This window comes from Eriocheir sinensis, unplaced genomic scaffold (genome assembly GCF_024679095.1).
Source record: "Eriocheir sinensis breed Jianghai 21 unplaced genomic scaffold, ASM2467909v1 Scaffold261, whole genome shotgun sequence".
NCBI lineage: Eukaryota > Metazoa > Arthropoda > Malacostraca > Decapoda > Varunidae > Eriocheir > Eriocheir sinensis.
The window spans coordinates 287,501-356,467 of NW_026111567.1; the positions used below are offsets into that span (position 1 = coordinate 287,501).

The window sequence follows — 68,967 nt, forward strand, 5'->3', positions numbered from 1 at the left end:
CTTTCCTTCCTCACACAATCATTCCCACCCAACTACCCAACAACACCTTTGTCGTTGGCGGGGCTAGCCTCGCTCACAGTTCCTTTAACTTTTAGCCAAGTTTACCCTAAATTTACTCTTATAAGTGCTTCATTATCCACATGTGACACCAAATCATATTTTTGCCCATTAGGTCGGGGTCTCAAACATCCACTGCCAAAATAACATCCTTGTTCGACGCTTTGTTAAAGTTTTATTTGCGAAAAACAGGGGAGCACGGCTCCTGAAACCGTTAGTAGGTAGGTAGAGGTATAATATTAATACTACTATTAATAAACGGTTTATTAAATAATAGCAGCTGTAAAGCTGAAAATATACACGTTACAAATACACTTTTGAAATATAATAAAAAAAAAGGAAAAAGGGAAAATGTACAATATGAAAGGGATATGGGGGTCTGGGGTGGTGGGGGGGAGGTGAGGTGGTGGAATGCAGTGCACTGGTGCGGTAGGAGGCGGTGTTTTTTTTTTCGGATGACGGGTCAGGTGTAAGCCCAAGGTCAACCCCAGGTCAAAAAGGGTCAGGGGTGCAGGTAGAGGCGGTGTCGGCCGTTACTCGGCTTATGGGCTTAGCGATGACCTGCTATTCTATCCAGCCGGTGTGACAAGATAGGAAGAGGTGGACCGTGCGGCAGTAGGCGTGGGAACATCTATATCGTCTGCACTGCCTTGTATGTTGAGCGGCGTGCTGATTGCCCCAACCATGAGTCCACCTGAGTGACGGGCCTCAACACTGCACTGCACCTGAACCGAATTCTCCCAGCACCATGATGGTCGGGCTGGTGTACCTGGGGGCACCTGGGGCGTCGGTTGGATGGTAAGGCCGCGTCGACGTCACACCGGCCATTTCTACTCTTCAGTGTCTTCACGGCACCACAAACGCACTGCACTCACTGTCTGTCACCATGATGTCACAAAAGTATCTTACGGTGTTGGGTTTTGATGAAAAGGGAGAGGGGGATGGAGGGGAAGGGGGGAGGCCAACAGGCTGGCCCCGGGCTGCTCCTTTCGGAGCGCCGTGACCCACGTCTGACCTCGGTCAGGTCTGGGCCACAAGTGTGTGTGTGTGTGTGTGTGTGTGTGTGTGTGTGTGTGTGCGCAGGGTTTGGGAGTGGCATCAAGTGAGTGTTTGTGTATGTAGGAATGTTTGAGTGTGTATTTATGTTGGTGTGTATGTATGACGATGTTTATAGTTGGAAAGTTTCGTTTAGTCGGCGCAACATCTGTGGTCATATGCCGGAGAGAGACAGAAGGAGAAGGAATTATAAGAGAGGGGAACAGATGCCAGGAGACGGGACACAACCCCCGATTAATACTGCTGGGTGGACAGGCCTGAAGGTGTGTGTGTGTGTGTGTGTGTGTGTGTGTGTGTGTGTGTGTGTGTGTGTGTGTGTGTGTGTGTGTGTTTGCTACTTAGTTAGTTAAGTAGTCTGTTAGTAAGTGTGTGTGTGTGTGTGTGTGTGTGTGTGTGTGTTTATATGTATGTGTCTGCTTGCCTGCATCCCTGTCTGTCTGTATAAGTTTTGTAAGCATTGTTAGTCTTCTAAAGCCCCAAATACACTGCCGAATTTTGGTTCACGAATGTGCGCGAATATGTAAGTCATCTTGTGTCGTGGACAAGTTCGGTATTTTGCTTGCCTGTTCTTGGCCGTTCGGGGACATGTCTGCGTCCACCGCGCGCTTTTTGGCAGTTGGTCACGACCGCCACGAAAGTTTCATGTTGCATGAAAAATTCGCGGCCGTTCGCCGAATGTGCACGAATGCAAAATGGACGCCGAATTGTCGCCGAAATGTCGCCGACATGTCCAAGACAATTCGGCGTCCGATTCGCGGTGCTCGGCGAATTGTCGCCGAATTTTGACCGTTGAAATTTTAATTTTATTGGCAAATTTGTCGCCGACATGTAGCCGACTATTCGGGGATATGTCTCCGACATGTCGCCGAATGGCCAAGACTATTCGGGGACATGTCCCCGAATATTCGGCGAATTAATCACGACACGGCAAACGGGTCGCGGAGGGAAGTGTACACAGGGTCTGTCTATCTATCTATCTATCTATCAATCCATCTATCTATCTATCTATTTATGTATTCTCTCTCTCTCTCTCTCTCTCTCTTAATATATATATATATATATATATATATATATATATATATATATATATATATATATATATATATATATATATATATATATATATATATATATATATATATATATATATATGCGGAATAAAATAATACTATAATAATAAATAATAAACAAGAAAATATGAAAAACAAGAAGAATCGTGAATTTATAAAATAGGTTTAGAACTAACATTTTCATTTATTTCATAACTAATTTACTATTTATTACTTTATTTATTTCTTAATATCATTATTCTGCCATTATTTAACGTTTTTTTTTTTACTTATTTAAATTTATTTCTTCTTTCAGTTACTGGTTTGTTTATTAATATTACGTAAACATTCATTCATTCTAAAATATTTTTAGGAGAGCAAAACAAAAACAAGTCACATTTATACATTTTATTACACATACTATCATACATATTACCACACATATTACCACACATGGTATTTACTCGCCCACAGTTCTGTCCTGCCAGGCCGCTGCTCCCCGGGTGTTGTAGTAGTCCATGAGGTAGGCGCGGATTCCCGTGCTTTTATATGCCACATGGGCATCAGATGATCAGCTGTCAGAAATCTTGGCACTGCCGGAGAATTGTCCACGATATGTCGTCGACACTTCGGGGACATGCGAAGACAATTCGGAGACTTGTCGCCAGTTATTCCGCGACAAAAACAAAACGGTAAAATTTCAGATTTTTAGCTCGGCGACATGGACGCCGAATAGTCGGCGACATGTCTACGAATTGTCCCCGAATTGTCTTGAGCATTCGCCGACATGTCGCCGAGTGGTCACGAACTGTAAGAATTTTGGTCATGTCGGCGAACCTGTCGCCAAATTTTTCCACGAACTGATTCGGCGTCAAATTCGTGGTCAAAATTCGGCAGTGTATTTGGGGCTTAAGTCTAACAATCAAGTGAGGGGAACACCGCAGAAGAGAGAGGGAGAGAGAGAGGGAAAACCACCAGGCAGCCTGCACCCACTCCTTAACCTTCCCGCGTCCTGTTAATAGGTAAACAACATATGCACCAACTCTTTTAACAATAGTTATGGAATGGAAAAAGGAAAAAGAGAACTGGAAAATGGTAAACAAGATATGCACCAATTATTTTTACAATAGTTATGGAGTGGAGAAAGGAGAAAAAAAAAAAAACACTTAAATGGTAAGTCAGTCAGCTACGCACGGCAATATAACGCAGCCACAAACCCTTAAGGAATACGCCAATAGTGTCCTGAATTGTGTGAAGGAGAAAGAACACTGAAAGGCGGTAAATGTATACGCACCAACTCTTTTTAAATACAACTCTGGAGTGAAGGAAATTATAATACTCAGTCACGTAAAGCATGAAAATGCATGTATCAACCCTTAAGGAAGATTCTAATGCCATTCCTAAGTGTACAAAGGTGTAAGAACACTGAAATGCGGTAATTATATATCCATTACCTCTTTTAAATACTGTTCTAGAGTGAAATATGCAAAAAAAACATTGAAGGTATACTACTCAGTTACGTACGGCAAGAGAATACATGTATCAACCCTCAAGGAGGATTCTAATACCATTCTGAATTGTATAAAGAACACTCAGCTGTCGCCGTCCTCAGCACCAAACATCCTCGGTCTATCCTTAATTCAAAATCTTAACTGGAAACTTCATATCTCTCTCACTAAATTAGCTTCCTCGAGGTTGGGCGTTATGTATGGTCTCCACCAGTTCTTCTCCCCCGCACAGTTGCTATCCATATACAGGGGCCTTGTCCGCCCTCGTATGGAGTATGCATCTCACGTGTAGGGGGGCTCCACTCACACAGCTCTTCTGGACAGAGTGGAGTCTAAGGCTCTTCGTCTCATCAGCTGGCAATTACGAGAGAGAGAGAGAGAGAGAGAGAGAGAGAGAGAGAGAGAGAGAGAGAGAGAGAGAGAGAGAGACTGTGACATCGCTGGAGCACCGCCGTGATGTCTCAGCACTGGTGGTGTGTCACAAAGCCCAGGTGCAGGGGGTTCCCCACCTCAGCAGCTTGAGGCTCCCTCCACGCGCTGCCCAGAGGTTCACTCGGAATGCACTCTCCGGTGACTAGCTCGTGGAGGTGCCTCGATCACACTCCAGGCAGCACCAGCGCACATATACAGCCAGGACCACACGCCTGTGGAACATGTTCACGGCAGCCACTCCCCAAGTGGAGAACATGAACATGCAGCAGGTGAAGCTGGCTGCTCACAGGTGGCGTGAGGGACACGCAAGTGCGCTAGTGCTATAAACTATAAATATGAAGTGACAAACTGACATTATTCCATACTGTTTTTACATGTTTTTCTTTATTTTTTCGTATTTTGTATTTGTATGTTTGTATGTGTCAACATTCGACAATTCAATTTGTCCCATACACAGGCTTTTAGAATAATTATACCTAAAAAGTGTAATTTTGAGCCTCCTTTTTTTGTAAAAATTTGTTTAAATAAAAAGAGAGAGAGAGAGAGAGAGAGAGAGAGAGAGAGAGAGAGAGAGAGAGAGAGAGAGAGAGAGAGAGAGAGAGAGAGAGAGTAATCTAACCTAATCTCGCCTTAACTAACCCTAACCGAACCTAACCTAACCTAACGTAGCCTTACTTAATATGGTGTAAAGTAATGCATGAAGACCTAACCTAACTTAACTATCGTTACCTGACCTAACTTAACCTAATCTATCCTAGCGAGAGGGCGAGGGCGAGAGAAGGCGAGAGAGAGGAAGGGGAAGGATGTGAGAGAGGGGCGAGTCTATAGGAATACAGGAAGACCTAACCCAGCTTACCCTAGCCTTATACCTAACCTAATATAATCTAACCTAATATATCCTAGCGAGAGGAAGCAGACAAGGGAAGGAGAGGTAAGAGGCATGATGGGGACGAGGCTATCTTAGCGAGAGGAAAAGGGCGAAGGAGAGGGAGAGGGTGAGAGGGACGATTTACCTAGCCTAACCTCACCTAGTCTTACCTATTCTAAATTAAACTAGTCTTACCTAACCTAGCTTTTTCTAGCCTTACATAACCTAATCTATCCTAGGGAGCAGGTAGGAGCGAGAGAAAGGGAATGCCAGTGCGAGGCAAGGAGTGCTAGAGGGACGACTCAACCTAACCTTACCTTACCTAACCTAACCTAACGTAACCCAATCTTAACTAGCGAGCAGACAATTAAGCCAAGGTCAGCATCCCACCCAGACAATTAAGCCAGGGTCAGCGTCTCACCCAGACAAATAAGACAAGATCAGCACCCCACCCGAACAATTAAGCCAGGGTCAGCATCCCAACCAGACAATTAAGACAAGGTCAGCATCCCACCCAGACAATTAAGCCAGGGTCAGCATCCCACCCAGACAATTAAGCCAAGGTCAGCATCGCACCCAGACAATTAGGCCAAGGTCAACATCCCACCCAAACAATTAAGCCAAGGTCTGCATCCCACCCAGACAATTAAGCCAAGGTCAGCATCCCACCCAAACAATTAAGCCAAGGTCAGCATCCCACCCAGACAATTAAGCCAAGGTCAGCATCCCACCCAGACAATTAAGCCAGGGTCAGCATCCCACCTAGACAATTAAGCCAAGGTCAGCATCGCACCTACACAATTAAGCCAGGGTCAGCATCCCACCTAGACAATTAAGCCAAGGTCAGCATACCACCCAGACAAATAAGCCAAGGTCAGCATCCCACCTAGACAATGCAGCCAAGGTCAGCATCCCACCTAGGCAGTTAAGCCAGGGTCAGCATCCCACCCAGGCAGTTAAGCCAAGGTCGGCATCCCACCCAGGCAGTTAAGCCAGGGTCAGCATCCCACCCAGGCAGCTAAGCCAGGGTCAGCATCCCACCTAGGCAGTTAAGCCAGGGTCAGCAACCCACCCAGGCAGTTAAGCCAGGGTCAGCATCCCACCCAGGCAGTTAAGCCAGGGTCAGCATCCCACCCAGGTAGTTAAGCCAGGGTCAGCATCCCTCCCAGGCAGTTAAGCCAGGGTCAGCATCCCACCCAGGCAGTTAAGCCAGGGTCTGCACCCCACCCAGGCAGTTAAGCGAGGGTCAGCATCCCACCCAGGCAGTTAAGCCAGGGTCAGCATCCCTCCCAGGCAGTTAAGCCAGGGTCAGCATCCCACCCAGGCAGCTAAGCAAGGGTCAGCATCCCACCTAGGCAGTTAAGCCAGGGTCAGCAACCCACCCAGGCAGTTAAGCCAGGGTCAGCATCCCACCCAGGCAGCTAGGCCAGGGTCAGCATCCCACCCAGGCAGTTAAGCCAAGGTCGGCATCCCACCCAGGCAGTTAAGCCAGGGTCAGCATCCCACCCAGGCAGCTAAGCCAGGGTCAGCATCCCACCTAGGCAGTTAAACCAGGGTCAGCAACCCACCCAGGCAGTTAAGCCAAGGTCAGCATCCCACCCAGGCAGTTAAGCCAAGGTCAGCATCCCACCCAGGCAGTTAAGCCAAGCTCAGCATCCTACCCAGGCAGTTAAGCCTGGGTCAGCATCCCACCCAGGCAGTTAAGCCTGGGTCAGCATCCCACCCAGGCAGTTAAGCCAGGGTCAGCATCCCACCCAGGCAGTTAAGCCAAGGTCAGCATCCCACCCAGGCAGTTAAGCCACGGTCAGCATCCCACCCAGACAGTTAAGCCAAGGTCAGCATCCCACCCAGGCAGTTAAGCCAAGGTCAGCATCCCACCCAGGCAGTTAAGCCAAGGTCAGCATCCCACCCAGGCAGTTAAGCCAGGGTCAGCATCCCACCCAGGCAGTTAAGCCAGGGTCAGCATCCCACCCAGGCAGTTAAGCCAGGGTCAGCATCCCACCCAGGCAGTTAAGCCAGGGTTAGCATCCCACCCAGGTAGTTAAGCCAAGGTCAGCATCCCACCCAGGCAGTTAAGCCAAGGTCAGCATCCCACCCAGGCAGTTAAGCCAGGGTCAGCATCCCACCCAGGCAGTTAAGCCAAGGTCAGCATCCCACCCAGGCAGTTAAGCCAGGGTCAGCATCCCACCCAGGCAGTTAAGCCAAGGTCAGCATCCCACCCGGGTAGTTAAGCCAAGGTCAGCATCCCACCCGGGTAGTTAAGCCAAGGTTAGCATCCCACCCAGGCAGGTAAGCCAGGGTCATCATCCCACCCAGACAATGAAGCCAGGGTCAGCATCCCACCCAGGCAGTTAAGCCAGGGTCAGCTCCCACCCAGGCAGTTAAGCCAAGGTCAGCATCCCACCCAGACAATTAAGCCAAGGTCAGCATCCCACCCAGGCAGTTAAGCCAAGGTCAGCATCCCACCCAGGTAGTTAAGCCAAGGTCAGCATCCCACCCAGGCAGTTAACCCAGGGTCAGCATCCCACCCAGGCAGTTAAGCCAAGGTCAGCATCCCACCCAGACAATTAAGCCAAGGTCAGCATCCCACCCAGGCAGTTAAGCCAGGGTCAGCATCCCACCCAGGCAGTTAAGCCAAGGTCAGCATCCCACCCAGACAATTAAGCCAAGGTCAGCATCCCACCCAGACAATTAAGCCAAGGTCAGCATCCCACCCAGACAATTAAGCCAAGGTCAGCATCCCACCCAGGCAGTTAAGCCAAGGTCAGCATCCCACCCAGACAATTAAGCCAAGGTCAGCATCCCACCCAGGCAGTTAAGCCAGGGTCAGCATCCCACCCAGGCAGTTAAGCCAAGGTCAGCATCCCACCCAGACAATTAAGCCAAGGTCAGCATCCCACCCAGACAATTAAACCAAGGTCAGCATCCCACCCAGACAATTAAGCCAAGGTCAGCATCCCACCCAGGCAGTTAAGCCAAGGTCAGCATCCCACCCAGACAATTAAGCCAAGGTCAGCATCCCACCCAGGCAGTTAAGCCAGGGTGAAGCTACATGGAATCCGGGCCACTAAGCCAGGGTCTTCATCCCTTCCCATTACTTTTATTTTTGATTCCCTTCCGTTGTTGTGGTCTTCCCCCTTCTCCCAAACACACACACACACACACACACACACACACACACACACACATTCACACATTTACACAGTCATATTGTTTGTGCAGTTGCCAACGTTTTTTCTGCATTTTACAAGATTTTTTTCAAGCGCCGGACGACTGTTGTGAGTGGATTCCTTGCTCCTTTTTCAACGTTAAACTTAAATCCTTATTTAAATTAAAGTTAAACTGAACTGAAACTTAACCAAGTTGTAAAACCTTGCACATTTTTTTTGGTCTTATCTTTTTTTTTTTTTTTTTTTGCTGATTTTTTTATCTATTATTTTTTTACTTGTTTTACTTTTCTTTTTTCAAGGCCATAGCGCTGCCGGGCAGGGCGGGTGAGGTGCTTAGTGCATCGTTTTGGCACTCTTCGCTTCTGGCGCCGACTGCTCCTCCCCTTCCCTCGCTCGCTTTACCCCCGGTAGAAAAGGCCTAACAAACTGCTCAATCGGCCAGCCGGCCTCTCTATACATCCTTTCCTCCCGTTGCTTGATCCTCTCAGCATCCCTCCTCACCGTCTCTTGGGCCGCAAGAAACTGCGCCCTGACCTCCGCCATGTTCTCCCCCGGCCTCTCTCCCAGCCAGCTGGCTCGCAGTTCAAGATACTGCTCCCACTTCTCCTCTTCACGTCTCCGTTTGGCCTCTTTTCTGTCCTCCGCTCTCTCCCTCGCCCGCCTCTTTTTCTCCTCCTCCTCTTGCTCTCGCAGCAGGCGGTTCCGGTGTTCAACAAACCTCTTCCACTCCTCCTGCTGACGGATCCGTTCCTGTTCCCGCCTCTCCCTCTCCTGCTCGTACAGCATCTGTCTGTACTCCCTCTCCTGCTCCATCCTCTCCTCCTCCTCCTCCAGCCAGCGACGCTCCTCCTCCTCCTCCCTCTCCTTGCGGCGGCGATGTCTCCAGTACTTCCGATCGGCTCGCCGCTTTTCCTGCTCTCAAATTCTGTCTCCGCGCTCCCCTTGGGGCGCTTCTTGCTCCTTCTTTGCTTCTTTTCTCTCTCGGCGGGGCCTCGCTCTGACCCCCTTCCTTCCCGAAACACTTGGTGCATCCGGGCTTCCCGCAGCCCCCTTTCTTCGACGACTTCTTCTCTTTCCGAGGGGCCTCCTGCCCGCCCTCGGCCCGCTGAGCTTTCCTCCTGAAGCACTTGGTGCACCCAGGCTTCCCGCAACCCCCCTTCTTCCGCGGCAGGCCCCTCTCCTCCCGCTCCTTCAGCACCCTGAAGGCAGACTGTAGCGCCTGGAACTGCTTGGTGGCAGCCTTAATATTGTCCGGGTTTTTGTCGGGGTGAAGCCGCAGGGCCGCCTTGTGGTAGGCCTTCTTCACCTCGGCGAAGGGCGCGTCCTCGGCCACGCCAAGGAAGCGGTAGATGCTGCGTTGCCGGCAGGCCATCGGGGCTTTCGTGCTATCATAAGGGCGCCGATTCAACACGTCACCTCGGTTTGGCATTGGCGGATTTAGGTAGCCTGGAGTTGACATTGCACCCCCCCGAGTCTAGAGCTGGTGGCACCCAAGACCTGGGTGGCACCTGCTGTTGAACTCTGACGACTTCACGCGCCTCACTCCCCCTGTTTCCTGACATTGTCGCTTGATATTAAGAAAACTGCGGCCGCCATCGTCTCCCGCGGAAACTTCAGCATCATATTGCCGCGAATCTGCAACAGTAATGTGAACATAAGGATGCATATAATTATCTTCTCGCGCATGTTATTGAGATCCATGAAAGGACATGTTTCCTTCCCTCTAAAGCGGCGTCCACACAATGCGTGACTTGTTATAATTCCCCTGCCATGCCTCTGCTTCCCTTTCCTTCCCTGAACCCCCATCCCTCCACTTCCGCTCCCTGTCATCCCTTTGCTTCCCTTCCCCTGCCACCCACACCTTACCCCTTCCTACCAGGGTTGGAGTAATTGTAATTGTAATTTAATTGAAATGTAATTAATTACAGTTTTTTTGTAATTTTAATTGTAATTGTAATTGAAAATGCAATTATAGTAAGTAATTGTAATTATAATTAATTAAAGGCTAATGTAATTTGTAATTTAATTGTAATTATAAAATGGAAGTGGTACTGGTCGTTCTCCATTAGGAGTGATGGGTTGCTTATAAGGATTAAATTTGCCGGTGACAATCAGGAAGTCGGAGGCGGCCGCTCCGCTACAAGAAGCAGTAGCGTGCGTGACGTGCGTGCCATTCCTCTGTGTCCCTTCCCCTCGCCACCCCGTCTCTGCCTTCCTTCCCCTTGCCATTCCTTGGCCTCCCTTCTTTCTTTCCCCTACCACGCCCTCCCTGGATTCCTTCATCCCCCCTTCCATTCCTCTGTTTTCCTTCCCCTGCCGCACCCTTCCCTGTCATCCTTCCGCCCCCCTGCCATTCTTCTGCTTCCATTCTTTAACCCTACCTCACCAACCCTATCTCCCTTTCTCCCCCTGCCATTCCTCTGCTTCCATTCTTTAACCCTACCTCACCAACCCTGTCTCATTTCCTCCCCCTGCCATTCCTCTGCTTTGCTTTCCCTGCCGCGCCCTCCCTGCCTTCCTTCCTCCCCTTGACGTTATTAGAACCTAATTTATCTGATTAAATTTGAAAAGGTCTAATGTCTGGGCAAAAAAAAAGAGGGAGAGGGCGAGGGGAGGTGAGAGGGACAAGTCCAGAGGAACGCACGAAGACCTAACTCAACTCTGCTTTACCTGACCTGACCTAACTTAACCTAATCTATCTTAGCGACAGGGCAAGGGCGAGAGAGAGGGAGAGGGTGAGAGGGACGACTTACCTAACCTAACTTTACCAAGCCTTACCTAACCTAACTTAACCTAATTTATCTTAGCGAGAGGGCAAGAGGGAGAGAGAGGGAGAGGGCGAGGGATAGGGGGGGAGAGGAGAGGGGAGACGAGGAGAGGGGAGACGAGGGGGAGGGGGAAGGCAATGGGTGTGACAGGGAGGCTAGAGAAATGTACAAAGACCTAACCTAACCTAATCTGTCTTGACGAGAGGGCAAGGGCGAAAGAGAGGGAGAGGGTAAGGGTGTAAGAGGGACGCCTTCGCTTAACCTAACCTAACCTAGCTTATCCTCACTATCCATGAACTTATCTAACCTCCTCTTGAATGTATCTATCGTACTGACACTCCCAACATGACTGCCAAGCCTGTTCCACTCATCCACCACTCTGTAAGTATTACCACTCACAACATGACTGCCGAGCCTGTTCCACTCACCCACCACTCTAAGTATTGCCACTCACAACATGACTGCCAAACCTGTTCCACTCATCCACCACTCTGTTAGTAAACCAATTCTTGCCCATGTCCTTGTTGAATATAAACTTATCCAACTTAAACCTCTCTTTGATCCCGTGAGTGGTGAAGACACTCACAACCCCGTAACTAACCTCCCTGTCTTATTCTCAGTGCTATTACTATCACTAACACGCCTTCCCTGTGATCCTCTCCTTGGCCTACTGACACTAACACGCCCGTATCTAACCTTCTTTCGGTCCTCTGAGTGGTACTGACACAAAGATAGATAGAGACAGATAGATATTCCCGTAGAACACTCCCGTACCTGGCCTCCCTGTGAAGCCCTCCCTGGTAGACATACGCAGGACTAGTTTGCAACACTATATTACTACGCTATTCTGCTAATGAAACAATGGCTGAATCTTATTTTTACTTCTAAAGCTTAAATTATCTAACTGGTAATTGGTCACTTCCAGAAACTGCCTGTATCTCTTTTTTTCTGAACCGGAAATTATCGAACTATACTCCCTGCTACGTGTCAAACCTGTATATTCTTTCTTTCTTAAACACAGACAAGTTATATATATGGAGACGGAACTAACAACAAGATGTATTTACGAGGCACTTCACCATCAAAGGTCATGGGGAAAATGTCGCTATCTGTGGGCCATGAGTGTCCTGCTCGAATCTCCACGGGATGTGTTGGCGTGGGACAGCAAGGCAATGAAGACCGTGGCCCGCGGGGAAACACTCGCAGCCTCGTGAGTGGCGGAGCGTCAGTGAGCGCCATGACATCACATCCGCCAACAACCGAGAGAAAATGTCTACGAGGCGTCAAGTCAAGGATGTGTTGGCGTACGTCACTAAAAACGACAAACATCATTTCCCACTTTATATATTTTTCTTCTTTCTTCCCTTCATCCCTCCTCTTCCCTTCATCTCTTTCCCTTCCCTTCATCATTCCCTCCTGTTCCCTTCATATCTCCCTCCTCTTCCTTTTATCCCTTCCTCCTCTTCCCTTCATCCCTCCCTCCGCCTTATAAGGACCAAGAGGTCTGTTGCTGTTTGCTTTTCCTTTGCACTCCTCTCCCCTTCATCACACCCTCATCTTCCCTTCATCCCTCCTCTTCCCTTGAGCCCTCCCTCCTCTTCCCTTCATCACTCCCTCCTCTTCCCTTGAACCCTTCCTCCTCTTCCCTTCATCACTCCCTCCTCTTCCCTTGAGCCTCCTCCTCTTCCCTTCATCACTCCCTCCTCTTCCCTAGAGCCCTCCCTCCTCTTCCCTTCATCATTCATGTTGTTGGCACTGTTCGCGTGACCTTCGCCTGCCACTCTCTTAGCACGTGCGTTTGTTTACAATTCAGCAATTGTCTGAAACTCATTGAAAGACTCACATCAGACTACGTTCATAAGATGTGTTTAGAACCAGGACGAGAATGTCTGATATCAGTAAGTTTACACTTTACGTCCCTTATACAATTTAAGTCTTTTTACATCTATTTACGACTTTTTACGTCAATGTTTTGTTTGTTACATGCACGTGATGCCCTCCCTCCCCATCCCACCCTTCCCTGCCCTTGGTCGCGTCACCCAGTCAAGTTTTAACAGGTACAGCATCTCTGGCTTGCCACCACGAGAGAGAGAGAGAGAGAGAGAGAGAGAGAGAGAGAGAGAGAGAGAGAGAGAGCACACACACACACACACACACACACACACACACACACACACACACACACACACACACACACACAAGAGAGAGACCAATCGGATTTTCATTGTTTTCATATTCACGGTACAGAAGAAGAGTCGCACTACCACCAGGGTCATAAAGTTACCTCTGGAAATGCCCACAACTCCTACGAAAGCCTTGTCAACTGTGTGTGCTTGGGCGAGGAAATGTTTAAGAATATGAACAGACGGAGAACACACACTTACAGCTTTCCTCTCCTTTCCCCATCATCTCTTTCTGATCTCCTTTCCTTTCTCTTTTCTATCCCCCTCCATCTTTCCTCGTACGGTACCACATACTTCCCGTCTCGCCCCAACCCTCAAATTAACACCGTCGCCACAAAAACATGAATTATACGAAGGAACAACATCGCAAAAACTCGTCTGCTGTCCTCAGGTTCGTTATTATAAAGAAAACTTCATTACCGTTGACTTTTCCGTTCCCCGCAAGGCAAATAGATAACCTCAGGAGTGACTCTCTCTCTCTCTCTCTCTCTCTCTCTCTCTCTCTCTCTCTCTCTCTCTCTCTCCCGGTTCCTCCTTCCATGCATTATGTAAAGTAATCACTGTGTACGAAGGAGGAGGAGGAGGAGGAATTACTTAGAATTACATAGAAAATCAGACCACACAGACCCCATGGTCCAGACTAGGTGGTCTGTCCTTAAACCTAACTGAATCTACATTAATCAGATGGCTCCAAAACGTTGCTTTTCTATTCTAGCTAATATTAAGTTCAAGGAAGTGACGGTCGAGTTTGTTTTTAAAGGAGTCAATCGTGTTACACTGGACCACTGACGGTGGGAGCTTGTTCCATTCTCGGACTACAACGTTGGTGAAGAAAAATTTGGTGCAGTCTGAATTTACTTGTCTACATTTGAGTTTTATGCCATTGTTCCTCGTTCACAAAGTGTCATCGATCATAAACAATTTTGTTCTGTCTACATTTGTGAAACCATTAAGTATTTTAAAACATTCGATCAGTTTTCCTCGGAGGCGACGTTTCTCAAGAGATAACATGTTAAGGGTGAAAAGCCTTTCTTAGTAGGATTTATTGCGCAAGGAAGGGATCATTTTTGTTGCCCGACGCTGAACACCTTCTAATTTAGCAATGTCCTTTGCATGGTGAGGAGACCAAAACTGTACCGCATATTCCAAGTGGGGTCTGACTAAACTACTGTAGAGCGGAAGTATTACATCTTTATTCTTGAATAAAACGTTTCTTTTAATGAAGCCCAACATTCTGTTCGCTTTATTTGCTGCATCGATGCATTGATTTGAGAATTTGAGGTTTGACGCGATTTTGACCCCCAGGTCCTTAACGCATTGAACGCTTGTGAGTTTAACGCCGCGCATTTCGTAATCGAACTTCTTATTTCTTGTTCCAACTTGAAGGACCTGGCACTTGTCTACATTAAAGAACATCTCCCATCTCTCCGACCAAGCTGTAATTTTGTGCAAATCCTCTTGGAGGCTTTGCCTGTCTTCGTCAGTGAGAATCAAGTTACCAATCTTTGTGTCGTCTGCAAATTTACTAATGCGATTATTGAGTCCAACATCTACGTCGTTGATGTAAATAATGAAGAGCACTGGGCCAAGAACCGAGCCCTATGGGACGCCACTAGTGACCGGCGCCCACTCTGAGTTAAATCCGTCAATCACAACTCTTTGTTGTCTGTTGCTTAACCAATTCGCGATCCATTGGTTTACTTGACCGTCAATACCTATTTGCTTTAATTTATAAAGTAAGTTATGATGTGGGACTTTATTAAATGCTTTCTGGATATCAAGATAGACTATGACCAATGATTCAGTTACGTCATAAACTGAGAAGAGGTCGTTATAAAAGGTCAACAGGTTTGATAGGCGGGATCTTTTGTTACGGAAGCCATGTTGTGAATCCCCAATTAATGAGTGGCTTTCGAGGTAACTCACAATTTTGTCTTTAATTATGCTCTCAAGTAGCTTACCTACAATTGAAGTTAGACTAATGGCTAGGTAGTTATCTGGTATTTTTTTGTCTCCTTTCTTAAAAATCGGTGTCGCGTTAGCCTTTTTCCAACCCGAAGGGACGATGCCTTGTCGCAAGGACATATTGAATACGGTTGTGAGGGAGGAGAGCATTTCGCTCTTTGTTTCTTTAAGCAGTATAGGATATACTTTATCGGGTCCGGGACTCTTATTTGTTTTAAGTGAATGGAGAGCTTTAAGGACTTCATCGGTTGTTATTTCAAAATTAGGCAATGCATGCTCGAGATTTACATTAGTACTGGTGTTGGTGGTAGTGAGAGGAAGACTGTTGGTGTTAAACACCGAGGAAAAGTAATTGTTTAAGAGGTTTGCAATGGGTTGGCTGTCAGTCACTAGTGCACCGTCGCTGTTTGTTAAAGGTCCAATTCCACTTCTGATCGCCTTTCTGTTGTTTATGTAATTGAAGAAGGATTTCGGATTATTTCTACAGTTGGCTGCAATATTTTCTTTATATCTACGCTTTGCCTGACATACTAATCTTTTTACTCGTCGATTGGCATCATTATAAAGTCTAATGTTCTCGGGTGTGCTTTGTTCTTTCTTTAACCTGTAAATCAATTTTCTCTCCTTGACTGAGTGTTTAATTTCGCTATTAAACCAAGGTGGGCTTTTATTAGTGTTAATTCGCTTCTCGCACAAGGAGACGAATGAGTTCTGCTGAGTGAGTAAATGATTTTTAAAGCTTAGCCAGGCGTCCTCTACATTACCGTCATCTGATAGTTACATTTCTATTAGTTTTCGTCGGATTTCTACGAAGTTAGCTCTTTTGAAATCGGGCACCTTTACTTTATTTTCAGTCACTGATATTTGAGCTCTAATGTCGACGCGGAATAATTTATGATCGCAAGAACCGAGGTGTTCTCCTACCGTGACATTACTGACTAGGTTATCTTGGTTCGTTATAACAAGGTCTAGTATGTTATTTTGTCCAGTTGGTTCAGAAACCATTTGGCTTACATGATTTTCTTCAAAAAATTCGATCATTCTATGTGACTCGCCTTCTGTACCTGACAGCGTCGCCCAGTCGATATGGGGGAGGTTAAAGTCTCCCAATATCAGTGAGTCGCTGTTATTAAGTGACTGCCTTAAAACGCTGTACATTTCAAGATCGGTATCGAGTGATTGCCCCGGAGGCCTGTAGGTGACATATATATTTAAATTGACCTTTGCAATGTTTAATGGCACGCACAAATGTTCAATGTTACTGTCTCCTGGTGTTCTGTCAGTGGGTTGCAAATAGCTTTTGACAAAAAGGGCGACGCCACCGCCTCTACGGTTTACACGATCTTTGTTGAAGAGTCTGTAACCGTCCATGTTGTATTCGGAACTTAAATCAATATTTGTGGTGTCGATAAATGTTTCGGTTATAGCAATTATGTCAAAATTTTCTGTTAGAGCAAGACATCTCAGTTCATTAAATTTATTTCTTAGGCTACGCGCATTGAAACTAAGGATTTTTAAGTTATCTAGAGGCTTGGTAATAGAGGTGGTGGTATTTGCGGGATCACGGTTACGGGTTTGTTGCGTTGCATGGCGTATATTTACACGGGCGGGGTGGAGGGACGTGGCTGAGAGTCGTTTTTTGATCGGGTGTCACGTATTGCGTCTTTGAGGAGCCTTCCGAATCTGGCTGCCCCGATGGGAGACAGGTGTATTCCGTCCCTGTGGAAGAGCTCACTTTGTCCGTAGAAATTGTCCCAGGCGATGAAGAACTCCACGTCAAGCTCTCTGCAAAGAGTCTGTAAGCGGTTGTTTAGGCTGAAGGCCTTACTGAAGAAGTCGCTCTCCGCCCACGTCCGTGGTAGAACTCCTGAAATCAAAATGTTAGGGGATTTAGACTTATACTGATGGATGAGCCTACGGTATTTGTCCAGGAGTTCCTCAGACCGGGTCGTGGTGACGTCGTTCGTACCAGTGTGAATAACAAACAGTGAATCATTAGTAGCCTGGGGGGAGATCTCCTCAAGAGAAGCAGTTACATCGTCGATCCCAGCACCAGAATAGCAATAGTTCCGTCTTCGACGAGGAACTCTGCCGCACAACTCAACGACCTGCTGGCGAATCACGGAGTCACCCACCAGGAAGGTGCTCTCCTGCTCGTCCTCCTCCTCCAGAATGGCAAACCTGTCGAAGCAATGAACAGGATAAATTGTTTGTCTGGCTGGTTTGGCTCCTCCATTCACGACGGTGAAGCCATCATGGGCGGTGCCACTACCACCCTCCCGCTGCGTGGTGATGTCCGCTGGTGTCGACGGTACCGCTGAGGGCAAGGGGGCGGTTGGAGAAGGGTTTGGCACCACAGCAACATTAGCCTGGATGAATTCCTGCAAGGAGGCAACAGTGCGAGAAAGTTCTATAATTTTATTCTGACCTGCTTCCATCTTCTCTTCCTGCTCCTGCAGTCTTGTCTCGAGATGCTGCCTGGAGAGACACAGTCGACAGACAGCAGAACGCCCTGTAAAAAAGTGAGCTGAGGAGCTACCGGTACAAGTACTGCACTTCTTAGGCGCTATCTTAGCTGAAAGTGATTAATGATTGCCTGAAATGAAAGAGATAAAAACACAGAGTGAAGGGGATTAGGAAAGGAGGTGAGGTGAGTGAGAGGGGGTTTAGGAAAGGAGGAAAAGTGAGAGAGAGGAGGAGTAGGAAGAATGTGAGGTGAGTGAAGAGGGGGGAAGAGAGGAGGTGAGTGAGGTGTGTGAGATCAAGGAGGGTTAGGATAGAGGTCAGGTGAGGTGGGTGAAGGGGTGGGTAAATAGGATGTGAGGTGAGGTTAGCGAGGGGGGGGGCTTAGAAATATGTGGAGGTGAGGGAGGGGTAGAAAGGGCTAATCCTCTAGGGGATTTGTAGTGAGGAGGAGCAGAAAGGAGGTGAGGTGAGCGAGGGTGGGGGGGCTCGAAACACTCTGAAACCCACGTAAAACACTCGGAAACAGCCAAATCACGCGGAAAAACACCGGAAACACAACAACACACTCGAAACGCTCTGAAACCCACGTAGAATACTAGGAAACAGCCAAATCACACGCAGAAACACCGGAAAAACAACACATTGAAACCCTGAAACCCACGTAGAACACTCGGAAACAGCCAAATCACACGCAAAAACACCGGAAGGAAAAAAGAAAAAGAAGGGAGAGGGGGAGATGGAGAGAAATAGAGAAAGAGATGAAGGGAAGAGAAGAAGATGGAAGATGAAGAAAGAGAAGTAGGGAGATGAAGGGAAGAGGACGAAGAGAAAAAGAATGTAGGGTGTAAGAAAGAGGGAAGGAGGGAGTGTTGGTGGTAGCGAGTGTTCTCAGTGCTAATTGGTTCACGGGTAGAGAAGCTCATATCCGCCAGGGTTACTTTATTCATAAAAAAACATACACAGGTCATTAAGACAAGCACAGCACATAGAATAGGTGTTTGTTTGTGTATGCGTTTGTGTAGATGTAGAGTAGTTTTAGAAACATTTAAGTTGGTGTATATGTGAAACAATGTGTAGAAGGAATGTATAGCAGGACGAGGACAGACAGTAGAAGGTAAACGAGAAACAATATATAAACAATTGAGACGCAATACGAAAGACAGAAAGAGCCGAGAGACAAGACAAGGGACATCAATAACAAAATATATAGTGTGTGCTGCCGCACTCCATTTTCTTAGTCACCGGGAAGGAGAGCACACGGCTTTCAGCGGTGACTGCTACAGGAGGAGAGACGGAGAGAGAAAGATGCAGGGGAGAGAAGGAAAGAAGGTGAAGGGAAGAGGAGGAAGATAAAGAAAAGGAGAGAAAACGAAAGGAAGGCACAGAAAGATAATGATGAGAGAAGAGAAGGAAGAGACATGAAGGGGAGAGAAAGGAGAAGTGACAGGAAGAGAAGGGAAACGAAGGGAAAAGGATGAAGGGGGATGAATGGAAGAGGAGGATGAGAAAAAAGAAGGGAGGATAGGGAGGAGGGAGGAGGAAGGAGACGCAAGGGAGAGGAGAAAAAGGAGGGAAAAAAGTGAAGGGAAGAGAAGGGAGAGATGTAGATAGGAGGGATACATGATTGGAAGAAGACGAAGAGAAAATAAAGACGGAGGGAGATGCAAGGGAGGGAGGGAAGACAAAGTGAAAAAGGAGGGAGTGAGGGAGGGTGAGGCAGGCGGCTGGGGGCAAGAAACACTCCCCTCAGCACCCCTCCCTCTCTACCTTGTTTCCGGCACCCCTCCCTCTCTACCTTGTTTCCGGCACCTCACTTCCCAGCACGAAAGTGCACACTTTTTCCCTCCTCCTCCTCCGCCCCAAGAAGACTCGGCCCCCAAGGCTCTATCGTGATCTTGTCCCTTGTTACTTGAGCTTCCTTTGCGAGTGTACTCCATCCCTTAGAAGACTTACGACCATAGTGTTAGTCTTCCCCATTCCCTTCTCGTCCCCATCCCCATACGCGGGACTGGGGTATGGACAAGCCGCCCCGTCACCTTCCCATCCCCGGGACAGATATGAGGGACCAACCCGCACGTCATAATAATGTTGGCAGCACTTTCAAGCCAATAATTACAGAAAACGAGATAAATAATGCATTTTTCACACACCATTGTATTCATATACATTATATATCATAAAACCATGACTGGTCACACACACCTGGGCAGCCACATAGGGGTTGCCAGGTCGTGTCATTTATGGCAGTTTTGTCTTAAATCAAGGTGGTCGCCAAGAAATGCTATTTTTTATGGTATATGTTAAGTATTCCCATAATAATCCCATGTTTAGTTATCAATCTGCCGTCTTTTGCCATTCTTGGGGACAATTATAAATGAATCTTCAGGAATAACTGTACGTTTACAATCAAATGGAAACACCAGTCTTTACAAACTAAAAAATATATATTAACTTTAGCAAAGTTTGCGATATAATATCAGTCATAAAAATATTCTGATACTTTTCAATATATGTCCTTCTATCATAACAAATAGCACACTATTTACTCATGAAATATAAAAAGGAAAAGCCGAAGATGTCCTGCTCTCTGCCCCGCGGAGTCAACATTTTTCCCACCCCATCCGCACCCTCACGGGGTAGCGTAAAGCAACCCCAACCACATGGGGACGCTTTACACTACGGATTGTGGCCAAGAGAAAGGGAAGGGAAGGGAACGGGAATGGGGGAGATTAATTCTACGGCTGTTAGATCTCGTCCCGCTATAGTTCCCCATCCCCCTATCGCCTCCCCTTCCCCTTCCCCTTCCTTTGCGAGTGTACTACTCCCTAAAGAAGACTCGGCCTCCGTGCCTCTATCGTCTCCACGTTCCTTGCTCTTCAAAGAACTTCCTTCGTGACAGTTCTGATCGCTTTCAAACTTCCTCAATCAATTACATCATCACTGTGTCCCGTGTTTTAAATCCGACAAGCGAAAGGAAATTGGTACACATTATTACGTTGTCCAGACTCTTTTTATTATTTATTTATTTACTTATTTATTTATTTGTTTTTACATTTCGCCTATGGCGCCAGTAGGCTTTCTTGGCGGGGCCTGGTGGTCGGCCACACCCCACTATGGCGCAAGTAAGTGTTTAAAGTGGCGCCATCTTGCTTTGCTTATGCTGCTCTCCGGAGCTCAACTTTGATCATCTCTTAGAGAGAAGCTAGAGTCCGGGTTGATAGGTGGTCTTCAGTACAGCATAAGGGTAGTCTTCGGCCACTCGGCGGTGACTGAAAATTTGCCAGCTTGATTGTAGCGGCGGGCGGGACGCGAACCTGCGTCCTCCTGGACGCAGCGCTTGCCTGCTGACCACTCAGCCACCACCTCTCGTGTCCTAAACCAAGCGAAAGGAAGTTGGTACACACTATTACAGTCGTCTCCACTTTGCTTGTAATTGTTTCCATCGCGATAATTACGATCGCATGAAACTTCCTTATTCAATTAAATCGTGTGTTCTTTATCCTTCAAGCGAGCGGAAGTCCAGACGTATAATTACACTCGGTGCCTTACTCTACACCGTACAGTACGTCCCGCACCACACACGCTGGATTTTTTTAATCCCCCCCCCCCCCCCCCCCCGCCCTCTTTCCATCCTTCACCCTTCTTCTTTCCCGTCATTCTCAGTGGCACACACCCCGCCTCCCCACCCATCTCTTTCATACAGAGAAGCCCTATCTCACCTTATCCTTCCTCACCCTCCTGACACCCCCCTCCTCCTTCCTCCACCTCCCTCCCCCTTCTCCTCCCCCGTCACCCTCATGAGCGAGGGACCTGTACGACTACTATAGTCCGGCTGGTTGCCGAGGCCAAAATTCGAGAAATTTACCAAATTCTGGCAACACCGGATTTCACCACCTTACAGCATAGTATATCGACTGGGTAGTGTAAATTTGCCATCCGATATCTCTAAGTGCCTCAAAAATGGCCTTATTTCAACCTAATGCGGGTCGATTTTGGCCCGGCTGGGCACCAAGCGTAGTAGTGACCCGTGATTGACCTCCATATAGCGAAAGAATTGCGTAAATTGCTTTATTTTCAATGAAATCACATGTATGGCGACAATGATTTTTATTTTTTTTTTATTTTTATGTAGGCACTCACTATGATACCTATGATACCCAATGAATATTTTATTGTTTGTATAGCTGTTACAGGACTTATGTATTTTATTAGGTGATGAGTTGCTCTAACATATTACAGCAGCAACACGACCACAACACCAACATATTGAGTAAATAAATATGTGATTGGACTTTCATAGCGTTTTTCTGAAAACCTAGTTTTTTTGCACATTATGCTAAAAAAAGGCCAGACTATTCGTCCTAGAACAACGATATGCATATCACTGGAAAGAGCTTGATTTGCGCTACAATGTTTGGGGATTAGATTTTCTATTTTCCATTTCATTCATCTACAATTAGTCTGTGAAAAAATTAATTTACCCGAAATTAGTCGTTGCAAATTTTGCACTAACTTTGTACGGCCCTAATTCGACTAATTAGAACTCATTCAAAAATTTGCCTCCCAAATCTTGTAGAGAAAATCAAGCCCTTTCCACTGATATATATATTTTTGTCATAGGATAAAATGTGTAGTCTGTTTTTAGGTTTAAGGAAAGTTTGTTTAGTTTCGCACTAATTTGGCTCTAATTCGATAACTAATTGCCCAATTCTAATGAAATTTTATGGGTACATACAGTGTAGGGTACCCTATAACTGTGCCACATTTCAGTTGCATCGGATAATAAATACGGAATTACTAATCGGCAACCAGCCGGTCTCCAACTGACCTCGCGTACCGTGCCTCTCACACCCTTCTCTCTCTCTCTCTCTCTCTCTCTCTCTCTCTCTCTCTCTCTCTCTCTCTCTCTCTCTCTCTCTCTCTCTCTCTCTCTCTCTCCCCGTGTCTCTCTCTTTCTCTCTCAATCTAGTATAAAAACAACTATGTTTTTGTATGATTGATTCTCTAGCTGTGAGTGAATACAAAGAAATTTGTACAACACTCGGCAGCGTTGCCACCGCAGCGTTGTCAGCTCAAATCGACCCAATACACCGCAGTTGCCTGTTGCTCTGCCTGCTTTAATTATCGCATTTCTGCCATTTTTAGTGTGTCTGCCATCTGCCATACAATGTCAGCCATATGGCATAATTATGATAAAATATGGACACTGTTCCTAAATATGGAATGCAGGACCGTCAAGCAAATTCTGATGAGTCATATGCAGGTGAATGGTGAGGTGCCGCTGGGGATGGCCAGGAAGTGGGGAAGGAGTGGTCGCTAAGAACATGAAAATATTACACTTTGACCTTATTTCCACACCACCCAAGGGGTAAAGAGTCTTGGTGTAGTTTTTTTTTAAGAGGTTTATTATTATTATTATTATTATTATTATTATTATTATTATTATTATTATTATCATGCATTGTTGTGCACCATACTCCCCGAATGAGAGTACACCACACTTTTCTCTCTCTCTCACACACACACACACACACACACACACACAGAGAGAGAGAGAGAGAGAGAGAGAGAGGAGTGTGAGAGGCACGGTGTGCGAGGTCAGTTGGAGACGGCAACAGGGTCTAGGGGGCTGTCTACGTCAGAGCCGCTACTTAAGATTTGCCGGACTATACACAAGCCTTGATGATGATGATGATGGATCGCCAACTAGGAGAATGTTGCGTTACCTTGAGTCATTATTAGGAGTCCGGTGCAAAACACATCTCTCTCTCTCTCTCTCTCTCTCTCTCTCTCTCTCTCTCTCTCTCTCTCTCTCTCTCTCTCTCTCTCTCTCTCTCTAAAAAGATTAGACGATATTCATGAAAAATCTCTCTCTCTCTCTCTCTCTCTCTCTCTCTCTCTCTCTCTCTCTCTCTCTCTCTCTCTCTCTCTCTCTCTCTCTCTCTCTCTCTCTCTCTCTCTCTCGTACAGCCACCTTCCTTCTCCTCTCGACAGCACCAAACACCCGCCCCTCCTCCTCCTCCTACTCCCCCACACTCTTCTCCTTTTCCTCCTCCTCTCCCTTCTCCTCCTCTTCCTCCTGGACACTCGACTGCTCCCGGCCAAAGAAGACACGGAGAAGCGCTCTAATCACACACACACACACACACACACACACACACACACACACACACACACACACACACACACATAACCTTAGTTCCACTCACTATAGTCTGTTTCATTCCGTCTGGCCACCAACGAGGTGGGAAGTTTGATGGATGTGGCACCTGCGCATTTCTAGTTCGTGAATACGTGAAAATCAACTGTTGTGATATAAATTCAAGCTTATTTTTCAATAATATATTTGAATGTTTACTATGTATACAATAAACAACTCAGTCGTTTGCATCGATAATATAATATACAATTACACGAAAAGACAAGCTTGTATCAATAACATACTCACATCATGCTCGAACGATCTGTGGTTTTTCTAATTCATTGATTGGTAGCTCATTTCAGGTATATTAGGAGACATTTGGCTCTGCAAGCGCATATAAAAAATATCTTAATAATTTACTTCATGTAAATAGTGATTATTAATCGAAATAACATAAAATAGTAAATAATAACTGTTAAATGCGATGCTAGGCTATTTATAATATTAGGCATGTTATTTACCTGCCACGCATCAAAATTCCTTATGTATAGACACTTGCAGAGTCGGATAACACTTTATGTACCTGACTGAGATGAAATATGGGTATCTGAAAGACTATGAATCGTTCGAGTATGATCAGAATATACTATATGATATACAAAGAATTGTTCTTTCGTGTGCTTATATGGTAGATTACATCGATGCAAAGCGACATGTTTGCGGTTCATATAAAAAAAGACTTGAGGGTTTTTTGTGTACACAAACATTCAAATATATCACTGAAAAGATAAAGTTTATCTTCACGCAATCACGATGCAATGCACCATCTCCTGAATGCACCAGACCGAATGCACCCCCAGCCTAGTCTGAATGCACTAACTTTGTAGTCTGAATGCACCAACTGCTTAGTCTGAATGCACCAGACCGAATGCACCCCCAGCCTAGTTTGAATGCACCAACTTTGTAGTCTGAATGCACCAACTGCTTAGTCTGAATGCACCAAACCGAATGCACCACCTGCCTAGTCTGAATGCACCAACTTTCAAGTCCGAATTTAGTAATAAATGGAAGCCTCATTCACCACAGTGTTCGTTACCAAGAGTGTAACAGTAAATTAATACAAGCATCATACAGCAAGTCTTTATTATTCTTCATTAAAATTTTAAATTTTTGGTGGCGAGCTGGGTAAGTGACGAACCGGACTAGTGACGAAATGGGGTGTATCCTTCTGGATCCTACATATTTTCTTCTGTTTGCTCAGCCTTACTTGTAGAGAGAGCAACTTAGTCTCGTCATAAAGTATATTTTTGGCTTCCTGGCGTGGTCTTACGTCTCCTTCACTCACTACACATGGAAAGTGAATCCAGTCCTTATGTCTTGTGGTATTCATTGTAAATGTCTTGAAGGCTTGGAGATGTCTTCTCTGTACTCCCAGAATTATAACTGACCGAAGGCATAGTGTTGATACTGTCGAAAGTTATCCTAAACTACTGGTAAACACACTACCAGTAAACAGGCAGTTAGGCCTATTGTGTCAGTCAGTCAGCGCGCGACCTCATCAGTCAGCGCGCGACCTTCCTTGGGTTCACACGTGACTTTGCCCCGCTGCTGTGTGGTGCCAACTCGCTCTTTCCTCTGTTTTCCTCTGCTTTCGCGGTGTGAGGCGTTCTGTGCTTCTGTGAACTGCTGCTGTACTGGAGGACTACAAAACCAGGAGGATTACCCTGCCTTCTACTACAGACCGCTAAGTGTTCTGATTTTGTATTCACTTAGTTAGATAGTGATCCACCGTTACTCCTAGGACAAGTGTATTAAGCTTCCCACATCTGCACTAAATTCAACATTTTTTCACGCCAACCCAGTGCTACACGGTTTTATATTGCTTTTGTGTTTTTTATATTGCTTTTGTGTTTTCTTCTCCTTCTATTATTAGGATACTTTACTGTGCTGTGATAATAGGACTACGTGAATCAGGCGCGCCAAGCTACGTTAATTTCTAATTCCACACAAAACACTAGATAATCCACTTTCCGCGCAAACCTAGTGAACACAGTTATTATCTTCTTTACATAAGTGATTTCTCAGTATATTAATATTGGCCTATGTTTTGTCTTGGTGGGTAGAAATAACCGCGCCTTTTTACCCGAGACACACCCTTTTCCCCGGGGAATTGACCTGACTGCGACCTCACAGCAGCTGTTGGTTTGTTTTCCTAGATACACATTTTTGCCCAGAGATTTGACCTGACGACCTCACCGCAGCTGCGTACTTTGTTATCGTCTTAACGCGCCTAATTGTTTCCGTCTTGCCTCTCCCATATCTTCACCATGACGTCCCTCAAGCGTTGTTCTGGGTGTGGCCTTCGCATGGCCAAGCAGTACTTTCTTTCCAAGGACGTTTGTAGGTTCTGCGTTAAGACTCAGAAGGATGATCAGAGGATCATAGAGTTAGAGAATAGGGTTACGACTCTCGCCGCCCAGGTACACTTACTGGTTAGTGCAGCAGCAACAAGCCCCGCCTCCTCCTCCTCCCCTTCCTCTTCCTCTTCTTCCTCGTCCTCCTCCTCTCCAGTATTGTCTTCACCCACACAGCAGCCCCTCCCATCCTCCTCCTCCTCCTCCTCGACCATCTCCGATCTCCCCGCTTCCCACCCCTCCTTCTCCTCTTCTTCCTCCTCTTCCTCCTCCTCCTCCTCCTCGCCTTCCTCTTCCGTCCCCCCTCTCCCCTCTCCCCGCCCACCCTCCTCCTCCTCCTCCTCTCCCTCTTTCTCCTCCTTGTCCTCCGCCTCTTCGCTCGTCCCTCCCTCCCACACCTGTCCTTCACCTTTCCCTTCCCCCTCTTCCTCCTCCCTCTCCTCGTCCGTCCCTCCCTCCCCCACCTCACTCTCCCTTTCACCTACTCCTCCTTCCTCCTCCCCCTCCCCCTCCGCCTCCAATTTCTCGCCTTCCTCTTCCGTCCCCCCTCTCCCCTCTTCCCGCCCACTCGCCTCCTCCTCCTCCGCCCCCGCTGTTTCCGCCATGTCCGCCGCCTCCGCGCTCGTCCCGCCCACCAACACCCGTCCCTTACCTTCCCTTTCCCCTCTTCCTCCTCCTCCCTCTCCTCGTCCGTTCCTCCCTCCACCACCTCACCCTCCCTTTCTCCTTCTTCCTCTTTCTCCTCCTCCTCCTCCTTTCCACCTTTCACCTCTTCCACAATTTCTCCTCGTTCTTCACAGCAGGTCCCTCCCCTCCCTTCCCGCTCTCCCCTCCCCCCTTCAACCACCCCTCCTGGCCCCCCTTCCGACCGTCGGGTTCTTGTTGTTGGTGATAGTCAGGTTCGTTATGTTGACAGGTATTTTTGCTCCAAGGATAAGAACAGGACGAGGGTGTGTTTCCCAGGGGCAAGGGTGGGCCATATATCAAACAGGATTGAGGCGTGTATGGCAAGCGAGGGATCGAACCCCATTGTCTTTCTCAGCTGTGGCGGAAACGACGTTTCTTGTGTGCCAAGCGAGGACCTTCTCAGGCGTTTTAGAGAATTGTTAGGCAGGATACGTGACGCTGGTGGGTCGCCAGTAGTGTGTGGCGTCCTGCCAAGGAGGGGCGTTGGCGATGGATGGCTGTCCAGGGCGATAGCAGTGAACAGCAGACTTGCTGAGTACTGCGGGCGCAATGGGTGGCTGTTCGTCGACAATTGGGACCTCTTCTTTGGCAACGACGCCCTCTACGCCCGTGACGGGATACACTTGACGTTCAATGGTGCTGAGGCTCTCTCAGACTCCCTTGAGCGAGCACTTGGTACCCTGAGGGATTTTTTAGTATAGGCGAGGGGGGGAGGAGTAATGGGAGGGGACATCTAGCTCATAATATAACCAGGCAGCTTAGAAGTAATTCTAGGGGAGTAACAGAGGACGGGCTAAGAACCGTGAACGACAGAACCTTAGTGAAAAATGTTATGCCAGTCTTCTGTGACATTAACTATTGCACTAAGTGAGGGAACTGGGCCCGTATCTTCGACAACTATTAATACTAAACTTGGTATTAACTTTCGACTTTGGTATTAACTTCACTCTCAAAGTGTATCCTCAACAACTATTAGCCTAATACCTACTCTTAACTTTGGTATTAACTTGAGAGTGCTGCCGAGGACTTCTAAACACTTAATAGTAAAGTTAATAGTGAATCCCAGACGCAGACCCATATCAACATGGCCACCGGACTTCCTCGCCCAGCCCGCCTCCGCAATTTAGAGTTTGATAGGACGCTTTGGAACTGTATAACGATGGTGAACTTGTCAAGACATACATATTAGACCGTGCAGGAATGGAGTATGTGACTGATTTGGTGAGAAGAGAGCTACAAGATCCAGTTCAAAGGGAGCATTCCCTCACCCCGAGGTTGAAAGTGATTTTGACTTAAAGATACTTGGCTACAGGAAAAATGCTGCAGTATTCAAGTGATGAGTTTGGGGTAAGCCAGAGTAGTGTAAGCAGGGTGATTGTGGAAACTCTGGCCGCCCTCAGTGACCCGTAGGTAGTCGGGAGGTTTATCCAGTCTCCCCTTGATAGGGTGGAGATCCGTGTAAAGCAAGCAGAATTCTACCAACTTGCCGGTGTTGTGAGAGTGATAGACTGTACCCATGTGAAAATAATGGCACCAAAGGAAAACGATGTAGTTTATGTCAACAGAAGAAAAAAATAAACATAGCTTGAACATACAATTAGTGTTTGATGCCTTTGTTATTGATTAAAATGTGAAATATTCGAGTTAAGGAAAACAAAACATGGGAAAAAAAACTTTTATTTGTAGCAGAAAGGTACACACATGCAAATGAAAAAGATGACATTAAAATTGCATTAAAATGTCATTTAGAATATGATTTATAATTATTGTTGCTTTAAAATCAAGTTAGAAAACAAATTACTCCTGCCGGTTATTCATATTGAGATAATGGTGGTAAGAAAGCTTGTTAGAGACGTCTGCCAGTGTGAGGGAGGAGGAACGAAAGGTCAAGGTGACCACATCGCGAACATCATGACTTATGAGTGAAGTAAAACGAGGTTACTTGGTTTCTGTTTACAAAGTTCCAAGTGGAAAAACAACTTTATTGTGAAGTCAGTGTATACTTTTCTGGAGTATTGTGTTTACTGAGTGAATTGGTGACCAATCTGTTGCTATTTGTGTCTTGCTTGAAGATATTCATCATTGGATTCAAAGCTATGGTATTAATGTGCAATAGTCATCATAACAAAATACGTAGTAATTAATTATATATGTCAACCTATTTATTTTCATGAGATCATGGTATGACCACTGAAAAACATAGCTTTTTATCTTGGCTCCATTACAAATTCAGTATATAATTACTCTATTAGTGGAATCTAGTTTTCAGCATCTTTTATTATTATGCCAATATTCTAAGCACTCAGCTTGCAAACATGCTTAGGTTTATGTTGTCAGCTTGGGTCGGACTTATGTGAACACTTTACCAAGTGACCTAAGATTACTCAATGCTCGCAAAGCTATGGTATTAACGTGCAATGGTCATCATACCAAAATACGTAGTAATTAATTATATATGTCAACCTAATTATTTTCATGAGATCATGGTATGACCGCTGAAAACATAGCTTTTTTTTATCTTAGCTCCATTACAAATTCAGTATATAATTATTCATATATCCAATAAAGTAGTGGAATCCAGTTTTCAGCATCTTTTATTATTATGCCAATATTCTAAACACTCAGCTTGCAAACACGCTTAGGTTTATGTTGTCAGCTTGGGTCGGACTTAGGTGAACACTTTACCAAGTGACCTAAGATTACTCAATGCTACCATATAGGTATACTACATCTTTGATTGTGAGTGCATCAGAGAGCACTGGAGAGTAGCATGAGTCTAATTAGGTGCTAATGAATATCCTGCCTGCATCACAGACTACATAAAATGAAAATATGATCAGTGCCTAAAGGTGTTATAAGCTAATGATGGTAAATATATATATATATATATATATATATATATATATATATATATATATATATATATATATATATATATATATATATATATATATATATATATATATATATATATATATATATATATATATAAATATATATATATATATATATATATATATAAAACTGTCTGCCCTAATGTCCCTCCCACTTTTGAAGGCCAAATGACACCCCTGATTGTAACAATGCATCTTGTAACACCCATGACTGGGTGCCGGTGCAAATCTCCTCATTTAACACCGAGAAATTAATCTAGGCTCTAGGGAACTCGGAAAAATCCAAGTTAGAGAGTGCTGGCTGTGGAGATTGAACCAGTGACCTTCGACATACAAAGCCATGTCTGTCAGTCGAGCCAATAAAGGTAAAGGTAAAATTGGGGCATACGCTGTAGCAGCGCGTGGCCTCGGTGCTCATCTCCGTAGCATTGGGCCTTGAGCCTGTGGTGGGAGGGAGCCCATTACCCCGGGACACAGGGCCAGTGTGACATCCGGGTTACCACAGTTTCCCCAGGTAATCATTTATCGACCAGCCCGAAAGGGAGGATGATCAGCTGGGTGAGCTGCACGCCGACTGCCCAGGCCGGGATTCGAACCCGGGCCCGCGTAGAAGCCAGGCATGCTGACCACTAGACCACGGAGGCGTATTGGAGCCCAATCTCAAGTGAACCCACTCACAATGGCACACAATTTTTTTCCCGTAAATTTTGTGCTTTGAATGAATTTGCTAACCATTTCTGTCGAAAAACAGCACAGATTATTTTTCACCCCTTCCACCCTAACCTCCTCAGTAATAAAAAAAAAAGTGAAAATCATAGCCTTGAGGCAGTAATATTCAGCCCCAGCATCAAAAAATTATACTGCTGCCCTTTGAAAGGCATCTCTTAACTCCGATGAAGTAGGTGGTGACTGTGGTGGAGCAGCTTCATTGTCATCCCTTGCAGTGGCAGGTGTCATTGGGCCAGCAGATGATGAAGCAGTGGCTGGTGTCATAGGGCCAGCAGATGATGAAGCAGTGGCTGATGTCATAGGGCCAGCAGATGATGAAGCAGTGGCAGGTGTCATTGGGCCAGCAGATGATGAAGCAGTGGCTGGTGTCATAGGGCCAGCAGATACTGAAGCAGTGGCTGTTGCCGGAGCAGCTAATGGTATCTTTTCCACAAGTAATGAACAATGTGCTGGGATGGTCTCTAGCAATACTGATAAAGTGTGTATCTACAAAGAATATGAATTTAAGGGTGATTAATAAATTGTTTTAATAAGAATATAAAAGTTTTTGCCAAAAACATACAGGCCAGTCAATATTTCACTGCTGCTTGACTGTTGCTGCTGTCCTATCCCTAGCACATCATGTCAATGCTGAATGGGTTTGGTACCCCTTCAAATACATGAGACGAGCAGCCTATGATGTCATACACCAGTTTATCTACCACAGTTAATGTCATAGTTATATAGGCAGGCGCCTGCGTATCTGTGGTGCCACACGTGTGGGGCACTCAGGTGCTGGGGGAAATGTCATTGTTATGAAGGGCAGGGGTAAACCAGTGTATGCTGTGAGGCCTTGGTGTGGAAGTTCCCTGTCTGAACTGTGCAGCTAATCCCCCATACAGTGAGGGCCTTTTTTACTCCCTCAGGGGCTGTGCAACTGAGAGAGTGGTGTACATGAGTGTGAGTGTGTGAGCAAGTGTGTGCCTGTCTTGGCTAAAACCCTTCACTGGGGTCAGACAACCAAGGTATTTAGATAGTCATTGACAGATGAACATTAAAAAAAATTCTATATCAAATATGCAGTTCACTGCTATGAACTTATTAACTTTAAGCTGAAATAAAGGCATTGTGGCCAGTATAGCTGCATTCTGTGAGCACATAAAAAACTAACTAATATAAGTTTTACATTTAAAGACATAACAACTAAAAAAAATTACCAGTCTGCCGCTGCTCATTCTTGCACTTGGCAATGCAAGGCTTTGATTTTTGTTGTACGTTGTACCAACGCCTCTCACAGTCATCCTGCGTACGGGTCCACTCCCAGGGAAGGCACTGTCAGGGTATAAATGTGAAGCAAGTTTCTTAATTGTTTCACTATGGCATGCTTTTTATTTCACATACCTTCTCCAATAACATTTAATACATGCTGTGATGGAAAGCTAAATCAGTACCAATATTTTATTTACATGCATCATAAGACATTAACTTTTTAGTTGTTATGAACATGGCCATAAATACTACTTTTCATTGCCTACTTTTCTAAAATGCTTTTCTCTAAGTAGGAGGATATTACACAATACAGCTATACAAAAAAATTCAAACATTAATCTTAATTCCATTCTTTTGAGTACTTCTAACCTAACATTATATCACCAGAAACTGTTTGACCAATGCTATCAAAATAATATTTTAATCTTACTTTACCATTCTCATCAAATCTATCTATTCCGATATAGTCTTAACATAAAATATTTGTAAAAGTGTTGAGAGCCTGGCATGCCCAACCCACCCACCCCCCAAAAAAATATAAATAAGGAATAAATAAAATAACAGGTAAATATGACTTGACTCTCTTATACTAACCCCCTTTCCACCCTAACAAACTTGGGGACCTACCAAGTTAGGTTAGGACGTGTTTGGTAGGACATGTTTAGCAGGAGTTGATTGTTGAGGGAGTGTGGGTTGCTGCAGAAATGGTCATGATGATGTTATTCACATGGAGCAGTAGGAAAAAGTATGTCCTGTTTGGAAACTCTGTGGTTGTGTTTGTATACAAAAATACCCATTTGACGAGGTTAGGTTAGTTTGCAAGTTACTTGAATCATGAATATGTGAATATGTAACAAAAAAATAAAAGCATTAACCTTAATTTCATTATCTTGAGTACATTCCAATCTAACATTATATCACCATAATCTGTTTGACCAATGCTATAAATATACTATTTTGATCTTACTTTACCATTCTCACAAAACCTACCCATTCCCATATAGTCTTGACATAAAGTACTTGTAAAAGTGTCCATAGTCTGGCATGCCTAGCATCCCCCCCCCCCCCCAATAAAAAAAATAATAATAAACAAATAAAAATAAATAAAGAATAAAAACAGGGCAAATATGCCTTAACTATCTATACCAACCCCCTCTTCCCCCCCAACAAACTTGGCATGTTAAGTTAGGATGTGCTCGGTAGGACAGGGCAGGTTTGGCATGGTTAGGTTTAGTTATGTTAGGTTGTTGAGGGAGAAGGGGTTGTGGCAGAAATGGTCATAATGAAACTATTCAGATACAGTATGAAAAGGTATGTTCTGTTTGGAAGGTCAATGGTTGTGTTATTATGCAAAAAATACCCAATTGATTAGGTTAGGTTAGTTTGTAAGCTGATTGAACCATGAATATGTAATTACTAACCTTGTTACAGCTTCTGCCACTTCAGTCCACGCTCTCTTCTTATCCTCAGGGGTGATACTCTTCCCATAACACCCTCTGATTATACGTCTTTTTTCTTGAATTTGATGTAAGAAGACCGTTTCATCTGGCGACCAATTAAACTTACTCCTTTTCTGCGCTGGTTCTCCGGCCCGTAGATGTGCTCATTGGGGCAGATGACGTGGTCATGGTGCGGTAATTTCAGCAGAGCAAGTCGTGACGCAGGAGGGGAGATACGGGTATTGACGAGTGACGGAGTAAAAACAGCCTTTGAGGCTGCTTCTATCTGCCACAAAACTCAGTATTTTCTTGTGTATGCCATTTATTATGTTTCTGTTGTACATTTATACATCTTTTCTTTATTATTCTTTTGAAATATTTACTTAATTCATGTCGGATGTTTACGTTTTGCACGGAGGCGTCCTTAGCAACGAGCCCGCCATAAAGAAGAAGAAGAAGAAGATAATAGTAGCCAGGGATTTGCTAATACTTACACTCACAGTTGACGAGGATAGATTTTACTCTTAATAATTTGAAACTATTAACTTTGATAGTAACTTTAAGAGTAAAAGTTAATAGCTCGTGAGGATACGGGCCCAGGCCTACGTAGAGGTTGTGTTAGTATGTCCAGGGTTAGTTTTAGGAGCGCAGTAATAGTTTGACAAGGCTTCTGCACCATGAACGCAAATAAACACTCATGAGAACACGACCAATCTCCTTTCTGGCCTTGGAGAATAGTTACTGTGACATTCGGAAGCGTCTGAGAATACGGACCTAATAGCTACACGAACAAGCTCGCCCCCACAACCTACGTATACAGTTTGTCGGCCCGAGCTTAAGAGTCAAATTAACCCGCGACTATTGAGCACCTCGGCAACGAACGTGTTTCATTAGCAGGCGCAGCAATGACGGGTGCCGCAGTATTTCCGTGGATGGTTGTTATTGCCGCGCCCTGTGCCCATTACACACATAGCCAGGAATTTAAAACCTAATCAGAATACACGCAAAATTTCCTTCATAATGGCCAGCTAAAGGAAAGGGAGCTTGGGAGACACAGACAGGGTGACGTGGAGATCGGCCTGTGAAATAAGACGACGAGGGAAAGAAGGAAAGGAGTTTAGTTATAATAGAGACAAAGTTCTATTATATCCTTCCACACATATGGCAGGGAGGAAGTTGATAGCTGTCGCAAGTACCGAAAGAAGCCAACTCAATGAATACGACATAACACAGACTTGGGAAGGTCATATGGTGCGTAGAACTGATAACAATTGGGCAAGAAAAATAACACAATGGCAACCCAGGAAAACTTTACCTTTATGCTGATTAGATATTACGGGATAGGGGTTTAAGTGCTCCTTCTGTACCTCTCTTCGCCTTCCTCCATGATCCAGCCTCTTCCTCCAACCGTAAGCTCCCTCTTGCCTCCACACGGAAGCATAAAGTAAGAATATAATCTGCCTTTATTCTGATTAGGTATTACGGAATGGTGGTTTAAGTGCCTCCTCTACCTCCTCTTCGCCTTACTTCATGACCCAGCCTCTTCCTCCAAATGTCAGCTCTCTCTTGCTACCTGTACACGATGAGAACAGATGTTGTCTTTATTTTCATCTGCTATTAGGCTATATACATGCGGACTGATGGTCTTCTACTTCCTCTTCGCCTCTGCCTCCGACTGTCAGTTCCCTTTTGCCACATACCAACAGAAGAGAATATGGTGCGAACTAATTTTGTTCTTATTCTGCTTCGCTATTCGGATATACTTACTTAAAACACGCTCTGTATACTCTATCGTAGGACGTTATGCATCCTTATAGTGTCTTCAACCTATGTCTGTTCCCGTACTCCATGATGCTCGCCTCCTAGCTCCCAGCATAAAGGTAGGTAGGTAAGTAGAGAGATAGGCGGGTAAGTAAGTAGTTAGGTAGGTAGTAGTAGGTAGGTAGGTGGTAGGGACAGACCGACCCCATTGGGTAGGCGGTGGCCGAAATGGTAGCGTACTGGGCCCACATTCACCGCGTGATGGACGACGCGGGTTCGAATCCCCACGCTACCACTCGGATTTTTCAGTCACCGCCGAGTGGCTTAAAACTACCCACATGCTGTCCTGAGGACCAGCCATCAACCCGGACTCTAGAGGAAGCCGTCCAAGCGAATCAAGAACGAGTTCCGGGGGGCAGCATGAGCCAATGCAAGATGGCGCCACTATAAACACTCCCCTGCGCCAGAACGGGCTGGGCCGACCATCAGGCCCCACCTGGAAGAAGCCTTGGGCCGACCATCAGGCCCCACCGGGAAGATGCCTACCGGCGCAACAGGCAGCGACGTAAAAAAAAAAAAAAAAATAAAATAAAAAAAATAAAAAAAAAACACGTCAAAGGCAGAAAGGGTGAGAAGGGAGCGTGCTGAAGCGAGTATGCCCGCGGGACAGACTGGAGCAAGGCGTCAACTCGAGATAACGAGATTCACACCTCCCTGGGCCACTTACCCGGCAGCGAGGAGTGGGCGGCCTCAGGTAATGGGACTGCCCGGGCTGCATAAACCCGAACTGTATTATTGTTCGGCACCATTGGGTTAAAAGTGGTTGAAAAAGGCCGTAGAGTCATGTCATCATACTCAGTATCCATAATGGCCCCAAGACGCAGAAAACGATGCTTTTATGGATAACTAAGAAAACTGTGAGATTCTATGCTCAGCTTAAATAAACATAAGCTTTCACATTATATATGCAATTCTTAGTCTGACTATATAGAATTTCTCTCTCAGCTTAAGTTTTATTATTTCAGGATTTATTCATACACTACTTTTATTCTTTCTCTCTTTATTGTATATATGATTAGTTATGTAAAATGTATTAACAATAAATAACACTCTACTCTCTCCTCTAAATGTTCATCAGTTTTCCTCATGCGGTCAATTTCATCTTAAGCTTAGAAAAACGGGCAAACCTTCTTTATATTTACAAATACCACAGAAATCTGTAACCGACGCTCAAAATTTATATTTCAATGCATGTACAATACTCCCTATCCTAGTGGCCACTCCCGTGTGACTTAGCATTAGCCACGTTCTGCGCAATATTTTGGGACAAATTTCGCGGTCGTTTTGGTTTTGGGTTTGGTAAGTGGCTCGGTCGTCGTCCCTTACCAAGAGGGGCTGCACCTCTGGGTTTTCCTGGCCCTCTTCTTGCGATAGATGTTGGCTGGCATCGAATTTTTCCTCTGCCAGCTCCCTTATTGCAAAGGCCACTTCCAAAGGTCTGCAGTATGCTGTTCAGCTGATTCCCACTTTTCACAGTCTTTATCCCTATCCTAGTGGCCACTCCCGTGTGACTTAGCATTAGCCACGTTCTGCGCAATATTTTGGGACAAATTTCGCGGTCGTTTTGGTTTTGGGTTTGGTAAGTGGCTCGGTCGTCGTCCCTTACCAAGAGGGGCTGCACCTCTGGGTTTTCCTGGCCCTCTTCTTGCGATAGATGTTGGCTGGCATCGAATTTTTCCTCTGCCAGCTCCTTATTGCAAAGGCCACTTCAAAGGTCTGCAGTATGCTGTTCAGCTGATTCCCACTTTTCACAGTCTTTAACCGTCTCACAGCAGTACTGAGGGCTGCCGCAGTGTCACTGTTGGCATATTTTTCGACCACATTTTGGAATGTAGCTACAAACTCGCCAACATCTGGAGACTGGTGCGGATTTTCATCTTGATTCTCGACGTTCACTTCAGGAGGCATTAGCTGGATCTCTATGCTTTCCTGGGATTCCTGAACAGGAGAAGCACAGGCAGTTTCTTCTTTTTCTAATGTTGGCTCCAACAGTCCTCTAAAAAAGCCTTCGGGTGGAACTTTCTCGTCGCCTACTGCCACTGACGCCAGCCACCGTCTGTTTTCAGTAGTGGCAGTGAAGACTTGGGGCAGGACCGTCATGCTGTAGTCTGCACAGGCAGCTTGATGTTTACACAAGGAACCATTTTCCCCTGCAGTACACTCACAAAATCCAGTCACAAGATCTACGTCGTACTGAAGGGATGGAGTAGACTGGCTCTGGACTCTGTACTTTCCGTTACCTTGGAAAGTAACCATTTCTAGAGGCAGTGTAGCCGTGCTTAATGATTTCACTCTCCGTCTGCCAAGCGCAACGTCCACCAGCCTCTTCTTCATGTAGCTGTCAAAGATTTCGGCCATGAAAATGATCAGCTGCGTTGCGTTGTATGCCTTGCATCTAAAAAAAAGAGAGAGAGAAAGAATAAATAGACAAGTAAGTAATGTTCTGCAAACACTTAAATGTTGATAAGGGGAAGCAACAGAATGCAACAGAATATTAGATTCAGGGGGGAACTTAATTATTAGAAAGGAAAATATGTTGTGTATGTGATTTACTGTAATGGAAACACTTGAATATAATAGGCAGTAATACCCTACTTACAATAATCACGGAAATCAAGAAAATTAAGGACATTGTCATCACTAGTAACGCAGATGAGTTTGTTGATGATGCGAAAATATGTAGAACAAAAAAAAAAAAAAGTAATAGAACACAGTCGAGCTTTACGAGAAGGCCTCCAATTGTACAACTAGTCAGTAAAATGGCAGTTTGAATTTCATGTTGATGTATGGTACTTATATTAATAAAACCAGCCATCACAAATAAGAAAGAAACATCCCTTGGCGCTTACCTATTAAGAACGACTTCCTTAATGATGCACATTGTTGCCTCACAGAAGTTGTTGGTGTGATGTCCACGTAGCACCGCACCTGCCCTGAACGTTATCGCCCACTCGTCACTCCTTTCCATCAGTGAGCCTAGATAGCTGAAATAAGAAAACAAAAATAGTTGTTAGACCTAAATACTGGGTGTTCAGAAGAGCATGGAAACTCACACGACCTTACATTAACTATTTACAAAAGGCCAGCAAACATCTAGACAGCTCGTGAAGTCTGTAGTAGTAGTAGTAGTAGTAGTAGTAGTAGTATATAAATGTTATCAATTATTATGATGATTTTGAAAATATTAAAAAAAAATGCATTATCTGTACTTATCATCCATATTACGAAATCACTATTGTTATAGATATGATTAACATTATGGCAATATACTGTACCTTCTAAAGTTAGGATACTTCTCCGAAAGAGGATTAGCCTTGAATTTTCCCCATGACGTGAATAAATCGTTCTTCGTTGCTGAATATACGAGGCTTTTCACTATAGTCATAAGTTCCTGGCGATCTTCTTTCTTGATTTCGTGTCTCGAGTCCAATAGCCACCTCCATACTTGTTGTAGAAAATGAAAATGCAGAGGAACTGTCGAGCTCCAGGCCAGGTTGCTGCTAGGGCTTTCCTCATGGCATCGCAGTTGTCAGTCATGAAAGTCTCCGGCGTGCCCTTCCCATAGAAGGCCTTTTCTGCTACAGCACTCTTAACCATTTCAAAACCTGTAGATAAGAGCAAAGGTGATTAACTTCAGATATATCCAAGTATGCGTCCAGAGCACAAGCCAAGCTTCACAGAAATGACAGTTACCCTAGGTTTCCAACCGACCCTTTGTGTGTGCGTGTGTGTGTGTGTGTAGAGAGAGAGAGAGAGAGAGAGAGAGAGAGTTAGTATGCAATACGAAGACCATTTCTATGTATTTCTCACACGCACAATATACCGATTACAAATCCACAGTCGGAGTTAACAACATTCAGTAAATGGAAAATTGTCAGACTTACCTTTTTTCAGTGTTGCTTCATCTTGGGAAGATGTAAACAGCACTGCCAGTGGAGCAGCACCTGCTGGTCCAGCACAGAGGAAGGAATAACTGAAGTGTTGAGTTGGTCAACACATCCCGTGGCATCCACAAAGATTACTTCTCCAGCTTCCCTAAATTTAATGTGGACTCTCTTCATAAAAGCTGTAACAAGTACTGCAGTAAAACTTCCTTCTGATATGTCCTCCAGTATCGTCACATCTGGGTTATTTGCGGCATACTTTCTGATTGCCTCTGCCATTGATAAGTTCTTCAGGCCACCATGTTCATTCTTCAGCCATTCGTCTCTCATATAACTGATAGCACGAGGCGATGGGTTTATAGCATGATTGGCCTGTCCAAATAAGTCATCACACAGCCCAATTTTAGGACATGGAATCTTCCAGCCTGATTAGCAGTCATTCCTGAAAATTGAAAATTGAACGTATAGCAGAATGTGTTGTCCATGGTGCTCGCGCAGACATGAATAATGTACCTAGCTATTAAAATATTCCTTAAATCTATGTCACATGCAGTCTGAAGTGTTAAAATATTACACAGTCAATAGTGCAAGTGCACTAAGAGACACAACATAAAATGCTACATCAATCCTGCTTAGAAATTAGTATTTTCAGAACGAAAAACGAAATGAAGTAGTCAGTGAACAATTAGTTACCGTACCTTGCTCAAAAAACTTAATCAAAGTCTCCCTCGTTTCCGGAAGTACCCTAAGCTGGTTCAGAGCTTCTGCAGACTGTAGAGAGTGATTGTGCTGTCCCTTCAGTTTTACGAAGCATGGGTGTGTGGCCATCAGTTTGTCCTTCTTTACAGTGTCCTTAGTTATGAACCGAATGACAACGTCCATTGTTACAGGGCACCTACGAACAAGGTTAAGATGAATATCAAGAACAGCATAGATAAGAAATGGGGATGGTAGAAGGAGCTGCCTTGAGTACGAGAGGTTTGCAGTTTCCTTCATATAGTGTGTTAAAAATAACTGATATGTATTTTGAACCGCAGGGCATAGTAAATGTATCCTATTTATAGAACAAATTGTTAACAGGTACTTACCCAGTATATGTTCTCTTCTTTCCCAAGTGGCGAGCAGCACCATGATGACAAATTAGTATTTTATGAAGCAATTTTCTGCAACGGGCAGGATATACATGCTTGACGTTGAAGCAAGTGTTGGTTTTTCCCATGTATAGCTCCTTCCAACGCTGGAACTCTTCGTCGGTTTTCACGTTTAAGCGAAAATGCACTAAATCTTCTGTCTCGGTTAGAATGATAGTAGAAAAACCTTCGTCTTCGAAATCGAACACTTCTCTAGGTGTTGCCATGATGAAGTTTAGCCTCTGACTGAGTCCTCTCAGCAGTCACCACCAAACTGTGGCTGACCTGAGTGCACTTGACCTCATGCCGTCACTGCCCTCCTTGTTAATCACCTTGAACCATTTATATACTTCAATCATGTCTCCTCTAACTCTGCGTCTCCATTTAGGATCATTACTGCTTGACCTAAACAGTTTCTTTGGGATAAAGTCATTCTGAATTTCTTTTTTATTTTGAACAAAATTATTATATTCTTGATATAAATTTATAAAACTTCTAGAGAGACTGCTTGAATTAATTTCTATGCGGTCACTTCTGATGACCTCTCCTTGACCGAATCTGCTGTCTGGGGTGTTACCTGAACTGACCTGATCCTGACCTGACCTGACCTGACCTGAACTTGATGTCGTTAAAACTGTTAATAAGGACCTTGATGTAAACATAGTATATAAATATATCTCCACCATTAAATCAACGTTAGTAAAAACAAGAATTTTGTAGATGGTACAGCTGGCGTATATAAAATTGACTGTAAAGATTGTGACCTTGTTTATATTGGAGAAACTGTTAGAAATTTAGAAACTCGTGTAAAAGAACATCTATATGCTTTTCGGACATGTAACCTGAATAATGCTATGTTTAAACATGCTTCAGAAAATAATCACTCTATTAACTGGGACGACAGTCAGCTATTGTATAAATGTAATAACTTTAAGAAACGTAGAATAATAGAGTCTGCATGTATACAAAAGTTTGATAATTTTAATCTTAATGAAGGTAATTTTAAGCTAGACCCTGTAATCCGTTCTTTAGTGCTGACCTCATTACCCTCCCTAGGGAACTCAGGTCAACGTGAGGTGGATAGGGGTGGGGGTGAACAGGACTAGTATGGGAGAATCAGGTAGACGTGACAGAGTAGAGTGTTATTTATTGTTAATACATTTTACATAACTAATCATATATACAATAAAGAGAGAAAGAATAAAAGTAGTGTATGAATAAATCCTGAATGATCATTAAGAAAAGTGCATTTTATATATATATATATATATATATATATATATATATATATATATATATATATATATATATATATATATATATATATATATATATATATATATATATATATATATATATATATATATATATGCATAGAATAAATAATAAAACTTAAGCTGAGAGAGAGAAATTCTATATAGTCAGACTAAGAATTGCATATATAATGTGAGGGCTTATGTTTATTGCAGCTGAGCATAGAATCTCACAGTTTTCTTAGTTATCCATAAAAGCATCGTTTTCTGCGTCTTGGGCCATTATGCATACTGAGTATGACGACTCTACGGCCTTTTTCAACCACTTTTAACCCAATGGTGCCGAACAATAATACAGTTCGGGTTTATGCGCCCGGCATCTCTCTCTCTCTCTCTCTCTCTCTCTCTCTCTCTCTCTCTCTCTCTCTCTCGACGTTCCTTTAGTGCTGAAGCAGACTCGTGGGTGTCCGTTAATGTAGTTTTGTATCGTGTGCTTCGGTCTGCGCCTCGCCTCCCATTCTGCCAACAGTTAGATATTCTTGTACGTTAGAACACATACACGTACATGAGTCTACCATATTTTTTTAATCACCCATTTTCCCATTCACTCATTCATTCGTTCATTCACTTTTCCTTCAGCCAGTTTAAAGCACAGACAGTTTAAAGCACAACAAAATATTTTGTATCAGCATCAGCTTGAATTTCGCGCGGCTCTTTCGGTGATGAAGTTGGCGAGATTCTCCTGTTGTATGGCTCTGGTGCTGCCCTCATTTACAAGACAGGACATCAGTGGACTTGGAGATGCACTGCTTGTTACAATTGCTGTACGGGATGGCGGCTTCATTCTTGTCTCTATTTTTTCTGTCGCATTCAAGTTTCAAATAATCTTATCTCCCGTTCGTCTCATCAAAAGTTCGTTCACACCTTTCTAGATACTGTAATGTTTTGTGTCGCAGCTTTTACTGATACTACGGATCGTACTCTAAAACATTTCGGTACTCAGGTCCATGTTTTGAAGGTATCGGGCTCTCATAACGACTATTATCCAAGGTCCCAGAGAAGACTAACCGGGTTTCCATAGGTCATATCCCCGTTCAAGGTGCAGAAGACCGGTAAATCTATCAATGGGATAAAAAACGGTCCATAAAACTCCAGCAACTTCTACGAGAGGCTTTTCAAACAGGAGAACAGAGGAGCTGATACGTCTGAGAATACGGGCTATTTTTTAGACACCCACGTTTGGTTAGACTTTCGTGGAGGCTGCGCTATATAGTATTTCCATGGGTAGTTTTGTCCATATAGTGATCGTTTGACGAGGCTTAGTTGCACTACGCCTCTGACACTCCTCTTTCGATATAGAACTTGAAATAGCGATAGGAAATAAAATGAAAGGACGTCCGTTTGTGGGGGAGGTTTCCATTGTAAAGGACGAAGTAGTAAAAACACTCGCTGCAATATAGATCAGCGAGAGTAGCAAGTCATGTACCGAGGCAGTGCAGGAGATGAGAGTCTTGCAGCCATCAATATTATAACACTTGGCGGTAAAACAACACCAGAGAGCAGAGAGAAGTACAACACGGGAAAGGTTTGTGAGAGGCTGAGGGTAACGGGAGGGATTCTGAGGGCATATTCATAAACATTTAGACGCCCAACCATAGATATTTGACACGGTTTTCGTAAGAGTTTTGGGCATTTCCAGGGGTAGTTTGATGCTCCGGGTGGTAGTTTAGACGAGATTTATATTTCAAATGTCCATATTCTCTCTCTCTCTCTCTCTCTCTCTCTCTCTCTCTCTCTCTCTCTCTCTCTCTCTCTCTCTCTCTCTCTCTCTCTCAGACCACTACCACCATAACGAGAATAATTAACTATATATTCGTTTCATTACTTTTTTTGTTAACTTCCTAAAGCAAATAATGAACCAGTATTCCCCTAAGTCATATTGAGGTACTTTTTTTTCCTCTCTCAGCCAATCCCTGAAATATCTTCGTATTAGATCCTTCCCTAAAGACGAAACTTCCTCCAAAATATATACCCGTGACCATACTTTAACCTTTCCAGCCCTTATACAGTAATGAAAGTTGGTTAGTGCTACTTATTATTTTTCTTTACCTGCTTCAGCTACTCAGAAATATCCTGGTAGCAGACCCTTCCCAGACAAGCCTTCTTCCAAAATAGGCATTCATTATTCTACCTTACCTTAACCTCAAACAGCGCATTAGCCCACCTCTGCACGGAAGCCAATTTCCGGGGCATCATAAGAGTGGGAGTCCGCGGCATTGTGCACTGTAATGGAAGTGAACCTGTAAGTGGGAGGCCGGGTGGTCATGTTCCTCGCCTTGCTCCGGCGGGACCTGGGGCCGCGCGGGGCGACTTGGTCCACCTGCCTCCTGGGTCGCGGGGGCACACGCAGGAACCGTCGGCACACCTTCATTAGGCACGCCTTCATTAGTTTGTGATTACTGAAACGTTCACATGACTAAGTGAGTAATGTTATAGGGAGATCCGCTAAAGCTGCGCGTGGCATCGGTGCTCACCTGTGTTGCATTGACCTTTGTGCCTGTGTTGGGTGAGAACCCATTACCACGGGACACGGGCAATTGTGACATCCTGGTTGCCACAGTTTATCCTCCCTTGGTTTCCCCAGGTACCCAATTACCGACCAGTCCCAAAGGGGGGTTGAACAGCCAGGCGGGTTTCACCCTGACTGCACAGGCGGGATTCGAACCCAGGCCCCCAGATTCGTAGTTAGGGATGCTAACCACTGCACCGCGGAGGCACAAAGAGAGTTCATGAGAAGCAGGTGATAATCTGAACATTCTGTCCCTTTGAAATAAACGGACATAAATACATATAAATACATAAACACATGGTTTTATCAGTTTGTAATTACTGAGTAAGTGATTATATGAAACAAATGTGCATCACTTTCAAACAAACAGATAAATAGACAAGCAGCTTCTAATTATGGCAATGATTTATTATTGTTTTACGAGGTACTACCACTATACGCGTGTACAAATTCAAGCCTTTGTGTCAACGTAAGGCACGACTGTTGACTCTACCGTGTGTCATTATGAGTGTGTGTTGTGGGTGTGGTGTGTGTCCCTCCCTGTCAGACTCTCCCGGACGAGGGTGTGCAAACAGTATTTAAAAGTCAACGTACACAACATTAATCCAGAAGCCCCGACCTGTCCATCCCCCTTACAGAGTTATATGTGGTAACCCTGTGCTTCCCCTCCTTCCAACTCCAAGGTAACACTGCCTGCACGCCAACCTCCTCATTCAACAAGTCATGGGCCGTAATGACTCCGTATTCTCAGACGCTTTCCGCTCCTGCAACAAATGTTTCTCAAAGCCCCAAAGGAGATTGATCGGGTTCTTTAGTGTGTTTTCTAACATTCGTGGCACAGAAGCCTTGTCAAACTATACCTAGGCTCGTAAAACTACCCATGGAAATACTAGCACAATCTCTACTACAGCCTTAACAAATGTAAGTGTGTTAGCCTCGAAATGTTTGAGAATATGGACCACGTGTATTAGGTAACCATCCAGGGATAAATTAAAACTATCACTAGGTTCATAAAACTACCCATGAAAATGCTAACCCAGCCTCTACCACAGCCTTATCATATGTGGGTGTGTGAGCCTCGAAATGTCTGAGAATATGTTTCACGTGTATTAGGTAACCATCCAGTGTTAAATTAAAACTATCACTAGGTTCATAAAACTACCCATGGAAATACTAACCCAGCCTCTACCACAGCCTTATCAAATGTGTGTGTGTGTGTGTGTGTGTGTGTGTGTGTGTGTGTGTGTGTGTGTAAGCCCCCCAAAGGTTTGTGAGTACGGGCCTTACTGCTCCACTTCCATCTAAATTTAACCGTATTAAGAAAACAAAGACCTTCTCACTTGCCTTTCCTTGGAAATCTAAGCTGGAAAGATTCTGTACAGAGCCACCAACATGGGCCGCTTTCACAACCGTTTTGTTTGTTTTGATCGTTACCAATGGCGCCGATCGCCGCTATAGTATTTCCACATAAAACTGTCCGATAGGGTAGTTGCGGCTGCGGGGTTAGCCTAGCCCCGCACCTTACCACACACACTCGACACCTCTCGCCTCGTCTGCAACCGCCACTACCCCATAGGCCAGTTTCACGTGAAATATCATAGCGGCGATCGCTGCTATTGGTAACGATCAACACAAACAAAGTGACTGTGAAAGCGGCCCTAAGTTATTAGCCTTTTATTTTCCTCGGAAGATTGAAAGCACTTAATATGGAGGTTCTAGTTGAATATACTACTACTACTACTACTACTACTACTACTACTACTACTGTTGCTGTACTACTACTACTACTACTGCTGCTGCTGTACTACTACTACTACTACTACTACTACTACTGCTGCTGCTGCTGCTGTACTACGAATACTAGTACTACTACTACTTCTACTAACCCAAACCAAGGTGCTGACCCACAAATAAGGAAGGGAAGGGAGAAGGGGCGGAATATTTTCTTTTGTTGTTTGTCACATTTAACAACAATAAATAACATGTTAGAAAACTGGCGTATTACTTTCATTCTCGGTTCTACGTAGTTCTAGTATAGTATATTTTGTACATTCTTTTTTTTAATCACCTTTAGCAGCGATAGATAACAACATGGAAGACTAGCCTATTATTTTCACTCTGTTCTGTGGTTCACGATAAATAAATTCAACTCATAAACCCATTGTTATTATTACAGTCAACCACCAGTTCCCTCACTTAGTGCAATAGTTAATGTCACAGGAGACTGGCATAACATTTTTCACAAAGGTTCTGTGGTTCACGGTAAATAAATTCCACACATAAACCCATTGTTATTATTACACTCAACCACCAGTGACTTAGTGCAATAATAAAAATAACATTAGACAGGCATTTTTCAGTAAGGTTCTGCGGTTCACGGTAACTGAATAGCTGTAGCGTCGAAATCATCCATTATTATAAGAACATAAGAACATAAGAACGTAAGGAGTCTGCAAGAGACCGGTTGGCCTATACAAGGCAGCTCCTGTACACTCAACCCCACCTTACCTCACAATCCATAGCTTTATCTAACCTCTTCTTGAATGTATCTACGGTATTGGCACCCACAACATGGCCCCCAAGCCTGTTCCATTCGTCCGCCACTCTATTGGTGAACCAATTCTTGCCTATGTCTTTTATTATCCTTATTCTTGTTCTTATCCTTATTCCGATACTTATTATATCTAACTAGAAAATATATACGTAAATGATTTAGTGCGTGTATTCGAAATATTTGAGAGAGAGAGAGAGAGAGAGAGAGCAATGATTTTTTTATAAACAACTGTTTCGTTTTCTCTCTCTCTCTCTCTCTCTCTCTCTCTCTCTCTCTCTCTCTCTCTCTCACCTTCCTCTCCCCCCTCCACGTATCCTCAGCGCGTCAAAAGCAGCAGTAATATGGTGTTTGACGGAGGTTTGGTTCAGTCTCCGTCCCGCCCCTCGCTCATGACTCGCACGCTGCAAGTCAGACCGGAAATTGGGTCGACGGCGAAAGAACAAGTCAAACGGATTCAGGCGTAACTATTATACCTGCTGACTAGGTACCTCCCTTCCGTGTCCCTCCCTCCCACGCCCTGTCTCCTCGTGCCTCCTACAGCCTTGCCAGACTGTCCTACTCAGCCTCTTATGTTTGCCGATTTCAGAGCCAAACCTATCTCCTCCACCCCAATAACTGACTTCATATGTAGTTATCATTGGGCCTGTGTGGCAGAGCGGCGGGGAGGAAAGGACCCGCGGGAGCGAACGCCAAATCTGGTTTCACTATAACAAGCCTAAACTAGGCAGTTTCATTAGGGTTCCTGTAGGAGGCGGAAGCGTCTCTAAGAATACCAACTTCAGACTCTTCATATTGTAAATCAATCTTTCTGGTGTCTATGAAATTATACAAATACGTCTTTCCCTCTGTATCTGCTATGTGTGTGTGTGTGTGTGTCACCCCCAACCACCGCTTGTGTCCAACCTGCCTCCCTTCCTCGCCGCCGCCCGCCGCTCCGTCACCGTCTCCAGCCTCTCGCCTCTCTGTCCTCTGTCGATCTTTCCATTCTTACTGTCAGTACACGAATAAGCTTGTTCAGTGAAAGAGTTGACAGAGTTTCTGCAATAATTATTAAACGAGGGAAGAGCGGAGCGAAGTGATGCAGGTGCCAAACGTGTGATAACTGGTCACTTGCAATAAGAAAACGAAACAAAGCATTATATCTGTGTGGGCGGTATATAAAACTGAGATCTATCATTGTTTTGTAACTTTAGTATGCACAAGAACCAACATACGGGATGCAGAACCACCCTTTGGTTGGTAGGAGTACAAGGCTTATCCCGCCAACCTCGTGTTCGCGCCGCGGCCCGCGCTTGCCCGCCGTCAGCTGATCAGTGAGCTTCTTGCCGGTGATGGTGGTGGTGTTGTGAGGTGCAGTGTGTGGCTCGGGGAAGTTGCCCTTGACACTACACGTGGGATAGATAATTATCAGTTATTTGGATATATTTTTGAACCCTTCAGTTCCCTATAGTCGCGGGTGCTTGACACTACACGTGCGATAGATAATAATTATTATCTATCGCACGACTGATTATAATCAGTCGTTTGGATATATTTATGGAGTTCATAGTTCACTTACACTTGGCGGGAAAAAAGAACACAGCAGGAAAAGATAAATGAAAACAGCAAGTGTAACAGTAGGAAACAAACAAAAGGACAGAAAAGGGAGATGCTGAAAGACCACACTAGGCTACAGTGAAGAAAACGAAGGAAAAGAAAATTGAAAAGCAAAACAAGAGATTAGGCAAAGTGTACGGAGAAACAGAGCTCGGTGCAGCGTGAAGTAATAAGTGTGCAGAGTGAGGTATTAAGTGTGCATAGTGGAGCATCTAAGTGTGCAGTGAAGTATTAAGAGTGGAGAATGAAGCATCAAAGTGTGCAGAGTGAAGTATTAAGTGTGCAGAGTGGAGCATCTAAGTGTGCAGTGAAGTATTAAGTGTGCAGAGTGGAGCATCTAGGTGTGCAGTGAAGTATTAAGCGTGGAGAATGGAGCATCTAGGTGTGCAGAGTGAAGTATTAAGTGTGCAGAGTGGAGCATCTAAGTGTGCAGAGTGAAGTATTAAGTGTGCAGAGTGGAGCATCTAGGTGTGCAGTGAAGTATTAAGCGTGGAGAATGGAGCATCTAAGTGTGCAGAGTGAAGTATTAAGTGTGCAGAGTGGAGCATCTAGGTGTGCAGAGTGAAGTATTAAGTGTGCAGAGTGGAGCATCTAAGTGTGCAGTGAAGTATTAAGTGTGCAGAGTGGAGCATCTAAGTGTGCAGTGAAGTATTAAGTGTGCAGAGTGGAGCATCTAGGTGTGCAGAGTGAAGTATTAAGTGTGCAGAGTGGAGCATCTAGGTGTGCAGTGAAGTATTAAGTGTGCAGAGTGGAGAATCTTTGTGTTGAGTGAAGTATTAAGTGTGCAGAGTGGAGCATCTAAGTGTGCAGTGAAGTATTAAGTGTGCAGAGTGGAGCATCTAAGTGTGCAGTGAAGTATTAAGTGTGCAGAGTGGAGCATCTAAGTGTGCAGTGAAGTATTAAGTGTGCAGAGTGGAGCATCTATGTGTGCAGTGAAGTATTAAGTGTGCAGAGTGGAGCATCTAGGTGTGCAGTGAAGTATTAAGTGTGCAGAGTGGAGCATCTAGGTGTGCAGTGAAGTATTAAGTGTGCAGAGTGGAGCATCTAGGTGTGCAGAGTGAAGTATTAAGTGTGCAGAGTGGAGCATCTAGGTGTGCAGTGAAGTATTAAGTGTGCAGAGTGGAGCATCTAAGTGTGCAGTGAAGTATTAAGTGTGCAGAGTGGAGCATCTAGGTGTGCAGAGTGAAGTATTAAGTGTGCAGAGTGGAGCATCTAGGTGTGCAGAGTGAAGTATTAAGTGTGCAGAGTGGAGCATCTAGGTGTGCAGAGTGAAGTATTAAGTGTGCAGAGTGGAGCATCTAGGTGTGCAGTGAAGTATTAAGTGTGCAGAGTGGAGCATCTAAGTGTGCAGTGAAGTATTAAGTGTGCAGAGTGGAGCATCTAAGTGTGCAGTGAAGTATTAAGTGTGCAGAGTGGAGCATCTAAGTGTGCAGTGAAGTATTAAGTGTGCAGAGTGGAGCATCTAGGTGTGCAGAGTGAAGTATTAAGTGTGCAGAGTGGAGCATCTAAGTGTGCAGTGAAGTATTAAGTGTGCAGAGTGGAGCATCTAAGTGTGCAGTGAAGTATTAAGTGTGCAGAGTGGAGCATCTAAGTGTGCAGTGAAGTATTAAGTGTGCAGAGTGGAGCATCTAGGTGTGCAGAGTGAAGTATTGAGTGTGCAGAGTGAAGTATTAAGTGTGCAGAGTGGAGCATCTAGGTGTGCAGAGTGAAGTATTAAGTGTGCAGAGTGGAGCATCTAGGTGTGCAGTGAAGTATTAAGTGTGCAGAGTGGAGCATCTAGGTGTGCAGTGAAGTATTAAGTGTGGAGAGTGGAGCATCTAAGTGTGCAGTGAAGAATCAAGTGTGGAGAGTAGAGCATCTAAGTGTGCAAAGTGAAGTATTAAGTGTGCAGAGTGGAGCATCTAAGTGTGCAAAGTGAAGTATTAAGTGTGCAGAGTGGAGCATCTAAGTGTGCATAGTGAAGTATTAAGTGTGCAGTGGAGTATATAAGTGTGCAGTGGAGTGTATAAGTGAAGAAGAAGCAAGTAGGAGCCATGAAGCGATACAAAGCGGAACAGTTCAGAAGAGGATGAGGAAGAAGGCGTGCTTGCTGCAGCTAACGAGGTGGCCGCGGCCTGCCAGCGGGGCCGTGATCTGCCGCCGAGCAGGGCTGCCTGTGTGCCCCGAGGATTAACCGGACTTCTCCCACCAGGCCCTCCCCCGCGAACACAAGGTAACGTGCCCCGCGTGCCTGGCCCTGCACCCATGTACTCTTGCGTGCCCAGACAGACTCTTACAGACTAACATGCTTGTCGCTGCTGCCTACACACTTGCCTGCCCCTAGAGACGCTTGCTTGCTTGCCCTTACAGAATCTACAGACACTTGCTTACCCTTACAGAATCTACAGACACACTTGCTTACCCTTACAGACTTGCTTGCCTCTACAGACTATACAGCCTACAGACATGCAGACAATACAGCCTACAGACATAACTGACTATACAGCCTACAGACACTTGCTTGCCCTTAGAACACATATTAACTTGCTTGTACTAGTACAGTCTCTAACTTGGTTGCTCTACAGGCTATACAGATTCTACAGCCTCTATCTTGCTTGATTCTGCCGACCTGTCACCTCCCGTGTGACAGGCTGACGTCTCCTGTGTGTGTGTGTGTGTGTGTGTGTGTGTGTGTGTGTGAGAGAGAGAGAGAGAGAGAGAGAGAGAGAGAGAGAGAGAGAGATTTGCAACTTTGTTTTACTTTTGATTAACGATGCAGGACGAGCGACGTTAAGCCCCCCACCCCCACCCCCAAGAAAAAGTGACACCGTCGGCGGTTTATGGTCTTAATGCACCACTGCCCGAATGGACCACTGCCTACATGTACCAACCCTTGGTCTGAATGCACCACGTATAAGGTTCCAATGCACCACATGCCTGGTCCTAATGCACCACTCCCAGTCTGAATGTACCACCCTTTATGGTTCTAATGCACCGACCTAAGGCCAGTTAATATTTTACATTTTAACTCCTATAACTACTTGTTTACTAATGGCTTAGGAACTGTTTATAAATAACAGCTCGTTTCCACAGTCTCAACTGACACAATAGGCCTAACTGCCTGTTTACTGGTAGTGTGTTTACCATTAGTTTAGGATAACTTTCGACAGTATCAACACAATGCCTTCAGTCAGTTACAATTCTAGGAGTACAGAGAAGACATCTCCAAGCCTTCAAGCCATTTACAATGAATAGCACAAGACATAAGGTCTGGATTCACTTTCCATGTGTAGTGAGTGAAGGAGACGTAAGACCACGCCAGGAAGCCAAAAATATACTTTATGACGAGACTAAGTTGCTCCCTCTACAAGTAAGGCTGAGCAAACAGAAGAAAATATGTAGGATCCAGAAGGATACACCCCATTTCGTCACCAGTCCAGTTCGTCACTTACCCAGTTCGCCACCAAAAATTTAAAATTTTAATGAAGAATAATAAAGACTTGCTGTATGATGCTTGTATTAATTCACTGTTACACTCTTGGTAACGAACACTGTGGTGAATGAGGCTTCCATTTATTACTAAATTCGGACTTGAAAGTTGGTGCATTCAGATTAGGCAGGTGGTGCATTCGGTCTGGTGCATTCAGACTAAGCAGTTGGTGCATTCAGACTACAAAGTTGGTGCATTCAGACTAGGCTGGGGGTGCATTCGGTCTGGTGCATTCAGACTAAGCAGGTGGTGCATTCAGACTAGGTAGGTGGTGCATTCGGTCTGGTGCATTCAGACTAAGCAGGTGGTGCATTCAGACTAGGCAGGTGGTGCATTCGGTCTGGTGCATTCAGACTAAGCAGTTGGTGCATTCAGACTAGGCAGCTGGTGCATTCAGACTAAGCAGTTGGTGCATTCAGACTAGGCAGGTGGTGCATTCAGACTAAGCAGGTGGTGCATTCAGACTAGGCAGGTGGTGCATTCGGTCTGGTGCATTCAGACTAAGCAGTTGGTGCATTCAGACTAGGCAGGTGGTGCATTCAGACTAAGCAGGTGGTGCATTCAGACTAGGCAGGTGGTGCATTCGGTCTGGTGCATTCAGACTAATCAGTTGGTGCATTCAGACTAGGCTGGGGGTGCATTCGGTCTGGTGCATTCAGGAGATGGTGCATTGCATCGTGATTGCGTGAAGATAAACTTTATCTTTTCAGTGATATATTTGAATGTTTGTGTATACAAAAAACCCTCAAGTCTTTTTTTATATGAACCGCATACATGTCGCTTTGCATCGATATAATCTACCATATAAGCACACGAAAAAACAATTCTTTGTATATCATATAGTATAGTCTGATCATACTCGAACGATTCATAGTCTTTCAGATACCCATATTTCATCTCAGTCAGGTACATAAAGTGTTATCCGACTCTGCAAGTGTCTATACATAAGGAATTTTGATGCGTGGCAGGTAAATAACATGCCTAATATTATAAATAGCCTAGCATCGCATTTAACAGTTATTATTTACTATTTTATGTTATTTCGATTAATAATCACTATTTACATGAAGTAAATTATTAAGATATTTTTTATATGCGCTTGCAGAGCCAAATGTCTCCTAATATACCTGAAATGAGCTACCAATCAATGAATTAGAAAAACCACAGATCGTTCGAGCATGATGTGAGTATGTTATTGATACAAGCTTGTCTTTTCGTGTAATTGTATATTATATTATCGATGCAAACGACTGAGTTGTTTATTGTATACATAGTAAACATTCAAATATATTATTGAAAAATAAGCTTGAATTTATATCACAACAGTTGATTTTCACGTATTCACGAACTAGAAATGCGCAGGTGCCACATCCATCAAACTTCCCACCTCGTTGGTGGCCAGACGGAATGAAACAGACTATAGTGAGTGGAACTAAGGTTATGTGTGTGTGTGTGTGTGTGTGTGTGTGTGTGTGTGTGTGTGTGATTAGAGCGCTTCTCCGTGTCTTCTTTGGCCGGGAGCAGTCGAGTGTCCAGGAGGAAGAGGAGGAGAAGGGAGAGGAGGAGGAAAAGGAGAAGAGTGTGGGGGAGTAGGAGGAGGAGGAGGGGCGGCTGTTTGGTCCTGTCGAGAGGAGAAGGAAGGTGGCTGTACGAGAGAGACAGAGAGAGAGAGAGAGAGAGAGAGAGAGAGAGAGAGAATATGCATGACTGATTTTTCATGAATATCGTCTAATCTTTTACATGAATAGGAAAACTTTACCTTAGAGAGAGAGAGAGAGAGAGAGCTGTGTTTTGCACCGGACTCCTAATAATGACTCAAGGTAACGCAACATTCTCCTAGTTGGCGATCCATCATCATCATCATCAAGGCTTGTGTATAGTCCGGCAAATCTTAAGTAGCGGCTCTGACGTAGACAGCCCCCTAGACCCTGTTGCCGTCTCCAACTGACCTCGCACACCGTGCCTCTCACACTCCTCTCTCTCTCTCTCTCTCTCTCTCTCTCTCTCTCTCTCTCTCTCTCTCTCTCTCTCTGTGTGTGTGTGTGTGTGTGTGTGTGTGTGTGTGTGAGAGAGAAAAGTGGGGTGTACTCTCATTCGGGGAGTATGGTGCACAACAATGCATGATAATAATAATAATAATAATAATAATAATAATAATAATAATAATAATAATAATAATAACAATAATAATAATAATAATAAACCTCTTAAAAAAAACTGCACCAAGACTCTTTACCCCTTGGGTGGTGTGGAAATAAGGTCAAAGTGTAATATTTTCATGTTCTTAGCGACCACTCCTTCCCCACTTCCTGGCCATCCCCAGCGGCACCTCACCATTCACCTGCATATGACTCATCAGAATTTGCTTGACGGTCCTGCATTCCATATATAGGTACAGTGTCCATATTTTATCATAATTATGCCATATGTCTGACATTGTATGGCAGATGGCAGACACACTAAAAATGGCAGAAATGCGATAATTAAAGCAGGCAGAGCAACAGGCAACTGCGGTGTATTGGGTCGACTTGAGCTGACAACGCTGCGGTGGCAACGCTGCCGAGTGTTGTACAAATTTCTTTGTATTCACTCACAGCTAGAGAATCAATCATACAAAAACATAGTTGTTTTTATACTAGATTGAGAGAGAAAGAGAGAGAGACACGGGGAGAGAGAGAGAGAAAAGGGTGTGAGAGGCACGGTACGCGAGGTCAGTTGGAGACAGCACCAGTGTCTAGCGGGCTGTCTACGTCAGAGCCGCCACTTAAGAGTTGCCGGACTATAGTAGTCGTACAGGTCCCTCGCTCATGAGGATGACGGGGGAGGAGAAGGGTGAGGGAGGTGGAGAAAGGAGGAGAGGGGAGGGGTGTCAGGAGGGTGAGGAAGGATAAGGTGAGAAAGGGATTCTCTGTAAGAAAGAGATGGGTGGGGAGGCGGGGTTTGTGCCGCTGAGAATGACGGGAAAGAAGAAGGGTGAAGGATGGAAAGAGGGCGGGTGGGGGGGGGGGGGGGATTAAAAATATCCAGCGTGGGTGGTGCGGGACGCACTGTACGGTGTAGAGTAAGGCACCGAGTGTAATTATACGTCTGGACTTCCGCTCGCTTGAAGGATAAAGAACACACGATTTAATTGAATAAGGAAGTTTCATGCGATCGTAATTATCGCGATGGAAACAATTACAAGCAAAGTGGAGACGACTGTAATAGTGTGTACCAACTTCCTTTCGCTTGGTTTAGGACACGAGAGGTGGTGGCTGAGTGGTCAGCAGGCAAGCGCTGCGTCCAGGAAGACGCAGGTTCGCGTCCCGCCCGCCGCTACAATCAAGCTGGCAAATTTTCAGTCACCGCCGAGTGGCCGAAGACTACCCTCATGCTGTACTGAAGACCACCTATCAACCCGGACTCTAGCTTCTCTCTAAGAGATGATCAAAGTTGAGCTCCGGAGAGCAGCATAAGCAAAGCAAGATGGCGCCACTATAAACACTTACCTGCGCCATAGTGGGCTGTGGCCGACCACCAGGCCCCGCCAAGAAAGCCTACTGGCGCCATAGGCGAAATGTAAAAACAAATAAATAAATAAATAAATAAATAATAAAAAGAGTCTGGACAACGTAATAATGTGTACCAATTTCCTTTCGCTTGTCGGATTTAAAACACGGGACACAGTGATGATGTAATTGATTGAGGAAGTTTGAAAGCGATCAGAACTGTCACGAAGGAAGTTCTTTGAAGAGCAAGGAACGTGAAGACGATAGAGGCACGGAGGCCGAGTCTTCTTTAGGGAGTAGTACACTCGCAAAGGAAGGGGAAGGGGAGGCGATAGGGGGATGGGGAACTATAGCGGGACGAGATCTAACAGCCGTAGAATTAATCTCCCCCATTCCCGTTCCTTTCCCGTTCCCTTTCTCTTGGCCACAACCCGTAGTGTAAAGCGTCCCCATGTGGTTGGGGTTGCTTTACGCTACCCCGTGAGGGTGCGGATGGGGTGGGAAAAATGTTGACTCCGCGGGGCAGAGAGCAGGACATCTTCGGCTTTTCCTTCGTATATTTCATGAGTAAATAGTGTGCTATTTGTTATGATAGAAGGACATATATTGAAAAGTATCAGAATATTTTTATGACTGATATTATATCGCAAACTTTGCTAAAGTTAATATATATTTTTTAGTTTGTAAAGACTCTGGTGTTTCCATTTGATTGTAAACGTACAGTTATTCCTGAAGATTCGTTTATAATTGTCCCCAAGAATGGCAAAAGACGGCAGATTGATAACTAAACATGGCATTATTATGGGAATGCTTAACATATACCATAAAAAATAGCATTTCTTGGCGACCACTTTGATTTAAGACAAAAATGCCATAAATGACACGACCTGGCAACCCCTATGTGGCTGCCCAGGTGTGTGTGACCAGTCATGGTTTTATGATATATAATGTATATGAATACAATGGTGTGTGAAAAATGCATTATTTATCTCGTTTTCTGTAATTATTGGCTTGAAAGTGCTGCCAACATTATTATGACGTGCGGGTTGGTCCCTCATATCTGTCCCGGGGATGGGAAGGTGACGGGGCGGCTTGTCCATACCCCAGTCCCGCGTATGGGGATGGGGACGAGAAGGGAATGGGGAAGACTAACACTATGGTCGTAAGTCTTCTAAGGGATGGAGTACACTCGCAAAGGAAGCTCAAGTAACAAGGGACAAGATCACGATAGAGCCTTGGGGGCCGAGTCTTCTTGGGGCGGAGGAGGAGGAGGGAAAAAGTGTGCACTTTCGTGCTGGGAAGTGGGGTGCCGGAAACAAGGTAGAGAGGGAGGGGTGCTGAGGGGAGTGTTTCTTGCCCCCAGCCGCCTGCCTCACCCTCCCTCACTCCCTCCTTTTTCACTTTGTCTTCCCTCCCTCCCTTGCATCTCCCTCCGTCTTTTTTTTCTCTTCGTCTTCTTCCAGTCATGTATCCCTCCTATCTACATCTCTCCCTTCTCTTCCCTTCACTTTTTTCCCTCCTTTTTCTCCTCTCCCTTGCGTCTCCTTCCTCCTCCCTCCTCCCTATCCTCCCTTCTTTTTTCTCATCCTCCTCTTCCCTTCATCCCCCTTCATCCTTTTCCCTTCGTTTCCCTTCTCTTCCTGTCACTTCTCCTTTCTCTCCCCATCATATCTCTTCCTTCTCTTCTCTCATCATTATCTTTCTGTGCCTTCCTTTCGTTTTCTCTCCTTTTCTTTATCTTCCTCCTCTTCCCTTCACCTTCTTTCCTTCTCTCCCCTGCATCTTTCTCTCTCCGTCTCTCCTCCTGTAGCAGTCACCGCTGAAAGCCGTGTGCTCTCCTTCCCGGTGACTAAGAAAATGGAGTGCGGCAGCACACACTATGTATTTTGTTATTGATGTCCCTTGTCTTGTCTCTCGGCTCTTTCTGTCTTTCGTATTGCGTCTCAATTGTTTATATATTGTTTCTCGTTTACCTTCTACTGTCTGTCCTCGTCCTGCTATACATTCCTTCTACACATTGTTTCACATATACACCAACTTAAATGTTTCTAAAACTACACTACATCTACACAAACGCATACACAAACAAACACCTATTCTATGTGCTGTGCTTGTCTTAATGACCTGTGTATGTTTTTATGAATAAAGTAACCCTGGCGGATATGAGTTTCTCTACCCGTGAACCAATTAGCACTGAGAACACTCGCTACCACCAACACTCCCTCCTTCCCTCTTTCTTACACCCTACATTCTTTTTCTCTTCGTCCTCTTCCCTTCATCTCCCTACTTCTCTTTCTTCATCTTCCATCTTCTTCCCTTCCCTTCATCTCTTTCTCTATTTCCCTCCATCTCCCTCTCTCCCTTCTTTTTTTTTTTCCTTTTCCTTCCGCTGTTTTTGCGTGTGATTTGGCTGTTTCCTAGTGTTCTACGTGGGTTTCAGGGTTTCAAGTGTGTTGTTTTTCCGGTGTTTTTGCGTGTGATTTGGCTGTTTCCTAGTATTCTACGTGGGTTTCAGAGTGTTTCGAGTGTGTTGTTGTGTTTCCGGTGTTTTTGCGTGTGATTTGGCTTATTCCGAGTGTTTTACGTGGGTTTCAGAGTGTTTCGAGCCCCCCCACCCTCTCACCTCACCTCCTTTCTGCTCCTCCTCACTACAAATCCCCTAGAGGATTAGCCCTTTCTACCCCTCCCTCACCTCCACATATTTCTAAGCCTCCCCCCCCCCCCTCGCTAACCTCACCTCACATCCTATTTACCCACCCCTTCATCCACCTCACCTCACCTCTTTCCTAACCCTCCTTGATCTCACACACCTCACTCACCTCCTCTCTTCCCCCCTCTTCACTCACCTCACATTCTTCCTACTCCTCCTCTCTCTCACTTTTCCTCCTTTACTAAACCCCCTCTCACTCACCTCACCTCCTTCCGTAATCCCCTTCACTCTGTGTTTTTATCTCTTTCATTTCAGGCAATCATTAAAAATTCCCTTCCCTCTCCCCTTCCAGACGCCTCTCCATCCAAAATGTACGAAGTGGATTTATTATTTTGTTTACCCATGCGATGTTCCCTTTCCGTAAAAAAAAAAAAAAAGACTACTACTTCCTCCTTGGTCTCATTTTTCTCATTCTTTCTTCCGTATCTCATTCACCTTCCTCATTGCCCTTTCTCATTCTTAATTATGGTAAGAAATCGTAACAGTTTTCATTTATTTTTTTAAGCAATGACACCGATTTTCACACTCTTCCCTCCCGCGACATACAGATGGTTCACACATTCTTCCCGTAACATACAGATGGTTCACACATTCTTCCCGTAACATACAGATGGTTCACACATTCTTCCCGTAACATACAGATGGTTCACACATTCTTCCCGTAACATACAGATGGTTCACACATTCTTCCCGTAACATACAGATGGTTCACACATTCTTCCCGTAACATACAGATGGTTCACACATTCTTCCCTCCCGTAACATACAGATGGTTCACACATTCTTCCCGTAACATACAGATGGTTCACACATTCTCCCCGTAACATACAGATGGTTCATACATTCTTCCCGTAACATACAGATGGTTCACACATTCTTCCCTCCCGTAACATACAGATGGTTCACACATTCTCCCCGTAACATACAGATGGTTCACACATTCTTCCCTCCCGTAACATACAGATGGTTCACACCAAGGTCCAAAGAAGAGACAGGTCAACGCACGAGCTGCTCAATAATTGTCATGACCCGCGCATTGACGTCACAGGGTTCGTAGGCCGGAGGTCTGAGGTGACGAGCTGGGTCAGTTGGGTGGCTGCTGGGCAAGAGTTCACATCTCGCCAGCACCTCGCTCTCTCTCTCTCTCTCTCTCTCTCTCTCTCTCTCTCTCTCTCTCTCTCTCTCTCTCTCTCTCTCTCTCTCTCTCTCTCTCTCTCTCTCTCTCTCTCTCTCTCTCTCTCTCTCTCTCTCTCTCTCTCTCTCTCTCTCTCTCTCTCTCTCTCTCTGTGTCGCGCCGAAATTTGCCACAATGCCTAGTTGTGCAGTGCGTAACTGTGACAATTATCATGCTAAAGGAAAATCGGATTATCATTATTTTCGCTTTCCGAGAGATAAAGACACTTGCGACAAATGGATTCAGCTGTGTGGGAGGCAAAATAACTTCAACCCCATGACACAGAGGATATGCAGCAAGCATTTTGAAGAGGCAGCATTTGAAAGAAACCTCAAATACGAACTCCTTGATAAACCGGTGCCTCCACGATACAAATGTTTCAAGCCTGGAGCAGCTCCAACACTATATTTACCACCAATGTAACGGGCTTGTCGGGGGGCGTTTAAAGGGTGTTGATTAAGACTTCAGCTTCCTTAAGGCGAATTATATTCGTAGCCTTTATGTACAAGAAGCGACGGAGCGAGAGCGACTGTCGTTGTGTGTCAGTCGGACTCTCGTGAAGGAGTCGCGAGTTACAGGTTGGAAAATAATTGTTACAATTGGTCACGTATGTCAAGGTGACCTCCACGCACCATCGGAGTGCTAAGTATACAAAACTGAGACGGTAAACACTGACGGACGACATTCCTATAAGGTGGCGTGATCTATCTGTCGTGGGGTTTTTCCATTGACAATTGTATGCCTAATTCGTGGTGATATTAAATAATAATAATACATTGATATCCTACTATAACACCGCTCGGTCACCTACCAGTGATCGCGACCTCGCGATATATAAAAATCGAAATAGCAGTCTAGGTACCATGAACATACATAGTGGGAGTTTGTCAAGCAGACTGCCTATGATACAATTATATTAAAACACTGGCTATGTAAGAACAGATGTGGAATTATAATATAAATAGTGAGAGGGAAACCACAACGTGTGTGACATGAAACATAAGAAACCTCTCAAAAGATAAATATAAGGACACATGTATAAGAAACTATCAACTGGCATAGTTACAGACAATGAAACGTTGATCTAGCTCTAAAAAAAATACAGTAGTGAAACACAGTACAATGTTAAGTATAGGAGCAGCCAGGTTTCTGTCCCCTGACTTGTCTGAGAAAAGGAAAACTACCTTGCCAGTGGCCTCCCTGCATCCAGTCGCCGCGTCTGCACAACCAAATAATCGTGCAGGACAGAGTTTCTCCTAATAAGGTAGCACATGACGACGAGACTGACGAACATCAGAAACATTGGTACAAAAAATCCAGGGTACAGGTAGGGGAGATGCAAATAATCAGGCAGCGTTTCCTCCAGGGTTTCCGCAAACTCTGTTTTGTTCGCGAAAGACAATGAATTAAGGGAATTAGTCACATACGAGATGCTGGAGAAATGAATGCTCGAGGCTTGTAGGCTGGACGCCTGTAGAGTTGCACGTAGGTGGCGACTTGTGAGATGCTTGTAGCTGGCGCCTTGTGAGTTGCACGTAGGTGGCGACTTGTGAGATGCTTGTAGCTGGCGCCTTGTGAGTTGCACGTAGGTGGCGACTTGTGAGATGCTTGTAGCTGGCGCCTTGTGAGTTGCACGTAGGTGGCGACTTGGGAGATGCTTGTAGCTGGCGCCGTGTGAGTTGCACGTAGGTGGCGACTTGGGAGATGCTTGTAGCTGGCGCCTTGTGAGTTGCACGTAGGTGGCGACTTGGGAGATGCTTGTAGCTGGCGCCTTGTGAGTTGCACGTAGGTGGCGACTTGGGAGATGCTTGTAGCTGGCGCCTGAGGTTGCACGTAGGTGGCGACTTGGGAGATGCTTGTAGCTGGCGCCTTGTGAGTTGCACGTAGGTGGCGACTTGGGAGATGCTTGTAGCTGGCGCCTTGTGAGTTGCACGTAGGTGGCGACTTGGGAGATGCTTGTAGTTGGCGCCTTGTGAGTTGCACGTAGGTGGCGACTTGTGAGATGCTTGTAGCTGGCGCCTTGTGAGTTGCACGTAGGTGGGCGCCGTGTGAGATGCTTGTAGCTGGCGCCTTGTGAGTTGCACGTAGGTGGGCGCCTTGTGAGATGCCGCGGACGGCTGGTGCGTTGCCGCGGACGGCAGGTGCGTTGACTCCTTCTTCCCTTGTACGCCTGTCCCCGGAGTTTTGTTGGTGAGTTCTCGTGGCTTGGAGGAGAACGAGGTAGCGAAGGCACAGGCGCGGGGTGACCGCTGCCAACCAAATGTAACGGGCTTGTCGGGGGGCGTTTAAAGGGTGTTGATTAAGACTTCAGCTTCCTTAAGGCGAATTATATTCGTAGCCTTTATGTACAAGAAGCGACGGAGCGAGAGCGACTGTCGTTGTGTGTCAGTCGGACTCTCGTGAAGGAGTCGCGAGTTACAGGTTGGAAAATAATTGTTACAATTGGTCACGTATGTCAAGGTGACCTCCACGCACCATCGGAGTGCAAAGTATACAAAACTGAGACGGTAAACACTGACGGACGACATTCCTATAAGGTGGCGTGATCTATCTGTCGTGGGGTTTTTCCATTGACAATTGTATGCCTAATTCGTGGTGATATTAAATAATAATAATACATTGATATCCTACTATAACACCATCAAATACAGGTAAGATTGCTTCTTCTTTTTTTTTTTCGTTCGTGTGTGTGTGTGTGTGTGTGTGTGTGTGTGTGTGTGTGTGTGTGTGTGTGTGTATTTACCTAGTTGTAGTATACGGGAGGAGAGCTAAGCTGCTCCTGTCCCGTCTCTGTATCTCTCTTTATCAAGTTTGACCTTAAATTCACTAATTGATTCAGCTTGAAGCACTTCATCCCCCAGACCATTCCATGCTTCAATTACTCTGTGGGGAAAACTTTTATTTTTGATGTCTCTTCTGTAAGATACTTTTTTCATCTTTTTCCCATGTTCCCTCGTGTCTCCCGTGTCCCAAGCTATTAAGTCATCTCTGTCCAGATCTTCCATACCTTTCATTACTCTATAAACTGCAATCAGGTCATCTCTCTTCTCTGCTCCAGCGTATTGTCAAGTTGAGTTTGGAAAGTCTTTCCTCATAAGATTTGTCCATTAGTGTGTGTGTGTGTGTGTGTGTGTGTGTGTGTGTGTGTGTGTGTGTGTGTGTGTGTGTGTGTGTGTGTGTGTGTGAATTGCAATGGTCTATATTCTTTATGCCACTGCAAGTATCATTTGTGTTATTTCTCTCTCTCTCTCTCTCTCTCTCTCTCTCTCTCTCTCTCTCTCTCTCTCTCTCTCTCTCTCTCTCTCTCTCTCTCTCTCTCTCTCTCTCTCTCTCTCTCTCTCTCTCTCTCTCTCTCTCTCTCTCTCTCTCTCTCTCTCTCTCTCTCTCTCTCTTTCTCATGTCTTATATCTTCAACATTTGAAAACAATATAAACATAAATTATGGATACTTGAATTTATATGTTAAATAAATTGATTTAGAAGAAAATTCATACCAATAAAAAAAACAGCAAATAGGAAAAATTTAAAAGCTTATCTAAGTCAGGTCAGGTCTCTCTCTCTCTCTCTCTCTCTCTCTCTCTCTCTCTCTCTCTCTCTCTCTCTCTCTCTCTCTCTCTCTCTCTCTCTCTCTCTCTCTCTCTCTCTCTCTCTCTCTCTCTCTCTCTCTCTCTCTCTCTCTCTCTCTCTCTCTCTCTCTCTCTCTCTCTCTCATGTCTTATATCTTCAACATTTGAAAACAATATAAATATTTATTATAGATACTTCAATTTATATGTTAAATAAATTGATTTAGAAGAAAAATTCATGCAGATAAAAATACCAGCAAGCAGGAAAAAAATTACAGTAATGACTTGAGTATTAACAGCTTATTTCTAAGTCAGGTCAGGTCTTCCTCTCTCTCTCTCTCTCTCTCTCTCTCTCTCTCTCTCTCTCTCTCTCTCTCTCTCTCTCTCTCTCTCTCTCTCTCTCTCTCTCTCTCTCTCTCTCTCTCTCTCTCTCTCTCTCTCTCTCTCTCTCTCTCTCTCTCTCTCTCTCTCTCTCTCTCTCTCTCTCTCTCTCTCTCTCTCTCTCTCTCTCTCTCTTTCATGTGAAGGTTTGCATGTGAAGGTTTGCATGTTACCATGAATCCACTAATATTGTTAAAAATAATTGCATTTTCAGAAACAACAACCAGTCAGGGTAGGAAAGTGTTGCAAGAAAATCTGCCTCCCAACACCCTTCCAGCTGCAGGTTGTGTGAGACCACTCCCTTCTGCAAATTTCAGCAAGCACCCACAGACTGATGGTGAGTCCACTTTATGAGCATTTACTTTACTGAACTATTTTCAATATGAGTCGTTATTACAAGACAGCAGGAGATAATTCATTTCATTATTGTTTTACTGTGTAGCTCACCTGGCTTTGTTTATTTATTTCTTGGTAACAAAATCTTAATTCCTTCATGTTAATGTTAAGTTATGAAATCAACAAGCAAGCTATGGACATTAATGTTCAGGTTTTCTTTGTCATTATTCATAGATTAAAATGTAATTTCTTCTTATTCCCTCTCTCTATATGTCTCTCTCTCTCTCTCTCTCTCTCTCTCTCTCTCTCTCTCTCTCTCTCTCTCTCTCTCTCTCTCTCTCTCTCTCTCTCTCTCTCTCTCTCTCTCTCTCTCTCTCTCTCTCTCTCTCTCTGTCTGCCTGAAATTAATATCTCTACTTTTTTTCGGGAAATGCAGAGTACTCCTGGTCTGAGGTCATCCAAAAACTTCAAATGCTGGAAGAGGAAAAAAATGCTCTACTTAATGAGAAGATTAAATGGGAAGAGGAAAAAAAAATCTTGAAAGATGAAATTGAAAATGCATACCAAAGGGGTGTGTCCGATTCGCGGAAAGGACTTGAAAAAATATTTACAGATACACAAATTGATTCAATACTAAGTGGAAAATCTGTTTCAAATTACACTGATGATGATATTGCTGAAGCACTGGTACTGCACAGCTACAGCTCCAAGGCTTATGAATACCTTCGAACCAAAAAAAACTTTCCTCTCCCATGTGTCAGTACACTTAATCGCCGCGTGGCAAAGCTGGACATAAAACTTGGTGTACTGGTACCAGTACTTCAACTTTTAAGGCAAAAAACAGAAAAAATGCAAGATTTTGAACGCCTCTGTGTCTTATCTTTTGATGAAACAAGTGTTGCATGTGACTGGACATATGACAAAGGCACTGATACTATTCATGAACCCAAGCAGAGGCTCCAATGTGCTATGTTAAGGGGACTGACAAGCCCGTGGAAGCAGCTTGTTTATTACAATTTTGACACACACATGACAAAAGACATATTGGAGGAAATTATCATTAAGGTAGAAGAAGCTGGCTTGATTGTGGTTGCCATGGTGTCAGACATGGGATCAAGTAATCTCAAACTTCTGAGAACACTTGGCGTAAACATTGAAAGGACAAGTTTTAAAAACCCAGCATCAGATGACCGGGAAATTTTTGTGTTCACAGATGCTCCTCATCTTATAAAATTAATTAGAAATAATCTCTTAGATTCTGGCTTTACATTAGATGGGAAAGGAGAAAGAAATGTAACAAGTTCAAGCATAAATGAAATTATAATGAGAAGTGTGAGAGATTTAAAAACAACATTCAAATTAAGTGAAAAACACATTGAAGTAGAAGGAGCCAGAAGAATGAATGTACGTTTAGCTGCACAGTTGCTGTCAGAAACAACAGCCACCACTCTTAATTTTTTTGGTGAACAGGGGCTCCTGAAAAGTAAAGATTGGGAGACCACTAGTAGCTTCATACTGCTGGCCGATAAGTGGTTTGATTTATTTAACTCCAGGGTACCACTGGACAGAGAAAAGTCCTCAAGACATGGTTATGGGAAAAATTTGGAAAAACAAAATGAGACACTCACACAAATGATACAGACAATTCAAAAAATGAGAGTTCGTGGGAAGAATTTTTTATACCAATTTCAAAAAGGGATAATAATGTCTTCAAAGTCTCTCAATAAATTGTATGAAATGCTAAATGAAAAATATAATGTCACATACTTGCTAACATATAGACTTAATCAAGATTGTTTGGAACATTTTTTCTGTTGTCTAAGGCAAATGGGAGGAAATAACGATAACCCATCTCCAGTGCAGATTAAGTATAGAGTGAAAAAATATCTTCTTGGGAAAGAAATTGCTTTGATGGGGTGTGGTTACAACACTCATCAAGATAGTGACACTACAACTGTTTCAGATTTGTTACTCTCAGTCTCTGAAATAGACACAAACACAACTAACACAGTAACTAGGGTAAATTTAAATGAAGAGCTCTGTCTGTCTGCAATGATTTTTGCATTGGATAAAGAGGAATTAAATGCTTATGATCCCCCTTCATTTGATGTCCAAGGAATGAATTTCGAGGATGCCATGGAGGCTGAAGGTTTGAGGTATGTTGGGGGTTTCTTGGTAAAAAAATTTCCCCAATATGAGTTTCTAGGATCAAATTCTACAAAAAATGACAATACATGGATTTCTGCATGTAGCAGGGTTGAAGGTAAACTAAAAACACCTAACAAAGACTTTTTAGAGAAGTTAATAATTATGGAAAAATTATTTAATTGCTACCATGGGAACTCCTTATTGAAAGCTGAAGAAAATGCTTTTAAAAATTTAACAACTTACATGGTGCAGCTTGTGTCTTTACCGGAAGATGTAATAGCTTATTTTATAAAATGCAGAGTGTTTTTTAGAATGAGAATATTGAACAGAAAATTATCAGAGAAGGCAAGAGTCATGAAAAAAAAGGCAAAATTAACATCAGGCAAGAAACCTCCACAGAAAAGGAAATGTACAGATCAAAATAATTATGACATGTAATAAATAAAGTGTAATTGTTGGGGTTATATTTGTGAAGTCTTTCTGATTACTGCCTCTGCCCTTTTTCCTGTACGTTTTTATTTTTATGTGTAGAATTCTTTGGTAAGTAAATTATATTTGATAATGATTGTTATAATAATAAAAATAAGCCACATTAAATATCTGGTTTCCTATCAATTTACACCTTACCCTATTCAGTAAGCAATTATTTTGCCACTAGTATGTAGAAGTTCCACTTAATCATCTGTGTAGATCTAAGCTGTTTATATTACATATGATGGAGGGGCATTGCTGAAAATAAAATGTTTGGAAAAGAAATAAACCTTTTGATGTGTGTGTTCTGTATAATAATTATAATAATAATAATGACAATAATAATAATAATAATAACAGTATAATTATATATTAATATGTGTACAATATATATATATATATATAGAGAGAGAGAGAGAGAGAGAGAGAGAGAGAGAGAGAGAGAGAGAGAGAGGTGGGAAGGGAGGGAGGGAGGGAAGAAAGGAAGGAAAGGAGAGAGGGAAGGAAGGGAGGGACGAGAGAGAGCGCGAGGTGCTGGCGAGATGTGAACTTTTGCCCAGCAGCCACCCAACTGACCCAGCTCGTCACCTCAGACCTCCAGCCTACGAACCCTGTGACGTCAATAATCCCCCCCTTCTACCCCAAGACCTGCGCGTGCGTTGACCTGTCTCTTCTTTGGACCTTGGTTCACACATTCTTCCCTCCCGTAACATACAGATGGTTCACACATTCTTCCCTCCCGTAACATACAGATGGTTCACACATTCTTCCCGTAACATACAGATGGTTCACACATTCTTCCCGTAACATACAGATGGTTCACACACTTCCCTCCCGTAACATACAGATGGTTCACACATTCTTCCCTCCCGTAACATACAGATGGTTCACACATTCTTCCCGTAACATACAGATGGTTCACACATTCTTCCCGTAACATACAGATGGTTCACACATTCTTCCCGTAACATACAGATGGTTCACACATTCTCCCCGTAACATACAGATGGTTCACACATTCTTCCCGTAACATACAGATGGTTCACACATTCTTCCCTCCCGTAACATACAGATGGTTCACACATTCTTCCCTCCCGTAACATACAGATGGTTCACACATTCTTCCCGTAACATACATATGGTTCACACATTCTTCCCTCCCGTAACATACAGATGGTTCACACATTCTCCCCGTAACATACAGATGGTTCACACATTCTTCCCGTAACATACAGATGGTTCACACATTCTTCCCGTAACATACAGATGGTTCACACATTCTTCCCTCCCGTAACATACAGATGGTTCACACATTCTTCCCGTAGCATACAGATGGTTCACACATTCTTCCCATGACATACAGATGGTTCACACATTCTTCCATTCACAGGCGAGGCGGGCGGCAAGCAACAGGCAGTGACGGGAATAGAATGCGAAACACGTAAACGATGCGAAACACGTAATAGCGATGCGAAACACGTAAACGATGCGAAACACGTAATAGCGATGCGAAACACGTAAATGATGCGAAACACGTAATAGCGATGCGAAACACGTAAGCGATGCGAAACACGTAATAGCGATGCGAAACACGTAAACGATGCGCCCATAGATGAGACGAAACTCGTAAAATAGAGGACTCGGCCAAAATGAAATACGACTCAACACAAGAAACCCAAGACTCAGCACACAAAACCCTAGACTCAGTCACCTCAAATAACCCAAAACGAGGTGGGTGGGTGAGTGGGTTGGTGGGCGGGTGTGGAGAGGGAGGGAGGGATGGGAGGGGGGATAGGTGGGTATAGGTAAGGAGGGCAGGAGGAGGGGAGGGGCATGGAGGTTCGCAGTGGGGGTAGATCTTTAATAACTACCTTCCCGCTCACCTCCCTACCTACCTACCTACCAGCCTGCCTACCATCCTCCCTCGCCCCCTGGCTCTCTCCCACCACGCCTGCCTACCATCCTACCCGCCCACTTGCGAACCTGCAACACACCTCCCTCAAAACACAGTGGCTAGCACACAAAAACACAGCCCAAACGAGGTGGGTGGGTGAGTGGGTTGATGGGGGTGTAGAACGAGAGGGGAGGGAGGGGAGGGATATGGGTGGGTGGGTGGGTATAGGTTGGAAGGGAAGGAGGAGGGGAGGGGCATGGAGGTTCGCAGTGGGAGTAGGTCTGTGCTAGCTACCTTCCCGCTCACCTCCCTCCCTCCCCTCCCACCTACCTATCTACCTCCCTACCAGCCTGCCTACCACCCTCCCTCGCTCCCTGCCTCTTTCCCACCACGCCTGTCTACCATCCTACCCGCCCACTTGCGAACCTGCAACACCTGCCCCCTCGTCCCGAGACATTCCGTTACTTGGACGCCCGTAAACAATGCGCCCGTAAACGATGCGAAACACGTAAACAATGCGAAAAACGTAAACGATGCGAAAAACGTAAACAATGCGCCCGTAAACAATGCGAAAAACGTAAACAATGCGCCCGTAAACAATGCGAAAAACGTAAACGATGCGAAAAACGTAAACAATGCGCCCGTAAACAATGCGAAAAACGTAAACGATGCGAAAAACGTAAACAATGCGCCCGTAAACAATTCGAAGAACGTAAACGATGCGAAAAACGTAAACAATGCGCCCGTAAACTGCGAAAAACGTAAACGATGCGCCCGTAAACAATTCGAAGAACGTAAACGATGCGAAAAACGTAAACAATGCGCCCGTAAACTGCGAAAAACGTAAACAATGCGCCCGTAAACGATGCGAAAAACGTAAACGATGCGAAAAACGTAAACAATGCGCCCGTAAACGATGCGAAAAACGTAAACGATGCGAAAAACGTAAACAATGCGCCCGTAAACAATGCGAAAAACGTAAACGATGCGGATTTATGCTATTCGTTGTTGTTATTATTATTATTAGATGTGTTCCATGTGGTTTACAGTGGTGTATGCACGGCACCTATGTAATATATAGATGGATTACCATTAATTAACCTTGGCTTATGTTACTATATTTGTTTGTTGTGTTCGCCTTAATAAACACGATTCCAGTGGTTAAGTTCATCATATTAAGGAACCTGTTTTTCCCAAAGCATATCTTCACATTATGGTCAGCAGTAAGCAACAATGGTGGAACAGCTGTTATGTCCCGGCAGTCAGCCAATCGGAGCATATACACAACAAAAAAAGATGTATATAAATATGCTTTAAACCAAATTTGCTTTTATTTGTTATAGGCGTCCATGACAAACTGTCTAAGGGGAGGGCTGCATACAGATTCGTAACCTGAAAAAAAGTCATCGTGGTTCAAATAAAATTGATGAATGTATAACAGTATACAG

General features: G+C 44.6%; 2 long non-coding RNA genes across 9 annotated transcripts; one reads left to right on the forward strand and one right to left on the reverse strand.

The window, feature by feature from the left end:
- Window positions 1–36,824: 36,824 nt before the first annotated feature.
- On the reverse strand, window positions 36,825–38,353 carry LOC126991332 (uncharacterized). The gene is made up of 3 exons (XR_007745408.1): window positions 38,172–38,353; window positions 37,746–37,880; window positions 36,825–37,291 (listed from the first exon to the last, which is right to left on the reverse strand). It is a non-coding gene; the product is annotated as an uncharacterized LOC126991332 (long non-coding RNA).
- A 9,395-nt stretch (window positions 38,354–47,748) lies between these two features.
- Window positions 47,749–49,878, forward strand: LOC126991333 (uncharacterized). Of its 8 annotated transcripts, none has more exons than XR_007745416.1 (4): window positions 47,749–48,602; window positions 48,931–49,055; window positions 49,185–49,473; window positions 49,622–49,878. It is a non-coding gene; the product is annotated as an uncharacterized LOC126991333 (long non-coding RNA). The 8 variants fall into 8 exon arrangements; XR_007745414.1 differs by having other exon boundaries at window positions 48,931–49,014; XR_007745412.1 differs by having other exon boundaries at window positions 47,749–48,307; window positions 48,435–48,602; window positions 48,931–49,473.
- Window positions 49,879–68,967: the final 19,089 nt, after the last annotated feature.